The 72,089-nt window shown below is 34.6% G+C and overlaps 1 non-coding gene and 1 pseudogene across 1 annotated transcript; both read right to left on the reverse strand.

The window, feature by feature from the left end:
• Positions 1-5,903: 5,903 nt before the first annotated feature.
• Positions 5,904-6,036, reverse strand: LOC126026348 (small nucleolar RNA SNORA51). Its single transcript, XR_007501640.1, has one exon. It is a non-coding gene; the product is annotated as a small nucleolar RNA SNORA51 (small nucleolar RNA).
• A 1,982-nt stretch (positions 6,037-8,018) lies between these two features.
• LOC126025828 (cytochrome c oxidase subunit 5B, mitochondrial-like) lies at positions 8,019-49,312 on the reverse strand (annotated as a pseudogene).
• Between the last annotated feature and the right edge of the window lie 22,777 nt (positions 49,313-72,089).

Consider the following 72,089-nt stretch of genomic DNA (forward strand, 5'->3'; position numbering starts at 1 on the left):
TAAATTCTCCACCAAAGAAATGTGAATGCTTCATAAATGTTAATAGTTTTTCTATATATATTTATATTGATGTTTATTTATTCTAATTTTATTTTTATACATTTCTAGTGGTAACAGGTAAAACCTAGGGACTCATGAGATTTACTATTGATCCACGTTCTCCATCTCCAGCTCACCTGTTTTTTAAATGTCTAATTCAACCATTAATTATCTTCATAGTAGTGTGAAAATTTTCATCTTGTTAGAAGTGAGAAACTCTGTTAAAGGAGAATTTTCTTTTTGTCTATATCTATGAATATCACAACTTTAGATACACAATATAAGTAGTATAATATACATTGTACTATTTAGTTTAGTTTATTTTAATTTGTATAATGTCTTAAAATTAGTTTGCAATGTTAATATGGCTAAGTCTTATTAGATAAAAATCTATTACTTGTTTTAATTATTAAAATTCAATTATAATATTTTTCAATGTGTTGATTTTATTCTTTGATGAAAAGAAGTGTTTAAATTTGCTATGGTGTAATTTATTTTAAGACCAATGACTTTACAAACCAATGTTTCCTAGCAGTTATATTCATATTTGTACTTACAAATTAATAAAATAGAATACTTAAGATTATAAATAAATGAGTTATATTTAAGTACATGGAAATATTAAATTTGAAATGCCATGTAATTGAATTTAATGAAAAAATGATGTTTCAATGTATCAATATACTTAATATAAAAAGTTATCATATAAAGATATGAATAAAATGTTATGAAAAAAATGTATGTCCTACATTTTATGAATTGAGAACAATAGAGAATTGGAGCTTCACACTTATAAATTTCAAACTATAATAAAAATCTAGTAATAAAAATACAACAGTAATGGTACCAAAAACATAAAATTTAATTGAAAAATAAAGAAATACTTGAATTTAGTCCTGGTATATAAAGTCAATTAATATTTATCAAGAGAACTGAAATTCCCATTGCAGAAAAAATAATTTCTTCAACAAATGGTGCTGGTAAGTTTGAAAAAAAAATCATAATAAATGACAAACTTGGTAAATTAATAAATAAATCGATAAATACAAAGGCCAAAACAATTGAGCAAAAGACTGAAAATAACATATATTGTTAAATATGAACATAAAAGAGAAATATTTAACTAACTGAAATTTAATTAAAATATTTAGCATCTAGCTATAAAATAAACTAAATCAGCATTTCTTTTCCCAAATATGACATCAAAATGATCCAGATAGGGGCCAGAGCTCACATTAACTTAAAAAATTTCATTAAAAAAACATTGACAATTTTTGTGAAGTAATAAAAGGAACAGTAGTGTAACCTACTAGAAACATAGTTGCTTCAATTAATTACAGGAACTTTCTTTACACTTCTAGAATTAAGATCACCAATTTTATCAATCAAAACTTACAAAATCATTGTAGAGCTACAAGATAATAGATAATTCTTGAGATGGAAAGGGATCAGATCATTAAATCTAAAGTCTGTGGTCTTGGTTATCTGGTTACATAGCCAACCTGAGTTCTATCAATGGTATCCCATTTGGTTACAAGAGACTGCCAGAAGCAATTTCTGAGTGCAGAGCCAAGAATAATCCCTGAAAGAATAATCCCATAAAAAAAGAAAACAAAATTAAATAATGAGATAAAATTTAGTATTAAGAAAATTAGGAGTGGGATTCAAGTGTTGGGCCTACACTCAGCTGTGACAAGGATTTATTCCTGGCTTTGTGCTCAGAAATCACTCCTGTCAAAGCTCTGGAGACCAAATAGGGTATCCAGATGTATCTAGCATGACTGTATGAAAGTTAAGGGCCTTATCTGCTGAATTGGCTCTCTAGCACAAGCTGAGAAAAATATAGTTAAATAGGCAGAAGACTTCAGGGAGCTATCACACTTCACACAGAATGTTGCATTTAGGTGTGTTTTGATTATGAGGGCTAGAAATAAATTATAAAAATTATTAAGTGCAGTTCAATTTGAAATAAAATATATAGGGTCAAAGCAATAGTACAGGAATTGGGTTCATACTTAGCAGGTTCTTGATAGAGGTTCAATCCCTAGTATCCCATTTAGTTCTCCAAGCACTATTAGGAGAAATTCCTGAGTGAACACAATGTAATAATCCCTGAGCACTCTTGTGCATGGCCCAAAAACAACAACAATGAGAATAATAATAAAGAAAATAAAATATATAGTCTGTAGTGAAGTAAATTACTGAAGGACAAAACATATTAAATTTAAGGTACAATTTTTCTTTAGAACTCCAGACCATATTTATACATTCCTTTAAAAAGTTGAATATAAGGAGGTAGAGCAATAGTACAGCAGATAGGGTATTTGCCTTGCACACAGCCAACCTGGGTGCAATCTTCGGTATCATATATGGCCCCCAGAGCCTGCCAGGAGTGATTTCTGAGATCAGATCCAAGAGTAACTTCTGAGCACCACTGGATGTGCCCCCCCAAACAACAAAACAAAACAAAAATATTGAATATATAAAGACATTTGCAAATATCTTTGTTTAAACAAGGTAGAAATTGGAAGAAGTTAGAGCTCTTCAGAGATAAAGTCTAACATTATAAAATACTCAGTAACTTAAATTTTTTAACTAAATTTTAATAAATACTGAATGATTTCCAACTAGACAACTAGCTGGGGTAACTAGTTTTGAAAGTCTATAAGACTGGGCCGGAGAGATAGCACAGCGGTAGGGCTTTTGCCTAGCACTCAGCAGATTCAGGAAGATCAGTAGTTTGAATCCTGGCATCCCATATGGTCCCCCAAGCCTGCCAGGAGTGACTTCTGAGTGCAGAGCCAGGAGTAACCCCTGAATGCTGCCCTGTGCTACTCCCTAAAATCAAAAATTAAAATAAAAATAAAAGTCTATAAGAGTAGATACAGCAAATCTCTTTCACAGACTATTACTAGAAGTTTTATATACTAAAAAAAAATGAAAGAAGTCAGGTATTCTATTTACTCTAATGCATTGAAGCCAAACTAATTTACAGAAAATAATGGATCAAGGTTTGTTTTTATTTTTATTTTTTTAGGAACATTCATTTTGGAGACGACCTTCTCAGAGATTCTCAGCCAACGTAGACTGGTTTAAGATGAGGATTGACCATATAATGCTAATTGGCCCCAAGTACCAGAAATTACTTTAGCCACTCATGAGGCATTTGGGACTTTTCAATGTTAAACTTGGTGATGCTGAGGGCTCATTAGATGTGTGCATTCATAAGGGTTGAGCACATGCCAGGCATGCACCTGAACCTCTTTTGTCTCTTAGACATTCTGTAAATTCCCTTCCTCCTTCCTTTTTTTTTTTTTTTTTTTTTTTATGGTCACACCCGATGGTGCTCAGGGTTACTCCTGGCTCTGCCCTCAGAAATGGCTCCTGGAAGGCACGGAGGACCATATGGGATGGGACAATTGTGAACCACCATCCAACCTGGATATGCTGCGTGCATATCTCTGTGCTATTTCTTCAGACCAATCTTTTCTTTGTTATCATTGTTGCTGTTGTTGTGAAGACTAGTGATAACACACTTTGGTTGTTAGATTCACACACTTTTGTTGTAATTATTAAAAATATGCTGGTTGCAATATTCTCTAGGGGTTGTTATTTGATTATGGTGTCTTTTAGCTCACACACTTTTTTTGTGCCATCACGTATTGTGGAAATTAAGAATTATAGCGGATGCACTTGGGATTGTGCTGGGATTCAAATTTGTGGCTTCACATTGAAATCCTGGTACATAAGGGAAAATATATTTTTCTAACTAGTGGATTAAAAATTCCAAGTACAAAAAAACGATAAGCAAAGTTTTGTTTTTGTAAAATGTGTTTCCTTATCTTAAGAACTCTTCGAGTAAACACCAGTTAATAATATATATCAGCATGTTGTCTTTGCCCAAAAGCTATACTAAATCAATGATGTCTTCTAACTTATATCTCGGGATATAAACACAATTTTTTTAAGCCTTTATATTCCAAGGGAAAGTGATTTGGCTGCTATGACAGGGAAATATATGTGGATGAAAAAGTGCTTAGGTTACATTTCCTCACATATTTTTCAGATCATTTGCCATCTACCCAGGTTGGTAGGCTATTATCTATGTAGTAGAATATTTTATCACTCTGACTGTTTCAATTTCTTAAAATAAAGTTTACATATTTAACAAGTTGACATTCTTTGTTCCTCTAGCACATAACTTTAAAGCCTTTGGGAAAATAAACTTTAAAATTTGTGAAAATAAAACTGATTTTAAAATTAGGATATATAGTCATATATAATATTCTAATATATATATATATCCAGTGATGAACTCAGGTCTGAAGCTTTTTTATTTAAGCATCTTATCACTGTATTATCTGTCAAGGTCAAGAATAATAGTTTTAAATTACAGACATAATTGGAAACAAAGCAGAACAGATTTACACCAAAAAAAGTAGATTTAGTCTGCATTAGTGTACAGTAGGTACAGCACTTGTTTGTGCTTGACTCACCTGTATTGGGTCACCAGCATTATATATGGTCCTGCAAGTACGACCTTTTGAGACCAGAAAAAGGGATAAGCCAGAGCATCACTTGGTATGGCCCAAACACCAGACTAATATTATTAAAAAATAAAGAGATTTCAAAATTTCACACCTATTTTAATAGTTAGGATTTAGATGTCTTTTATGGTTTCAGTTTCTAAGGTTTTTACTATTTGAATTATAGCTGTCTATATGTACTTTGAGAATTAAAACTTTATTTTTCATATTTTTTATTGTTTAGTTTATGAGCCACACTAAGATGTGCTCAGAACTTACTCTGAGCTATACACTCTGGAACCATTTCTAGCTTGTTCTGGGAGCATATTGTATACTGAGGATAGTACATGTATTGGCAACATGAAAGGCAAAAACCATACTCACTGGTACATACTTATTCTAGCCACCCTAAATAAAACTTTGCCAGATATTAAATTTGGAAAATGTTGTCATATTTTGTACGTTGCCTGTTTACCCAGTAGATTCTTTTCATTACTGAGCAGAAACTTTGCTTTTCAATTTTGCTTGCTAAATTTTATGTCTGTATTTATGGTGTCATATCCATGAAATCTTTATATTATTATTTTATTTTTTTTTGGGTTTTTGGGCCACACTCGGCGGTGCTCAGGGGTTACTCCTGGCTGTCTGCTCAGAAATAGCTCCTGGCAGGCACTGGGGACCATATGGGACACCGGGATTTGAACCAACCACCTTTGGTCTTGGATCGGCTGCTTGCAAGGCAAACACCATTGTGCTATCTCTCCAGGCCCAAATCTTTATATTATTAATCACCAGAGATATGCAAAAAAGAAGTAATAATGAAATATCAACTCACTTCACCTAAGATAGCATTTTAAGAAAAATAAGGCTAGAGTTGACAAGGACACAGAGAGACTGAATACTTGCGCATGGTTGAAAGGATACAAAATTGTTCATCTGCTATAAAAGACAAAAAGAGTTACCTCAAAAGTTAAAAAGAAATATAAATATATGATCCAAAAATATATAGAAATATATGATCCAAATTCAAAAGAATTTGTCAGGATCTCCACAAGAAATCTACACTCCCAGTGACTGAAAAACAGAAAAAAAAAATAGTGCGCACATATGTGTATAAGTAAATATATATTTCAATATATTTTTTGAAATATTTATTGTTCTTTCAGAACTTAACTACAAATAAAATGATATTTTAACTAAAAATCTTTGTCACTTCATATTATATAAAAATGAGTTATATGTTTTTATAGTCATCAAATTATCTTAATAATTATTTTCTTATTAGATATTAAATATTTTCATATTAGATATATGGACACTGAGTTTTTTTTTGTTTTTTTTTGTCCCCCAATTCACAATACATACCCGGCAAGGGGCCTGTGTTGAGGTGTATATGGGGTGCCTTTACTGTACCTCCTCTTTCTATACAGCCAGTGTAAAGAACACAGCCTGTGGTAAGATTTGGGAGGCCTTATCTTATCTGTTATTTATTTTATTTTTTTTTTCTTCAGAGCAAACTAAAGTTGTTTTTTTTTTGTTTTTTTAAAGTAAGAATTCATTTAAAGGACAAAATTGATTAACATAATGAGGTAAACTAATATAACATAATATAGTGACATAACATAACATATAATATAATTGATATAATAATAATACATGTAAGTCAAAGAAAATTTCTGATTAAAAACACAATTTTTTTTTCATAATGGCTTACATATCTTTCACTGTAGTATTTTGGGTACATATTCACATTGAATCAGGGGAATACCCATCACCTAATATGTCCTCTTCTCAATCAATAATCAAATATGCTGAAAATAGGCAAAATCCTGTCTAGAGGCTTCCAACCTCAGTTTGAGAGAGGATGTGAAAAAAGTAATTAAAATACCACAGCAATACAAAAAAAAAGATAAAAATAAAAAAAATATCGAATTAAATAACCGATAAGCACCACAGCAATAAAGACAGGCACCACACAATAATCTCGGTTCTGAAATCAAATCATACTCAAGTGCAAAAAAGAAAGAGAAAGACAAAACAAAATAAAATAAAATAATATTGGAGACATCAACCGTAATCTCCACACCAAAATAAAGACGTCAAAAAAAAATAGATCATTTATTCTCCTCTTGCTGCTTTCGTGGTATGTGGAAGACTTCTACTTTATCTTGGATGGTAAAATCAGACCTGTTTCTAAAGATCTTGGTGGCTGTGCAGATCAGGGAATGGAGTTTATGAAGTCTTTCTTTGTGGTTCTAGCAGTTATGCTTCTTCAATGTCATTTTTTTGTTTTTTATGTGTTCTAGGTGTTTCAGAATAGTGCTACCATTCTGTGTTTTTCTTTTGTCTTCTGACTTACTTCGTTTAACATAACATGATCTAGGTCCATCCACGTTGCTGCAAAGTCTGTGATTGTATCATTTCTAACTGCCATGTAATATTCCATTGTATATATGTACCACATCTTAATGATCCATTCATCTGTTGTTGGACATCGAGGTTGGTTCCAAGATTTGGCTATTATACTGAGTGCTGCAATAAATAGTGGGGTGCATATGTATTTTGGAATGAATGTCCTTCCATCTTGGGGATATATGCCTAGGAGAGCAATTGCTGGGTCAAATGGACACTGAGTTTTGAAACTACTGGATTTGTGTCAGTTTCAGTATCATTATCTCCTTTCTGTATATTTCTCCTGGAATTTCTCCTATTTCTGGTAAATTTGCTATCATTCCTGTGTTGAAGAGAATCAACTTGGTAATGTGATTTTTCCCCCAGTTTAATCATTGAGGCAATCCAGTTTGAAACACAATGTGAATGAACTTAATGTCATAGAAAAATGCAAGTGTTTGTATACAAATATTTTCTTCTTTAGTTAGAAAACAGCCCCTTTTGTACAGTTGAATTTTTTCCTGCATTGTATTCGACTGTTTATTTTTTTGGGGTGGGGGTCTACACATATATTTTAAACCCTTGCTTCTGGCTCTCTGTTCAGCTTCTGGATCTTAGGGATTGAACTGTTCAAGGCAAATGTCCTATCCACTGTAGTAACACTGGTCCCCAAGAAAAGTTCTGTCTTGAAGTGGACTTTTAGTATCCCTCTACTTTATTTATTCATATTGATATTTACAGAACTGTGTTTAGGTTCATAATTTCCCACTTCTAATAATGTAGTTCACCACATCATTTTTCACTAAAGTATCAATATGTAGACCACACTGTATTGGATACTTTTCCCACATTAAGTTTCCTGCCAAATAAATTCCATAAATAATAGTAAAATAATAAATAATACAGTAGTAAAAAATAAATGTTAAACATAATAAATAGTAAAATACTTAAGTAAATTTGAATAAAGGCATTGCCAGGGCGTTATACGTATCTATTTTTTGCAATGGCTAGTATTTATTGGAGAAAAACTTCACAACCCATTTCAAAAGAGTTAGCAGAGATTCAGTGAGACAACTGGTGAGACACCAGGTTGTAATGGGTTCCACAGCTGGGGCATCACTGGGCACTGCCTTTGTACAGCCAAAACCAGATAACAGTGCTACTGTCCTCTTCACAGATACAGCCTACTATTCACTTTTCAGAGATGGAAGGAACTAAATTAGGGTTTTTCTTGATGCCAGAAGCAGCCTTTGGAGCAAGTACATTGTATGGGTTCAGTCCCTTCTGCGAGGCCATCATGATCTCCAGCTCCAGCATAGTGGCCTGTTCATCGTCAGTAGGAATGCCACCTGCCTAGGCCATGGAGCACACTGTTGCAATTCCATTGGAACCGTGATTCCTCAGGGCCTGCTCGAAGAGGTCTCCAGCTCCATGAAGCTATCATGGCAGCATTTCTGGGAACAGGCTTATATTATACATATATTAAAAATAGTTTAATGAATAAAAAATTACACTGTAGCATTAAGCAAAGAATATATAACTTGAATGATTCAAATGATCACATGACTATTAAACAGGTTTTATTATTTTAATTTTTAATTCAATACAAGGATATTTATTTATGGTTTATAAGTTATTAGAATATTATATACACAAAATTATTTTAACCAAATCCCAAATGTCAAAATTATATACATTTATAACAGTATGTACTCTTGGGACCAGAGCAAAGGCACAGCTGTCTAACTTGCACCTGGCTGATCCAGGAAGGACCTCGGTTTGATCCCCCAGCATTCCATATGGTCTCCCTAACCAGGAGCGATTTCTGAGTGCATAGCCAGGAGTAACCCCTGAGTGTCATGGTGTGGCCCAAAAATTAAAACAAAACAAAACAAAACAAACCATTATGTACTCTTCTAATTATTGTAAGAATTTTTTGTGTAAATTATATTTTTCTATTTTTCTACAACATTTAAATAACCCATTTATGTTTTTATTAGTCTGTTTAAAATTTAGTTTTATATCTTTAAATTTAAATATCTCTTAAAATATATAAAATTCCAGTGATTATTTAATGATTATTTTTAATGATTCTGAAATATAATTTTGACATAAAGTATTTTGACAATATCTGTCTTACAATACCATTTGATGACAAAATATTTACCCAAATTGTATAATCAGTTGGGGGAAAATAAAATGTATCTCATAGTGCCATGTGATATATTTTGTAATTTAGCAAAAGAGTTTAAAATGCAGATGACATTATAGGTTACCTCAACTAAAAATATTTTTTTAGTATAACTAATGTCTTATATATTCCTTTTATAGACACAGAAGTTGTGTTAAGAAAAATAAAGTCATGTATTTTCTTATATATGGGTTATATAGAGAATATTGTGCTGAGTGAAATGAGTTAAAGGAGAGAAAGAGACATAGAAGAATCTCACTCATTTGTGGAATTTAATAAAAATAAATAATAGTATGGTAATAATATTCAGAGACAATAGAGATGAATGCAAGAAGCACCAATCCATAATAGGAAACTTGGCACAAAGAACGGGAATACACTTAGGATAGAGAAGATTCCACTATGACAATAATAGTAGGAATGATTACTCTGATAAAGAATTGGGTAACATGCATGGTACCTCTTCATTAACAAAGTGCAAACCACAGTGTCTAAAAAGAAAAGAGAATGAGAGAGAGAAGTGAATATCTGCCCCAGAGCCAATTAAGGAAATGAGCACTGGTTAAGAATAGTGTATATTGTAAGACTGAAACCCAATCATGAACAACTTCTAACAACGGTGTTTAAATAAAAATGATAAATGCATAATTAAAAAACATAGAAGTTGTGTATTACAGAATATGGTGTTATAGAACGTTTAAAAGTAATTTGTTTTGAAGGAGCATAGAAACATAGTACAGCTGGCAAAATGCTCGCCAGACTACATTAGTTTGTAACACACAAGATATTATTCCCCAAGACCTATGAGGAGTCATCCCTAAACCTTCGGGTTTGTCCTTCACTGAAGTATTTATTATAAAGGAGTGAAAAATTAATACTTTTGATCAAATATAAAATATTTGCTTCTTATGTTGTTTAAGAAAGCCCTTATTCTTTTCATAAGTTGAACTTGCAAAGAGAAAAATTGGGTAAGAAGCAAGATATGTTTTACATTTTAGTAGAGAACAAACTAAATGGCAAGTAGAGTTGTCAAAATTACCTTTGTGCTATCCTGTTAAGCTATTGGAATTCAAACAAAAAGATTTGTCCTAAAATAAGAGAGTTTCTTCTGAGTCAATCATTAAACATAAAGGCTAATACACAAAGACTGACATAACAACGTATTAATGTCAGTAGTTATTTTCATTATAACTGGGGAAATTTTGGGGGGTTTTTGAGCCACTCTTGGGGCTACTCCTGACTATGTGTGCAAGGCAAATGCTTTACCGCGGCGCTATTGCTTCGGGCCCTAACTGGGGAAATTTTAAACCTGTGGTTTAATAAAACTAATATTCTATTACTCTATCTTAAAATTATTTAAGAAAGCATCTCTGTGGGGCTGGAGCAGTGGCGCAAGTGGTAGGAAGTTTGCCTTGCATGTGGCTAATGTAGGACGGACCACAGTTTGATCCCCTGGCATCCCATACAATCCCCCAAGCAGGGAGCGATTTCTGAGCCCTGAGAAAGGAGTAACCCCTGAGCTGACATCACTGGGTGTGGCCCAAAAACCAAAAACAAGAAAAAAGAAAAAGTAAAGCACTTCTGTGCTTTGACCTACCTACTACATTCACTTTGAATCTTCTTTATTTTCAGTAATAGCTAAAATGGGTAGTATATTCAGTTTGGGAAATAACTCACACTTTAACTTTCTCAAGATTAAACTTGTGGGAATATACAGTTCTCAATTTTCTGCTCAAATGTTTGTGGGAGAAAGGCTGTGTATGTTAGGGGTCTAGTTTGTAAAGCACAAGCTTAATTTTCAGAAACTGTCAGGAAATCAATTGACTATACTTTTCTGTATACAGAATTTTAATGAGCTCCCACTGAGTCTCATTTTGTTGTTTTTGCTTAGAATTCCTATAGGGTTAGACCAATTATAAGCTAGTTTTACTCATGAAATAAATGATAGTCCCATTTTTTTCTTGTAGCAAGTTACTTTTCAATAATTAAAAAAAATTTTGAGTGATACTAAAAGATCTCAAAAATTTTACACTAGGAATGCTGTGGTGTTGTGAATGGAAATCTATTGATATATATACAAAATTATACTTAAAAATAAAACAAAAATGGCACCTTTGTTTAGTCTGTTCTTTGGTAGTAAGGAAAAGAGAGATATTTTCTTTATATAATCATATATAATCTATATATTATAAATATATTTTAGATATATAATATATAAATATATAAGATATATATATATTAGATATATATATTTTGATAAAAACCAGTGAAAGTTAAAATAGTGACACTTAAATGGCATTCAAAATAAATGTGGGCATACTTTTAGTGATTGGTCTTTAGAATTAGATTCCAGATCTAGGTTAAAAAAATGTCAATTCTACTCTATAGTAGCTGGGCTATATTATATAAAGTAAAAAAATTTAAAGTAATAAAAGTAAGAATCAAATTATATAAGTGTATGTACTGTATTATTTAACAATATTTATCAAACATTAAAATCAAAATTGCAGTATATGGAGGGTATCATGCAAATTGAAATATAACATTAATTATAACATTAATTGGAATGGGTCAAATACAGAATGATCACTCACATATGTTACATAAAAAACAGTAAGAAAATAATAAATGCTCAAAGCAACTGATACTGAAAACTGGCCTTTAGATGGGGGCAGGTGTAATGGGAAGGGGTTAATAGACACTGAGACAATTGTAGAGGAAGCTGAAATTCTTTTATTTATTTATTTATTTTTGTATGTAGGCCACACCCAGTGACACTCAGGGGTTACTCCTGGCTATGCACATAGAAATTGCTCCTGGCTTGGGGGCTCATATGGGACCACAGGGGATCAAACTGAGGACCATCATGGGTCAGCAGTGTGCAAGGCAAATGCCCTACCACTGTGCTATTACTCTGGCCCCAAAGCTGAAATTCTTGAGAGGGGTATGTTTTTCAAATATTTTATATCAGAAAGGCAAGTCCCCTGTTTGTGACTTCAAGTGGGGAATATCTACGCCCACCCAGTGGTTCCCGACTGTGAGAAACTATAAGTGTTGCCTGTGCATGTTTTTCCACTGTCCTGTCTCCTAAAACTCTTCGCAGTGGGCCACAAAGGGCCCAAAAAAATACCTCTTCCAGAGGCTCCAGAAGAGCATGGCCGCTCCATTTCGCTTAGCGGATGTGCACTCTTTCTAACCAATGAACCGCACCACAACAGGCAGAAAAAATCACACTACAAGCATGACAATGGGGAAAACTCGCAGGCAAACACCATGCACAGAGAATGAAGATGATAGCATGAATAACCTAAAAAATTCCAACCATCTGATTAACCTCTCAGAAAAGGAGTTTAGAATAGAAATATGGAAGATGTTTGTAGAACTCAAAGAAAGCATAGATCAATCTGTACAGAACACTAAGACAGAAATCAGAAAACTCTAAACTGAAATAGCAGATCTGAAAAACACTGTAGCTCAACTGAAAACCTCAGTGGATGGCCTCGACAGCAGGGTAACAGCAGCTGAGGACAGAATCATCGTGCTGGAAGTGAGATGAAGAAAAACTCAACAAAGAAGCAGAAATTGGAAAAGAACCATAAGACAAACGATCAGGCAATGGAAAAAGTACTCAAGAAATGTGAAAAGATAAAAATAGAAGTCTTTGATAAACTCAACAGAAACAATATAAGAATCATTGCAGTCCCAGAAACCCAGGTAGGAGATATCCAGGAAAAATCAACTGTCAAAGACATCATCAAAGAGATACTCCCAGAGTTAAAAACTAAATGCAATCAAATCCTGCATGCCTGAAGAGTACCAGATAAAAGAGACTCAAATAAAAACACCCCAAGACACATCCTCGTTACGATGACAAATCTCACAGATAGAGATAGAATACTGAAAGCAGCAAGATCAAAAAGGAAAATTACATTCAAAGGAGCATCCCTAAGACTTACATCAGACATGTCACAAGAAACTCTCAAGGCCAGAAGACAGTGGTGGGATATTGTGACAAGACTGAATGAAATGGATGCCTCACCAAGAATATTGCACCCAGTCCAACTCACGTGCAGGTTTGAAGGAAGGATACATAGCTTCATGGATAAAAAACAGCTCAGAAACTTCACAGATAAAAAAGCAGCCTTAAAGGAAAAACTGAAAAGTCTACTTTAAGACAAGAGAGACCAACAAACACAGCAAACTTATCTACAAAGATGACACTAAATTCTAGGACAATCATCTCCCTCAATGCCAATGGACTAAGTTCACCAACTAAAAGACACAGAGTTGCAAAATGGGTCAAAAAGATGAATTCAACCTTCTTCTGCCTACAAGAAACAAACTTGAATAGTCAGAAAAAACATAGACTCAAAATCAAAGGCTGGAGGAAAGTCATCCAATCAAACAACACCATTAAAAAAGCTGGGGTGGCCATATTAATATCTGATGACACCAACTTTATACTAAGAAAAGTTGTAGGGGACAAAGATGCACACTATGTACTAATCAAGGGATATGTGCAACAGGAAGAAATCAGAATATTAAACATAAATGCACCCAATGAGAGATCAGCAAATTATCTAATATAATTACTGACAAATCTGAAAAAGAAATCAATAATAACACAATAATTGTGGGAGACCTCAACACGGTGGCCCTGTCAACACTTGATAGGTCAACCAGACTGAAACCCAACAAAAACATACTAGCCCTGAAAAGTGTAATAGAAGAAAGAGGACATATATATATATATATATAGACCCCCAGTTAACATCATGTATGAAGGTAAAATCCAAATGGATTAAAGACTTTGAGATCAGAGTTGATACCATAAGGTATATAGAACAGCACATAGGTAAAACACTTTATGACATTAAGACTAAATGCATCTTCAAGGAGGAAACTGCATTTTCCAAACAAGTGGAAGAAGAGATAAACAGATGGGAATACATTAAGCTGAGAAGCTTCTGCACCTCAAAAGAGACAGTGCCCAAAATACAAGAGCCAACCACTGGTGTGAGAAATTATTCACCCAATATCCATCAGATAAAGGGCTAATACCCAAAACATACAAGGCACTGACAGAACTTTGCAAGAAAAAATATCTAATCCCATCAAAAAATGGGGAGAAGAAATGAACAAACAATAAAAACAATACAAATGGCCAAAAGCACATGAAAATATGCTCCTCTTCACTAATTATCAGGGAGATGCAAATCAAAACAATGATGAGATACCATCTCACACCACAGAGATTGGCACACATCACAGAGAATGAGAACAATCCGTTCTGGTGGGGATGTGGAGAGAAAGGCACTCTTATCCACTGCTGGTGGGAATGCCATCTAATACAACCTCTATGGAAAGCGATATGGAGATTTCTCCAAAAACTGGAAATTACGCTCCCTTTTGACCCAGCCATTCCACTCCTATAGATATACCTTAGGAACACAAGAATACAACACAAAAAAAACCCTTCCTCACACCTATATTTTTGCAGCACTATTCACAATAGCCAGGTTCTGGAAACAACCAAGATGCCCTTCAACAGAAGAATGGCTAAAGAAACTGTGGTACATATACACAATGGAATATTATGCAGCTGTCGGGAGAGATAAAGTCATGAAATTTTCCTATACATGGATGTACATGGAGTCTATCATGCTGAGTGAAATAAGTCAGAGAGAGAGAGAGATATGCAGAATAGTCTCACTCATCTATGGGTTTTAAGAAAAATAAAAGTCATTTTTTTGCAACAATCCTTAGAGACAATGAGAGGAGGACTGGAACCTCCAGCTCACTTCATGCAGCTCACCACAAAGAGTGGTGAGTGCAGTTATAGAAATAACTACACTGAGAACTACCATAATCATGTGAATGAATGAGGGAACTTTAAAGTCTATCTAGAGTACAGATGGGGGTGGGTGGGATGGAGGGAGATTTGGGATATTGGTGGTGGGAATGTTGCACTGGTGAAGGGGGTGTTCTTTACATGAATGAAACCTAATCACAATCATATTTGTAATCAAGATGTTGAAATAAAGAAAAAAAGATAAAAAATATTTTATATCCTACCTTTGTCAATAATGTAAATCATAGTGCCTAAAATGATTTTTAAAAATTGCAAGTTTAAATAAGAATACTCATTGTTTAGTCATTAAGTCTCAGAATTTTTTTAACAGCACTAATATTATTCTAGAAGAAAATTAAAAAAATATATTGCTGAAAAGAAAAAGAGGAGAAAATGAAGGGAGACAAAAAGATAGTTGGAAATTGACTTTAAAGAGAAAAACATAAAAATCCTTTATTTTTTTAATTGGTTGGTCAATTAGTAAATGGCAACTATATAAAAAGATGATAAAAATGAACTTGGAATTAAAATATTTTAAGTAAATAAAATTTGGATAATGCAATATTAAATGCAAGAAAATGGAATACTATATAATTAAATTTAAACTATCAAAGATTTGATTATCATTTTAATTATATAATGTTTATTTTAACAAGACAGTGGGAACATTGGCATATTGGTATCATTATTTTAATCATAATTATTTAATAGTAACAGTATATTACAATGTTGAGACATTTAAAATCCATCATTTCACCTGTGAAATTCAATATTCTAGATTTGTTAAATTTAAATAATCTTAAATATGTTATATACTATGTTTTTTTTAAATGTACAAATGAACAAAATTCATCCTGAACAAATCCATGAGATATAGCAAATAGTCTGGAAAGAGCCAGCCAGTGATGTTGGGGGAAATGAATGATGAGAAGCACTACTCATTCACTGATGGTGGATATTTAATATGGTTCAAACTATGGGAAACAACTGGAAGGACCCTCAAAAAGTAAAATAGAAAGAAAACTGTCATCAGAGATACCACATCATGACACTTCTCCCCCAAACAGAAAAAACATTAATTTGAAAAGCAATACACACCAATGTTTAACACAATATGTGGTAGAATAGTCAAGAAATGAAAACAACCCAAATGCTCAACTACAGATGAATAGGTGAAAAAGTTATGTTATATATAGACATATGAAACTCTAGACATCTCTAAGATAGGACAAAACCATGCAATTTGCCACTACACAAATGTAACTAGAAGTTATTATGTTGAATGAAATGGGTCAGCAGGAAGGAAATAGATAGAGGATGACTTGTCTCATACTTGGGATGTAAAGAAAACACAGCAGGATAACTAAAATTGGCTTAAGACAGAAAAACTAAGTTTATCCACATATTAGTCTGTAGGGAGTGGAGGGGTTGAACAGGAGAACATGGTGGAGGGAGATGGGCATGATGTTGTAATTTTTTCTTCTAGGTATTTTTAACCAAATAGTATTTATTAAAGCTGTTATCATATCTCTGTGTACATCAGTATCTATTAAAAGTTTTGTTAATACAAAATCCTTTCTGTCTTTTTTGAATTCAGACATCTTTGCCATTTACACTTGATTCAATTTAAAGACAGTGTTAAGCAAAATAAAGTGGCCTTTATTCTGTGGTGACATTGTTCAACTTTGTTGTAATGTGGTTGCAAAGATGTCATATTTCACAGTGTCTCAGTTCTGGAGATCCCTAGAATACAAATGTCAATAATCTCAACATTTTCATAATATCCTCAGTATCTACGAGAACTTGTGTATTTAAGTTATTGATCATGTATTGTTATTAAATTGTATACTATTTTATTTATTATTATTTTTAGTTTTGGTTACACATCCAGCTGTGATCAGGTATTATTTCTGGCATTTTGTTTTCTAGAATCACTCCTGATGTTGCTTGAGAAAGGACAGGGGTTGAAATACAGGTAGGTTGCATGTAAGTCAAATGTCTTACCCATTAAACTATCTACAGACCCTTATTTTAATTACACAAACTTAAGATGTATCTATTTATTTAGCACTTGACATAGCACTAAAATAGAAGCAAACAAAGTATTATGCTATTTTTTAATTTATTATAAAATAGCAAAATAAACTTGGGGAAGGAATGATAGCACAGTGATAGAATATTTACTTTGCACATGACTGACCTGAAAACAACTGAGGCTTGAACCTATCATTCTATATCATCCCCCAACCCTCCAGAAGTGATTCTGAGCATTTAAGCAGAAAAATGCAAGAGAGGCATCAGTGTGGCCCAAAAATTTCAACAAATAAAATAATAAACAAAAATTAATATAACTTTTTTCCTCTAACTTATTTTTATTTTTTTATTGTAAGAATTTATTCAAGAGACAAAATTGATTAACATAATGAGGTAAACTAACATAACATAATATAATGACATAACATAACATAATATAATTGATATAATAATAATACATGTAAGTCAAAGAAAGTTTCTGATTAAAAACACATTTTTTCCATAATGGTTTACATATCTTTAACAGTAGTATTTTAGGTACATATTAACATTGAGTCAGGGGAATACCCATCACCAACTATGTCCTCCCCCATTCCAGTTCCCTTTCTCCAAACCATATACCCCACCATCACCCCCCAGGCTGCTAGAGTAGGTGGTCCCCTCTTTGTCTGGCTTACTATTAGTGATCACATATATTTTTGGTCCTGGAACCCTCCTTTGTTTCCCCCTCTATTTAGGAGGCAGAGCTAGATAAATCGAGGTATGTAGTTTTGTTTGAAGGAAAGAAAAGCAGTAGATTGGGGTACAAAATAAGAGATGTCCCTGTGTTGTATACAAGTATGAGTTCTTATCCCTAGTAGATAAGATCTTGTTTTTATACATACAACTTCCCCTTTGTTTAATATGTCTTTGCAGGAGGAAGTGGTGCAACATTATATTGCTGGTGGATTTGGGGAGTGGAGAGAAAAGAAACCAGACTCCCTACAAAAACTAAGAATATATATGCTCACACATATCTAAAGGAAAAAAAGTTTCTTTAAAAAAACAAGAAGATTAAATAAAAGTTGTAATTAAAGGGATAAAGTGGGGCCAGGAGAGATAGCATGGAGATCAGGCATCTGTCCTTTCTGTTGAAGGGCAGTGGCTCCGAACCTGGCATCCCAAATGGTCCCCCGTGCCCTCCAGGTACGTTCTCCAAGCATAGAGCCAGGAGCACCCTCCGAGCACTGCCAGGAGTGACCCAAAAGAAGCAAAAACAAATAAAATCCAATAAAAAAACTAAAACAAGGCAAAACAAACAAAAGAAACTAACAAGAATAAAAAAGAAAAGAAAAAAAAAACAAAGAAAAGGGGGAGAAATTGATACAGGAGATCACTTTACATTTGGGGAGAAACAGGATAAGAGGTAGTGTTAAATTGGTCTATACTTATGATGAAAGAATAGGGTTCCCCCTTGTCTTTTGAGATTTCCTTGTGAGGTGTGGGGTCCAGGCAGGGAAGTCTTGGGTAGAGTTCTTGCAGTGGGGGTCCTTTGGAGCTAGTTCCGGTATCAAGCCACAGTCCACATTAGGGAGAGGTGATTAGGAGGGCCAACCTGCATGAGTCTGTCAGGGTGTTGGTTTTATTTTCTTGCTGGGAACGAGGTGAGTGCTTAAGTGGGTGTCTCTTCACTTGGATATTGGGTACTGGCTCCTTGTGGTAGGAGGTCTTTCTTGGTGCCTAGTGGATTAAGAGCTGAGGATGAAGAGTTAGAGTGTGGTGGGGATATCAGCAGTGGTATTGAGGGGTGAAGGGATAATTGGATTTCTGGAGGATGGAGAGGGGATAGTATATGGGAGGAATTACATAGGATGTAGGTATGAGTTGTTTGTGGTTTAGGCTTGTCCCTTAAGGAGAATTCCTGTCTCTGTGTGCTCCTGCACACATATAAACATATAGAAGTTAAATTAGGTGTATATTAATGTAGAGAGGTGTGGAATGCAAGAGGTGTGCTGAGTACTGAGTATAGTACTTGTAAGGAAATGAAACATTTAATAGATCAAATTTTGGGTATATATAGGTTTCGTGTCTGGAGTACTGACCATTATGTTAGTGAGGTCTATCTATATAGGTATTTAACCTTTTCAGTTTTGTCCATAGCACTCTATATGTCCGCATTCCTTTCCTATAGAGGAGGTAACCATGTGGTTTTTATTTGACATAGATTGAGTTGATGATAGTGAGGAGGAGAAGGTGGAAGAAGAGGGAGACAAGAAGAGAGAATAGGAAAAAAAAGACAAAACAAAACAAACCAACAATCAAACACCAAAAGCAACAAAAATACGAAGTAATGAGAAGAGAGGCTATAAGAGCAAGGGCGTGTTTGTTTGAAAGGGTTCGATGCTTGGCCCTGTGGTAAAAATCCATAGGTCTCGGTTGTTGCTTCGATGATCTGGCTGGTCCTGTACTTCAGGTCCTAAAAGAAGGCATAATATAAAGAAAAAGGGTATGTTAAAGAGTTTTATCTGGCCATTTTCATGCTTCAAGCAGAGTATGGTGCTTCGTGTGACTGAGTACCAAGGTACCACCATAGGACGTTCACACTTTGTAACCAGGAACCCCTATGGACAGAAAAACTGAGAGGTTATTTTAATAGTGGTAAGGATAAGGCATTCAAATATAATGTTTTGAAGTGTTTCCATTGGACTCAGTAAGTTCCTGTCGTAATCTTTACCTGTAATCCTGTATATGATACCTAGTAAATTATTATGGGCCTTTGTAGCAAAACGATAATTACCTACCTGTTCTCTCTATGCTGCTGTTTCTGTTGTTGCTCATTTCGTATGATATAATGTGTAGTTGGGCTTTGTGTTCTTTCTCTCCCTTTGTTTTGGGCTATACTCCCCAGTATATGGTGATTATTACTGTGTTTGAGGTTCCTATCCTGTTACACCCTGTTATTTAATCGTGGGGTATTGGATGTATATCTGGTGTATATTCTAGGTACTTCAGAATAGTGCTATCATTCTGTGTTTACTTTCATCTTCTGGCTTGCTTCATTTAACATAATATGTTCTAGGTCCTTCCACATTGCTGCAAAGTCTGTGATTGTATCATTTCTGACTGCCATGTAGTATTCCATTGTGTATAGATACCACATCTTATTAATCCACTCATCTGTTGTTGGACATCGAGGTTGGTTCCAAGACTTGGCTATTATACTGAGTGCTGCGATAAATAGTGGGGTGCACACATACTTTGGGATGAATGTCCCTCTTACTTGGGGGTAGATACCTAGGAGAGCAATTGCTGGGTCAAATGGGAGCTCAATTCTGAGCTCCTTGAGCACTCTCCAGAGTGCTCTCCATAGGTGTTGGACTAGGGGGCATTCCCACCAGCAGTGGATGAGAGTGTCTTTCATACCGCATCTTCACCAACACAGATTGTTCCCATTAAAAAATTAATATAACTTTAATAAAAGATAAGGTAATTAATGGCCATCATTCAATTAGCTCTGATATTTTATTTTTTTTATTTGACTTTAACTTTTTTATTTAGAGATTTTTTTTTTTTTGGTTTTTGGGCCACACCCGGTGACGCTCAGGGGTTACTCCTGGCTATGCGCTCAGAAGTCACTCCTGGCTTGGGGGACCATATGGGACGCCGGGGGATCAAAACGCGGTCCGTCCTAGGCTAGCGCAGGCAAGGCAGGTACCTTACCTTTAGCGCCACCACCCGGCCCCTATTTAGAGTTTTTTAATGTGACCCAAGTACATTATAAATCTTTCACCGCATCATTTATGGTACATAGTGACAATGAATGAGGGGCATTCCCACCACCAGTGCTGTCCTCCCTCCACTCCTGTTCCCAGTATGCATCCCATATCTCCCTCCTCTAACCCCAGTATGCTAATGCAACTGGTCTCCACTTTACAGCTTGTTGTAGATTGAGCATCTATTCCACAGTCATTGGAGATAAAAAAAATATATATATATAAGAAAAAAGGGAGAAAAAATTTGGTGACAACTACCAAAAAAAGAAAGAAGAGAGAGGAAAAAAAAGAAAAGAAAAATGGAAGAAAAAAGAAAAAATGGACCTGGCAAATAAAAATAAAAATAAATCTCTAAATAATAACCACAAGGGTGCAAAAAAATGAGAAAAGTGGAAGAAAAAAGAGAAGGAAAATAAAGTCAAAAACTAACAAATCAAAACAAAACAAGAAAAAGTATGGGTGCTGGAGTGGTAGGGTTTGGTGTTCCCCCCACTTTTCTTTTTCTTTTTTTTTTTGCATAGGCACAGTAAGCATTGGGGAAGAAAGAGAATTCCTGTGGCCTAAGAGATTCAGGGTTTCTCCATCCTTGAAGCATATCATCATGGGATCAACCTCTGGCTCCATATATACTCAGTACCCCATCCCAAAGGCTTTTCTCTGAAGCCAGGAAAGTTTCCTCTCGGTGTGTGTGAGAAAATCAAGCCACTGTAGCTAGTGATCTTGGTATTTGCGCAGGTTATAGGTCAGGGTCTAGAATAGAGTCTCTAGGTTCTAGAGCAGGGGTCTTCAAACTATGGCCCGTAGGCCACATGTGGCCCGCAGAGGAGTCTGATCCAGCCCGCCAGCAGTGAGCGCTGTTTGGTTGCCAAGATACCTGCCAGCATATACACTCAGTGTATATCCAAATATCAGGAACCAGGCATTCAAAATGGTAACCATCTTTGGTAGCACTTATGCCTGTGAACAGACTTTTTCAAGAATGAAACATCTGAAATCTCCAACCAGATCAAGATTAACGATGCCCACTTGCATCACTTGTTACGGCTGGCAGTAACAAATATGGAACCAGACATTGACCATCTCATTAGCCAAAAGCTGGCCCACAGTTCCCATTGAAATACTGGTGCATGATCTGTTTATTTATAAATGGTTTTTATTTTATTTATATAAGATATGTGCAGTGTGAGTAGGAATTAGTAGCTCATATAGTCCGGCCCTCCAGCTCTCTAAGGGACCGTAATCCGGCCCCCACTTTAAAAAGTTTGAAGACCCCTGTTCTAGAGGTTCCTATTCATCGTTGTTGTGGTGTTTAGTCTTCTGTAACACTTGCTCCCTGGTTTTGTTCAGTTGTTAAGCCGAAGCCTAGGATATTATGGATCCAAAGGTTCTGCTCAGTCTCTGTTGTCCAAGTTGGACCTCTGCAATAAGACATCTTATTGTTGTTGTTGTTGTCATTGTTGTTTATGTGTTCTGGACTACAGCCTAGGGTAGCATTTTCCTTATTATCCCAACGTAGGCTCTGTTCAGTCACGGTTGTCAAAGCCAGTTTTCTGTTGTTGGTGCTCTTATTTTTCACAGTTCAAAGGACAATATCTCTTCTGATTTCCATTTAGTGTTAGGTAATGTGATAGGACAGCCTGGTCTTAGGTCAAGTTTTCCTCTTTGTCATATCAAAACTGGCACAAGTTGGTGCCAGAGTAGTGTTATAAGTCTCCCAATGGAGCTTAGTTCCTGGTGGTGTTGCCTGGAGCTATATCATTTCTACGTCGGGGATTTGAGGTTTTGGATTAGACTAACACTGTCAAATCTTCTGGGAACTGATTGTATCCACAAGACACATGTTCAGGATTGGAGGCACGCTTCTGCTATAAAAAGTGAGTTCTTATCCCTAGAATATAAGATCTTGTTTCTGTGTCTATGGTTTCCCCCTTTTTTTTTTTACTGTGCCCATATAAAAACATATGGTGTAATACTGTGTTCCTGGTGCTATTCTGGGTAAGGATGACAGGCTGCAAACACAGTCTCTGTTTTTTCTGTTTTGTTCTTAGCTTTTGTCCCAGTCAAGGCTTTTTGTACCAAGCAGCACCAAAAATGGTAAGGATAGAGAAAAATGTATATATTAAAATAGAACAGATAAATAAAACTGAGTTAAAAAGAAAAGGTATGAGAAATGGCTGGATGTGGTGGTTTCCAGGCAGAGTGCTGATTGCTCTACCTGCAGAGTCTCCACCCGGCTGTTCTTCTTCTGAGGAAACTGAGGACCTGAAGGGAGCCCTGTCCTAGTCTTCTCTGTCTTTTCTGAACTCTGAAAGCTCTCCTCAGAGCCCTGGGAAGCGAACCCCAAAGTAACTACTTTCGGAAGCTACCCAGCGAGCCAGTGAGTGAGTAAGAAACGGCTGCATGTGGGGGTTTACAGGCAGAGTGCTGATTGCTCTAGCTGTAGAGTCTCCACCGGCTGTGCTTCTTCTAAGGAAACAGAGGACCTGAAGGGAGCCCTGTCCTGTCTTTTCTGAATTCTTGAAGCTCTCCTCAGAGTCCTGGGAAGCGAACCCCAAAAATACAGCATTCTGAAGCTGCCCAGCGAGCAAGTGTAAACTACGCCTCTCCAGTGGGGCCGAACTGTGAAAAATTGTGAGTGCTGGCTGTGTGTGTCTCTCTACTATCCTGTTGCGTGAACCTCTTGAGAGTGGGCTGAAAAGAGGCTCCAGAAGGCACTTAGCTCCATTTCGCTACGCAGCCGTGTGCACTTTCTAAAAAAAGAACACCATCACAAGAAGAAAAAAAAAAAACCACACTAAGAACTGTGTTGGATCACAGAAGCAAGAATTTCTCTCCAGACTGTCTTCTCTGCTGCGTACTTGGGCCTAAGATTTGATCCTGTGTGAGGCTTCATCCACGGAGGACTCCCCTATCTTGGAGGCAAGTCGGCCCATCCAGAAAGGGCAGAGCCAGAGAAGTGTGCTGCCTGCATCATATAACCAATGAATACCACCACAACATGTAGAAAAAACCACAATACAAGTGTGAATATGGGGAAAAAATGCAGGCCAGCATCAGACATAGAGAATGAAGATGACAATTCTGATGACCAGATAATGACCAAACAACTAATCAACCTCTCAGATAAGGACTTTAGACTAGCAATATGGAAGATGCTCAAAGAACTCAAAGAAATCATGGATAGAGTGAAACAGAACACTAATAAGAATCAAGAAAATATGAAGACAGAAATCACAAAACTCCAAACTGAAATAACATGTCAACTAACAGGCCTGAAAAAATCAGTTAAACGAAGTGAATGACAAAATGGATAAGCTCTGGGACAGGTTTATCAGAAGCTGAGAATAGACTTGGTGCTGTGGAAGATGAGATACATAACAATTCCATACAGCAGGAGAGATTGGAAAAAAAAAACTTAAAGCAAATGAACAGACAAAGGAAAAATTAGTCAAAGAATGGGAACAGATGAAAATAAAGTCTATGATAAGATCAACAGAAACAACTTAAGAATCATTGGAGTCACAGAGACCCAGGAAGAAAATTTCCAGGAAGAATCAATGGTCAAGAACATCATTAAAGATAAACTTTCAGAGCTAAAGAATATATGTGATCAAATCCTGCATGCTCATAGAGTACCAACCAAAAGAGACCCAAGAAAAACCACCCCAAGACACATCCTAGTCACAATGACAAATCCCACAGATGGAGACAGAATTCTAAAAACAGCAAGATCAAAAGGGGAAATTATATTCAAGCAAGCATCCTTGAGATTTACAGTAGACCTGTCACCAGAAACACTCAAGGCCAGATAGCAGTGGTGGGATATTGTGACAAGACTGAATGAAATGAATGTTTCACGTAGAATACTGTACCCAGCAAAACTCACTTTCCGGTTTGACGGAAGAATACATGGTTTCACAGACAAAAAACAGCTCATCAACTTTATAGACTCAAAACCAGTCTTAAGAAAAAAACAGAAAGACCTAATTTAAAACAAGACTAACCAAAAGACACACCAAATTTCAACATAAAGATGGCATTAAATCCCAGGACAATTCTTTATCTCAACGTCAGTGGACTAAATGCACCAGTTAAGAGACACAGAGTGGCTAAATGGATCAAAAAACTCAATCCAACCTTCTGCTGCCTACAAGAAACGCACCTGAATGGTCAGAACAAACATAGACTCAAAATAAAAGGCTGGAGAAAAATTATCCAAGCAAACAACACCCATAAAAAAGCTGGAGTGGCCATACTAATATCAGATAATGCAAACATTATACTCAGGAAGGTTGTAAGGGACAAAGATGGACATTTTATATTAATCAAGGTGTATGTAGAGCAGGAAGAAATAACTCTCCTAAACATATATGCACCAAATGAGGGGCCAGCAAAATATTTAAAACAACTGTTGATATATCTGAAAAACAATATCAATAACAACACAATAATTGTGGGGGATCTCAACACTGCTTTGTCAACACTGGATAGATCAGCCAGACTGAAACCCAACAAGAATATACTAGACCTGAGGAGAGAAATGGAAGAAAGAAGTCTAGTGGATATATATAGGACACTCCAACCACAGAAACCTGGATACACATTCTTCTCCAATGTACATGGGACATTCTCCAGGATAGACTACATGCTGGCACATAAAACATACCTCCATAATATCAAGAGGATAGAAATTTTGCAGACTACCTTCGCTGACCACAAGGCTCTGAAATTATTTCTGAATTCCAAAGGGACTCAGAAGAAAAACTTTAACACCTGGAAGTTAAACAGCCTCATACTCAATAACCAGTGGGTCTGAGATGAAATCAAGGAGGAAATCAAACGGTTCCTGGAAACAAATGACAATAAAGACACAAACTGTCAGAACTTATGGGACACAGCAAAAGCAGTACTGAGAGGAAAATTTATAGCTTTGCAAGCACACATCAGGAAGGAAGAAGGAGCTTACCTGAGTAGCTTAATGACACAGCTAATAGAACTAGAAAGTACTCAACAAAAAAACCCAAAAATAGGAAGACAGAAGGAAATAACAAAGCTGAGAGCAGAAATCAACGAATTGGAAACCCAAAAAACAATCCGAAAGATCAACGAAAGCAGAAGTTGGTTCTTTGAAAAAATAAACAAGATTGATAGACCACTGGCAAACCTAACAAAGAAAGAGAGAGAGAGAAACTTGATAACTCATATTAGGAATGAAAAAGGAGAGATCACTACTGATATAGCAGAGATTCAAAGGGTAATCAGAAACTACTTTGAGAAACTCAACGCCACTAAAAATGAGAACCTAGAAGAAATGGATAAATTTTTGGACTCTTATAATCTTCCACGGTTGAAGGAAGTGGATGTAGCATATCTAAACACCCCCATCACCATTGATGAAATAAAAATGGCAATCAAATATCTGCCCAAAAACAAAAGCCCAGGTCCAGATGGATTCACTAATGAATTCTTTCAAACTTTACAAGAGGAACTACTACCAATCCTGGCAAGACTCTTTCATGAAATTGAACAAATGGAAACACTCCCATGTTGTGTATGTAAATATTTTGGGGGATTGGCAAAAGCTGGCTCCCTGTGTGTGACACCAGGCGGGGAAAATCCGCGAAAGTACACCGGCCCAGTGGGGCTCAGCTGTGAAAGACTGTGAGTGTGACCTGTCTATGTCTGTCTACTGTCCTCTTGCGTGAAACTCTTGCGAGTGGGGCAAAAAGAGGCTCAGAGGAGCACGGCCGCTCCGCTTCGCTACGCGGCCGTGCACTCTTTCTAAGGAAAGAACTCCATTGCAACAAGAAGGAAAAATCACACTAAGAACGGCGCTATATCACAGAAGCAAACATTTCTCTCTGGACTGTCTTCTCTGTTGCATGCTCGGGCCTAAGATTTGACCCAGTGTGAGGCTTCATCCACGGAGGACTCCCCTCCCTTAGAGGCAAGTCAGCCCATCCAGAAAGGGAGGAGCCAGAGGAGTGTGCTGCCTACATCATATAGACAATGAATACCACTACAACACGTAGAAAAACCCACAATACAAATGTGACAATGGGGAAACAGCGCAGGCCAGCATCAGACATAGAGAATGAAGATGACAATTCTGAGGACCAGATAATGACTGAACAACTAATCAACCTCTCAGATAAGGACTTTAGACTAGCAATATGGAAGGTGCTCAACAGACTCCAAGAAACCATGGATCGAGTTGAACAGAACACTAATAAGAACCAAGAAAATATGAAGGCAGAAATGACAAAACTCCAAACTGAAATAACATGTCAACTAACAGGCCTGAAAAACTCAGTAAACGAAGTGAATGACAAAATGGATAAGCTCTGGGACAGGGTATCAGAAGCTGAGAATAGACTTGGTGCTGTGGAAGATGAGATACATAACAATTCCATACAGCAGGAGAGATTGGACAAAAAACTTAAAGCAAATGAGCAGACAATGGAAAAATTAGTCAAAGAATGGGAACAGACGAAAATAGAAGTTTATGATAAGATCAACAGAAACAACTTAAGAATCATTGGAGTCCCAGAGACCCAGGAAGAAAATTTCCAGGAAGAATCAATGGTCAAGAACATCATTAAAGAGAAACTTCCAGAGCTAAAGAATATATGTGATCAAATCCTGCATGCCCGAAGAGTACCAACCAAAAGAGACCCCAGAAAAACCACCCCAAGACACATCCTAGTCACAATGACAAATCCCACAGATAGAGACAGAATTCTGAAAACAGCAAGATCAAAAGGGGAAATCATGTTCAAGCAAGCTTCCCTGAGATTTACAGCAGACCTGTCACCAGAAACGCTCAATGCCAGAAAGCAGTGGTGGGATATTGTGACAAGACTGAATGAAATGAATGCTTCACCCAGAATACTATACCCAGCAAAACTCACTTTCCGGTTTGATGGAAGAATACATGGTTTCACAGACAAAAAACAGCTCAGAAACTTCATAGACACAAAACCAGTCTTAAGAGAAAAACTGAAAGACCTAATCTAAGACAAGACTACCCAAAAGACACACCAAATTTTGAAATAAAGATGGCGTTAAATCCCAGGACAATTCTTTCTCTCAACGTCAATGGACTAAATGCACCAGTTAAGAGACACAGAGTGGCTAAATGGATCAAAAAACTCAATCCAACCTTCTGCTGCCTACAAGAAACGCACCTGAATAGTCAGAACAAACATAGACTCAAAATAAAAGGCTGGAGAAAAGTTATCCAAGCAAACAACACCCATAAAAAAGCTGGAGTGGCCATACTAATATCAGATAATGCAAACTTTATACTCAGGAAGGTTGTAAGGGACAAAGACGGACATTTTATATTAATCAAGGGGTACGTAGAGCAGGAAGAATTCACTCTCCTAAACATATATGCACCGAATGAGGGGCCAGCAAAATATTTAATACAACTGTTGACAAATCTGAAAAATAATATCAACAACAACACAATAATTGTGGGGGACCTTAACATGGCTTTGTCAACACTGGACAGGTCAACCAGACTGAAACCCAACAAGAATATACTAGACCTGAGGAGAGAAATGGAAGAAAAAGGCCTAGTGGATATATATAGGACACTCCATCCCCAGAAACCTGGATACACATTCTTCTCCAATGTACATGGGACATTCTCCAGGATAGACTACATGCTGGCACATAAAACATACCTCCATAAGATCAAGAGGATAGAAATTTTGCAGACTACCTTCGCTGACCACAAGGCTCTGAAATTATTTGTGAACTCCAAAGGGACTCAGAAGAAACACTTTAACACCTGGAAGTTAAACAGCCTCATGCTCAATAACCAGTGGGTCCGAGATGAAATCAAGGAGGAAATAAAAAGGTTCCTGGAAACAAATGACAATAAAGACACAAACTCTCAGAACTTATGGGACACAGCAAAAGCAGTACTGAGAGGAAAATTTATAGCTTTGCAAGCACACATCAGGAAGGAAGAAGGAGCTTACCTGAGTAGCTTAATGACACAGCTAATAGAACTAGAAAATGCTCAACAAAAGGACCCAAGAACAGGAAGACAGAAGGAAATAACAAAGCTGAGAGCAGAAATCAACGAAGTGGAAACTCAAAAAACAATCCGAAAGATCAACGAAAGCAGAAGTTGGTTCTTTGAAAAAATAAACAAGATTGATAGACCACTGGCAAACCTAACAAAGAAAGAGAGAGAGAGAAACTTGATAACTCGTATCAGGAATGAAAAAGGAGAGATCACTACTGATATGACAGAGATTCAAAGGGTAATCAGAAACTACTTTGAAAAACTCTACGCCACTAAAAATGAGAACCTGGAAGAAATGGATAAATTCTTGGACTCTTATAATCTTCCACGGTTGAAGGAAGAGGATGTAGCATATCTAAACACCCCCATCACCATTGATGAAATTAAAACAGTAATCAAATGTCTGCCGAAAAACAAAAGCCCAGGTCCAGATGGATTCACTAATGAATTCTATCAAACTTTCCAAGAGGAACTACTGCCAATCTTGGCAAGACTCTTTCATGAAATTGAACAAACAGAAACACTCCCAAATAGCTTTTATGAAGCCAACATCACCTTGATACCTAAACCAGACAGAGACGCTACCAAAAAAGAAAATTACAGACCAATATCACTGATGAATGCAGATGCAAAGATCCTCAACAAAATCCTGGCAAATAGGATTCAATGCCTCATTAAGAAGATCATCCACTACGATCAAGTAGGTTTCATCCCAGGAATGCAAGGCTGGTTTAACATCCGTAAATCTATCAACATAATACACAACATCAATAACAAGAAAAATAAAAACCACATGATCATATCAATAGATGCAGAGAAAGCATTTGATAAGGTCCAACACCCATTCTTGATCAAAACTCTCAGCAAGATGGGAATGGAGGGAACCTTTCTCAATATAGTGAAGGCCATCTACCACAAGCCAGTGGCAAATATTATCCTCAATGGAGAAAAACTGAAAGCCTTCCCTCTAAATTCTGGCACAAGACAAGGCTGTCCTCTCTCACCACTCCTATTCAACATAGCACTGGAAGTACTTGCTATAGCGATTAGGCAAGAAAAGGATATCAAGGGAATCCAGATAGGAAAGGAAGAAGTCAAGCTCTCACTGTTTGCAGATGACATGATACTCTACTTAGAAAACCCTAAAGACTCTATCAAAAAGCTTCTAGAAACAATAGACTCATATAGCAAGGTGGCAGGCTACAAAATTAACACACAAAAATCAATGGCCTTTCTATACACCAACAGTAATAAAGAAGAAATGGACATTAAGAAAACAACCCCATTCACAATAGTACCACACAAACTCAAATATCTTGGAATCAACTTGACTAAATATGTGAAGGACCTATACAAAGAAAACTATAAAACTCTGCTCCAAGAAATAAGAGAGGACACACGGAAATGGAAACACATACCCTGCTCATGGATTGGCAGGATTAACATCATCAAAATGTCAATACTCCCCAAGGCATTATACAGATTTAATGCCATCCCTCTAAAGATACCCATGACATTCTTCAAAGAAGTGGATCAGACACTTTTGAAATTCATTTGGAACAATAAACACCCTCGAATAGCTAAAGCAATCATTGGGAAAAAGAATATGGGAGGAATTACTTTTCCCAACTTTAAACTGTACTACAAAGCAACAGTTATCAAAACAGCATGGTATTGGAATAAGGATAGGTCCTCAGATCAGTGGAATAGGCTTGAATACTCAGAAAATGTTCCCCAGAGATACAACCATCTAATTTTTGATAAAGGAGCAGGAAATCCTAAATGGAGCAGGGAAAGCCTCTTCAACAAGTGGTGTTGGCACAATTGGATAGCCACTTGCAAAAAATTAAACTTAGACCCCCAGCTAACATCATGTACAAAGGTAAAATCCAAATGGATTAAAGACCTCGATATCAGCCCCAAAACCATATGATATATAGAACAGCACATAGGCAAAACACTCCAGGACATTACAGGCATCTTCAAGGAGGAAACTGTACTCTCCAAGCAAGTGAAAGCAGAGATTAACAGATGGGAATATATTAAGCTGAGAAGCTTCTGCACCTCAAAGGAAATAGTGCCCAGGATACAAGAGCCCCCCACTGAGTGGGAGAAACTATTCACCCAATACCCATCAGATAAGGGGCTAATCTCCAAAATATACAAGGCACTGACAGAACTTTACAAGAAAAAATCATCTAACCCCATCAAAAAATGGGGAGAAGAAATGAACAGACACTTTGACAAAGAAGAAATACGCATGGCCAAAAGACACATGAAAAAATGTTCCACATCACTAATCATCAGGGAGATGCAAATCAAAACAACGATGAGATACCACCTCACACCCCAGAGAATGGCACACATCACAAAGAATGAGAATAAACAGTGTTGGCGGGGATGTGGAGAGAAAGGAACTCTTATCCACTGCTGGTGGGAATGCTGTCTAGTTCAACCTTTATGGAAAGCGATATGGAGATTCCTCCAAAAACTGGAAATCGAGCTCCCATACGATCCAGCTATACCACTCCTAGGAATATACCCTAGGAACACAAAAATACAATACAAAAACCCCTTCCTTACACCTATATTCATTGCAGCTCTATTTACCATAGCAAGACTCTGGAAACAACCAAGATGCCCTTCAACAGATGAATGGCTAAAGAAACTGTGGTACATATACACAATGGAATATTATGCAGCTGTCAGGAGAGATGAAGTCATGAAATTTTCCTATACATGGATGTACATGGAATCTATTATGCTGAGTGAAATAAGTCAGAGAGAGAGAGAAAAACGCAGAATGGTCTCACTCATCTATGGGTTTTAAGAAAAATGAAAGACACCCTTGTAATAATAATTTTCAGACACAAAAGAGAAAAGAGCTGGAAGTTCCAGCTCACCTCAGGAAGCTCACCACAAAGCGTGATGAGTTTAGTTAGAGAAATAACTACATTTTGAACTGTCCTAATATTGAGAATGTATGAGGGAAATGTAGAGCCTGTTTAGGGTACAGGCGGGGGTTGGGTGGGGAGGAGGGTGATTTGGGACTTGGGTGATGGGAATGTTGCACTGGTGATGGGTGGTGTTCCTTTTATGACTGAAACCCAAACACAATCATGTATGTAATCAAGGTGTTTAAATAAAAAAAAAATTAAAAAAAAAATATTTTGGGGGATTACTATGTTGCTCACCCTAATCTGATTAGGTGATTGTGCCCTACCCTAGGGTGTGACCTGGCATTCTGCCCCCCACCCTAGGGTAGGACCTGATTCTGCTTCCACCATTGGTTGGTATCTGATCCCACCATTGGGTGGGACCTGACTCTGAACTATAAGAGCAAGGGTCTGTGGAAGGCGAGGGCTTACACAACACTCCCAAATAGCTTTTATGAAGCCAACATCACCCTGACACCTAAACCAGACAGAGATGCTACGAAAAAAGAAAATTACAGACCAATATCGCTGATGAATGCAGATGCAAAGATCCTTAACAAAATCCTGGCAAATAGGATTCAATACCTCATTAAGAAGATCATCCACTACTATCAAGTAGGTTTCATCCCAGGAATGCAAGGATGGTTTAACATCCATAAGTCTATCAACATAATACACAACATCAACAACAAGAAAAATAAAAACCACATGATCATATCAATAGATGCAGAGAAAGCATTTGATAAGGTCCAACACCCATTCTTGATCAAAACTCTCAGCAAGATGGGAATGGAAGGAACCTTTCTCAATATATTTAAGGCCATCTACCACAAGCCAGTGGCAAATATTATCCTCAATGGAGAAAAACTAAAAGCCTTCCCTCTAAATTCTGGCACAAGATAAGGCTGTCCTCTCTCACCACTCCTATTCAACATAGCACTGGAAGTACTTGCTATAGCGATTAGGCAATAAAAAGATATCAAGGAAATCCAGATAGGAAAGGAAGAAATCAAGCTCTCACTGTTTGCAGATGACATGATGCTCTACTTAGAAAACCCTAAAGACTCTTCAAAAAGCTTCTAGAAACAATAGACTCATATAGCAAGGTGGCAGGCTACAAAATTAACACACAAAATTCAATGGCCTTTCTGTACACCAATAGTAATAAGGAAGAAATGGACATTAAGAAAACAACCCCATTCACAATAGTGCCACACAAACTCAAATATCTTGGAATCAACTTGACTAAAAATGTGAAGGACCAAAAAAAGAAAACTATAAAACTCTGCTCCAAGAAATAAGAGAGGACACGCAAAAATGGAAACACATACCCTGCTCATGGATTGGCAGGATTAACATCATCAAAATGGTAATACTCACCAAGGCATTATACAGATTCAACACTATTCCTCTAAAGATACCCATGACATTCTTCAAAGAAGTGGATCAGGCACTTTTGAAATTTGTTTGGAACAATAAACACCCTAGAATAGTTATAGCAATCATTGGGAAAAAGAATATGGGAGGAATTACTTTCCCCAACTTTAAACTTTACTACAAAGCAATAGTTATCAAAACAGCATGGTATTGGAATAAGGACAGGTCCTCAGATCAGTGGAATAGGCTTGAATACTCAGAAAATGTTCCCCAGACATACAATCACCTAATTTTTGATAAAGGACCAGGAAATCCTAAATGGAGCAGGGAAAGCCTCTTCAACAAGTGGTGTTGGCACAACTGTCTAGCCACTTGCAAAAAATTAAACTTAGACCCCCAGCTAACATCATGTACGAACGTAAAATCCAAATGGATTAAAGACCTCGATATCAGACCCCAAACCATAAGATATATAGAACAACACATAGGCAAAACTCTCCAGGACATTGAGACAACAGGCATCTTCAAGGAGAAAACTGCACTCTCCAAGCAAGTGAAAGCAGAATTTAACAGATGGAAATATATTAAGTTGAGAAGCTTCTGCACCTCAAAGGAAATAGTGCCCAGGATACAAGAGCCCACCACTGAGTGGGAGAAACTATTCACCCAATACCCATCAGATAAGGGGCTAATCTCCAAAATATACAAGGCACTGACAGAACTTTACAAGAAAAAAACATCTAACCCCATCAAAAAATGGGGAGAAGAAATGAACAGACACTTTGACAAAGAAGAAATACAGATGGCCAAAAGACACATGAAAAAGTGCTCCACATCACTAATCATCAGGGAGATGCAAATCAAAACAACAATGAGATACCACCTCACACCACAGAGAATGGCACACATCACAAAGAATGAGAAAAAACAGTGCTGGCAGGGATGTGGAGAGAAAGGAAGCCTTATCCACTGCTGGTGGGAATGCCGTCTAGTTCAACCTTTATGGAATGCAATATGGAGATTCCTCCAAAAACTGGAAATCAAGCTCCCATACGATCCAGCTTTACCACTCCTAGGAATATACCCTAAGAACACAAAAATACAATACAAAAATCCCTTCCTTACACCTATATTCATTGCAGCACTATTTACCATAGCAAGACTCTGGAAACAACCAAGATGCCCTTCAACAGACGAATGGCTAAAGAAACTGTGGTACATATACACAATGGAATATTATGCAGCTGTCAGGAGAGATGAAGTCATGAAATTTTCCTATACATGGATGTACACAGAATCTATTATGCTGAGTGAAATAAGTCAGAGAGAGAGAAAAACGCAGAATGGTCTCACTCATCTATGGGTTTTAAGAAAAATGAAAGACATTCTTGCAATAATAACTTTCAGACACAAAAGAGAAAAGAGCTGGAAGTTCCAGCTCACCTCAGGAAGCTCACCACAAAGAGTGATGAGTTTAGTTATAGAAATAACTACATTTTGATCTGTCCTAATATTGAGAATGTATGAGGGAAATGCAGAGCCTGTTTAGAGTACAGGCAGGGGTCGGGTGTGGAGGAGGTAGATTTGGGACATGGGTGATGGGAATGTTGCACTGGTGGTGGGTGGTGTTCCTTTTATGACTGAAACCCAAACACAATCATGTATGTAATCAAGGTGTTTAAATAAAAAAATAAAAATAATTTATAGAACTTCAAAAAAAAAAAAGAAAAGGTATTCAAATAAAACAACTGGTGGAGGAGGCTACTTATATATTTAGGAATACACATCTTAAGATGTATTTTTATACAGGTATTGAGCTTCCAGAGGCAATATAAGACTCCCAATTAAGTCTTTCGATATATTCTTGTGGGGAGTAAAAGCCAAGGTACTTTTAGATTCACAGGCCTTGGAATTGAGTTTAAGAGATGCAGCCATATAGTGTCTTTGAGCTGGGAGTTTTGCTGAGGCCGATTCCTGTATTGTGCAACAGTCCATAATTTGGTGGGGGTGAGTCATGAGTCAGTAGGCATGCTTGGAGTCAGTACAGAAAGTCATGTCCATAAAGACTGGCTTTAAAGATGTATTTGAGTATTATCATCCAAATCTTTGGTATTCTATTTCCTTTCCTAGGAACCATCTAGAATGAAGAACATTTTAGATAATGCTTAAAAAGTATATTTGTTACAAAAATGAGTATTAGTAAGAAAAGACACCACTACAGGGCACCCAGTATTAATATGGGAGGAGTTTCCTTCCTCTCCCCTTCCCCCAGAGCCCAGTTGCCAAACCTGGCCCTGAAGACCAGTTTGGCATGGGGGGATCTCGGTCTCCTGGACTAAGTAGTCAGCCCAGAAGGCCATGGGCCAGCTGTCTCCCCAGATTCTCAGCCATACCCGTAGAAGAGGAGCAGGAATCCTGGCATGTGGGATCATCTGGGTCCAGCTGCAGCCTCTTTCTCCAGTATGAAAAAACATGGGGGAGGAGTTTGCCTCTTCCCCATTCCCCCAGAGCTCAGATGCCAGACCTGGCATTGACCTGACCACTTACTCCGGGAGACTGAGATCCCCCCATGCCAAACTGGTCTTCAGGGCCAGGTTTGGCAACTGGGCTCTGGGGGGGAAAGGGGAAGAGGGAAACTCCAATCCCATGCTTTTTCAAACTGGAGAGGAAGGTTGCAGCTGGACCCAGAAGATCCCACATGCCAGGATTACTGCTCCTCTTCTACTGACATGGCTGGGAATCTGGACAGACAGCTGGCCAAAAGCCTCCAGGGCTGACCAGTTAGTCCTGGAGACCGAGAGCCCCCACGCCAAGCTGGCTTTCAAGGCCAGGTCTGGCATCTGAGCTCTGGGGGGGGGGGTGGGGAGGAGGCAAACTCCTCCCCCATGCTTTTTCATACTGGAGAGGGAGGCTGCAGCTGGACCCAGACGATCCCATATGCCAGGATTCCTGCTCCTCTCCTACAGGTATGGTTGGGAATCTGGGCAGACAGCTAATGGCCTTCTGAGCTCTGATATTTTAAAACTTTCATTATTTTAAAGGCACATATATCGCTATTATATTTAGTTTTATGTCAATATGTACATTCCATGTATACAAAATTATTTATGTCAACATAACATTTATTTCTGTGTATTTGTCAGCTCCTAAAATATAAAATAAATTAATAACATAAAGATAAGATATGTTATAAATGAAAGGGAAAAGGGCAATGATAAAAAAGAAAAATATGCATGTCACTTTGATCTTTATTATAGAATTACATAGTACCATCATCTGATTAAAAGGTAAATCACTTCGTAAAATAAAACTGAATAAATAGAATATAAAAAAATAAATATAAATAAACAAAAAATAGTTAAGGATTTTTGTTTGTAGATTTAAACTAACTAGCTTTATGATAAAAATCAACCTGCACACCTGTGTGTTTCAACTAGAAGGTAGAAAAGTTATTGCTTATGCAATATCAATCATTGCATTTTAACTAAAAAATTTTTGGGGGGGCACACTCGTTTGATGCTCAGGGGTTACTCCTGGCTAAGCACTAAGAAATTGTCCCTGGCTTGGGGGGACAATATGGGATGCTGGGGGATCGAACTGCGGTCCTTCCTTGGCTAGGGCTTGCAAAGCAGACACCTTACCTCTAGCGCCACCTCGCTGGCACCGCATTTTAAATAAAAATTCTAATTGATAAATTATTATATTCTGTCAAGTGGTGTAGAATTGCTTGCTTATTATTTCAGTATACCAAGACATTCATCTGAGCAAAATTAACTCATAAAACTGTTGTACTTTGAAGACAAATAATGCAATATTGTGAAAGAACTAAAATATTAATATAAATTTCTCTCTCAACCCTTCCATTTTCATTGAGCTCCTACTTGCATTTACATATTCAGCTTGTAAACTATTTACCTTTAACAATGACAACCATTCAGAAAACCTTCTGTGATCTCTACAGCATTGACTTCATTGTACCCAAGATAGTTGGCTTATTAATCAAGGGATGCTCTTTTGTTACATTCTGTATTTCTTTTCTTAGCTGACAAGGGAGTTGTGAACAATGATTACTTTGTTTTTATCTATTTAAAACTCAATTAAAACACTCAGAATGCATCTCCAAACAGAAAAAAATCTGTAAAGTTTTCAGAGTTTTTATCTTAAAATAAAATAAATCAAAAGATAGTATGAAATATCTTAACATTATATAAGGCATTTGAAACCTAAGTAAATATTAAATAGTCAAAACTCTTTAACATATTCTATTTATCCAAAGAGAGACATATTTTAGTCTTCAATGTCAAGGATCTTTAGTAAGACTTCTAATTAGACAGAGAGTAAATTACATTTTAAAAATTGCAGACACTTCCTGAGAGTCATTTCATTTAAGTGGATTCTTGTAAGTAAGAGATATTTTTAAGCTAATTTATCTTCCAAGATTATAAGAAAATTCTACAGTTGAGGCAAAGGATATTTTATTTTTGTTTTTCATATTTTACCTGTGAGGGAAACAGGATTAGGCCATATTCTGAAATGCCTAGGTGTTATTCCTGGTTCTGAGCTCATTTCTGACAATGCTTGGGAGACAATATGTGTTGGTAGAGATCAAATCCTGTTAGGTCACATGCAAGGCAAGCATTACAAGTGCATGTACTCATTGTATTATCTCACAGCATCTAAACATATGTACTTTGAAATAAATTTGATATGCCAGACAGAACCTTTAAACACAAATTAAAAGAAAACAACACAATTATATGACAAAAGGAAAACGTTCAAGATTTCTTTTGGCACTGAAAATGTTGCTGAAAGGTCTGTGAGTGAAACCTGTAGGCTTTTGTCTTCTACATCTTCAGTTTTAAAATATTCATGAGTTGGAGGCCCTAATAGCACAGAGGGGAGGGAGCTTGCATTGCAGGTGGCAGACCCCGGTTCTATTACCGAAACCACCTATAGACCCTGAGCCTGCCAGGAGTGATTCCTGAGCACAGAGTCAGAAAGTAATCTCTGAGCACTGCAGATTGTGGCCCAAAAGATAAAAATTAAATAAAATAAAATTCATAACTTCATCTCAGAAGTTGGATTGTACATGGCAGTAAAGTTCACTGCATTGCCAAAGTACATGTTCTTCCTAAATAAAGTAATATTCTTTACATGTATCTTTCATGTGGTTTTTGTATTTCTTGATTTATAAATACCAATCATAGTTATTGGTTAATCAAGTAATCTCTTTGTGTGTTTACTGGAGTGAGTCTGCAGGTAATCCATGATTCTAAACAAACTTTTACAATTTTAATTCAAACTAATTTTGGAAACCAAGGTAAAATGAATGGTTAAATAGCTACATATGCCTTGAATTAAATTTGGTAGTTTAGTATAGTGAATATATTCAAGAATATACTCTGAATTTCATTGGTGAGGATGCCTAAGAGGTGATATCCAAATCACAAAACCGAAAACACCTATAAACATGGCTGATCAAATGGCATGTAAGTAGTACAATATTTTTCAAATATAAAAAGTATATCACCTAGCATACCCAATGTACTACTATATCATTTAAGACAAGAATAATGATCCTAATCCAGAAATATAATAGCTAAACTTTCATTTTATAAAATGACTAAAAAATTATTTTCAAATCTATGATTAGCTGCAGCTTAAAAAGTTTCATTTTTATTGCTCACTTGTCCTCAGGCTAAAGGAATAATTTTTAGCATCATAGAAGTTTAATTTTTGAAAATTGATCAAGCAATGCAACATGTCATTAGTGATTGTCTTTGAAAATAATATGACATTGATTGCCAATGAATTGGAAAGTCAAAAGTTCTAAATTATAATTCGAGGAAAAGTCTTCTTACACATATAAATGATCAGATTTGTTTTTAAGTGATGGGATATTGTTCATAAAGATGAAATTCGTTGTTCTTACTACAGCCATACTCTAACTTTGAAAAACAACTTAAAATCTAATGAAGATTGAATAGTGCCATGGGAACAAAGAAGTGTCAAGGGTCTTAACTTTTCCAGCAACTTCCCAGAATATTGCACCCCATTGTCCAGGCCAGTTAACACAAAATGATTATATGTCAGAGGAGATGCAACAGAACTTAATGAGTAAGCTAGTCAGGCTCTGGAAAAATAAAACATAGAGAAGAAAATTGAAAACCACATTCAAGCGAGTTGGACATCACAAACGTTTCCAGCTGGCACATCAAAGGGAGAAACATTGGTAATTATGTAACACACAAAACCAAACATTTTATCTACACTCTGAGCCAGGTGGCCATTCTCCTTTTTGAATATGGTTAGAACCATGGACCATACCACACTCAGTAAGCCAAGCAAAGTTTAGAACTTCAACATAGACATCAAATAACCAGAGCCGATATATTCAGCCTTGCCTAATGGAACACTTCAGTCTTTGAATCATTATTGTATTTTTTTTAACAGGGCGTATTCTCTCTACTCATGTGTTGTGGTTATAAAACAATTAGCAAATCTGCTTACATTTGTGTTTATTTTCTATTCCACAACTTTTTATTTTATATTTTGAACATATCTCATAGTTTTCCTCCTTAAAGTCCATTGCTTTAAAACAAAATAAAACTGCTGGAGAAGTTTGTTAGGGCCTACTCAAAAATTAAAAATAAAATTTAATGATGATTAGTAAATTTAAATGTGAAAACTATCTGGATATTTTTATTTCTTTTTAATGAAGTAATTTTTCATTATAACATCACATATATCAAATGAGCATCATTAGCAATCCTGGGTATATAACTGAGCATATATTATATTAAAATCACCACTGAGCAGATTCTATCATCCCCCTACACATTTATGCCATTTTCCCATGATTTACTCAGTTCTTTAACATATGACAACCACTGTACTTGTCTTGTTTTAAAAAAATAAGTTCTGTTTTTCTAAGTTGTTGTTTTATTTTCTCTACATTATTATATTAGAATTACAGGATATTGTCTTTTTTGTTACACTTTTTTACTAAATATCTTTTAGCCCATTCAATTTTTGTATGTACATATATCTCATATATGTATGTTATTTATGTTATGAGGAGGCTATGACACATAATGTTCAGAGGTATTCTATTTCCATTGTCAGGAATTAAACCAAGATAAAATAACATAAAGATAACATAGATAAAAGGAATATATTTTACCACTTGTGTTTTTCCTCTGGCATAAATTTATCTCACTTTTTTAATATGTCAGCAGTTAGTGAGCTTTTAGGTTGTTCTAAATCTTTTATATTATTACCAGTGTGTGATAAAATGGAAATACATATACATCTTTCATTAGCATTTTCTATCTATCATGCAGGTAAAAAAGAAAGACAAAAAAGAATAAAACATATGGAAACCTAATTTTAGTTTTCATCAGAGCAATTTCCAAAGTTTTTTTATAATGATAACATTAGAATAGTACACCAAGACTATATAAGTGTTACCATAATATCGACATTTTTAATTATTGCCTTTTTGATAATAATTATTTTTTGTTTTGTTACAGTTTGCTTTGGGGATACACTCAACATTTCTCAGGTTTGCACAGTGCCTCATTTTTAAAAACTGTTCATGGAGATGATCAAGTTGCCATATATGATTTCAGAGATTAAACATGTGTCAGCTGCATGCAAGGCAACCACTCTACCTGTTTCATGCTCTTGGATCATAAATAGTCTAACAGATGCGAAGTAATAATTATTATTTTGATTTACACTTTTATAATAATAAGATATAACTGATTATTTCTCATATATCTATTGACTGAAAATATGTATGTTTTGTGAGAAATATATACTTAGGAACACTTTGAATTTTAAAATGATTTTATTGGATACTTTTATAAAACTTTGATAAATTTCTTGCAAATTTTTAATATTAAATACATTTTAATGTGGATTGAAGGAATTTACCTTAATATGATCAAAACCATTTACCAAAATCCCACAGAAAATATAATAAATGGTAAAAATTCAAATGCTTTCCCCCCTAAAATCAGGCACAAGAAACTGAATGGAAGAGAAGAAACACAAATATGAAAGATAAGGGCCAGTTGCCAAGTGCTCTCAGGTGCATTGGTACTGTTAAAACAGGACAGAATAAAATATCCAAGTCAAAGGCAACAACAATGGAATCAAAAGTTAACATTCTAAATTTAAAATGAGCCAGTTATGCTGGCTGGCTGGGGATTAGGGAGGATGCTATGGGATGCACTTGGATGGAGGTTGATACTGGAGGTAGAATTGGCCTTGATTCATTGTATGCCTGAAACCCAACTATGAAGGACTTTGTAAATCAGAGTGGTTTCAATAATATTAAAATTAAAGAAATACTTCTTCAAGAAATAAAAGAGGAGACAGGAAATAGAAACATATTTATTGCTCATAGATACGAAGGAAAAACATCATTAAAATGGCAATATTTTCCAAAGTATTGTAAAGATTCAAAGTCGTGTCTATAAGAATACTCATGGGGCCCGTGTGGTGACTCTAGAGGTAAGGTGTCTGTCTTGCCAGCACTACCCTAGGACAGACCGAGGTTCGATCCCCCGGCGTCCTATATGGTCTCCCAAGCCAGGAGAGATTTCTAGAGTGCAGGAGTAACCCCTGAGCATCACCAGGTGTGTCCCCCCCAAAAAAGAATGCTCATGACATTTATCAAAGATATAGATTAAACATTCCTGAAAAAAATCATGGAATTATAAGACATCCCCATCTGAATATCTAAACCAATCCTTCAGAAGAAGAAAATGGGAGTTATTATTTTTCCCCAACTTGAAACTCTAATACTATGAAAATATAAATAAAAGAGCACAATACTGAAACAAAAATAGACTCTAATATAAATAGAAAGAAATTTAAATATCCCAAGATATTGGCTAGGTTTATGATCAATTCATCTTTGATAAAGGAACAAGAAATATAAATTATTGCAAAGAGATCCTCTTGAATAAGTTGTGTTGCATAGCAACATCCAAAGAAATAAACTCAGATATTTTAATGCCAAAAAATCAAATTATAATATATTTAAGGCCTTGATATAAAATCTGAATCCCTAACATACATTGAGGAAAATACAGAACAAACTCCTCTCCATGACATTGAAGCTAAAGGCATCTTCAAAGATTAAATACCACTGACGAACAAAATAAAAACAAAGATAAACAAGTAGAATTACATTAATCTAAGAATCATCTGCACCTCAGAGAAAAATATTACCAATATACAAGCACTGCCCATTTATCAGAAGAAATTATTAACCCTAACTTACCTGATAAGGAATTAACATAAAATATTAGACACTATTGAACTTTATAAAAAATAAGAAAATCCAACCTAACTATCAATTAGAAGCAAATTAAAACAATGAGATATCATCTCATACCATAGAGACTGACACACATCACAAGAACATCCAGAGCTGCTGTAGATGCATGGAAAAAGGAACCATCATTCATTACTGGTGAGAATGTAGACTAATAAAGTATGTTTGAAAAACAATATAAATATTCCTCAAAAATTCAGACTTGTACTCCTATATGACCAATAATAGCAACACTGAGCCTGGGTATATACCCTATTGACACAAAATCAAAACATGAAACACCTCCGTGCTCCTACTATATTTATAAAACCCTAAGGATTCTACCAAAAAGCTTCTAGAAGCAATATATTTATATTGCAAAGTGGTAGGCAACAAAATTAGCATACAAAAATCAATGACTTTCTTATATACAAACAATGATAGAGAAACACAATCTCTTCAACTAAAAACAATCCCATTTACATTAGCGTCACACAAAGTCAAATACCTTGGACTCAACATAAGTTAAGAATGAAGGACCTATACAAAGAAAACTACAAAACATTTCTTTAAGAAATAAAAAAGGACACAAGAAAATTGATATGCATAACCTGTTCATGAACTGGGAGGAATTATATCATTAAAATGGCAATACTCCCAAAGCTTTGTACAGATTTACGTAATGCCTCTAAGAATACCCATGACATTTTTCAAAGAAGTGGATCAAACACTCCTGAAATTCACTTGGAACAATAAATTCAAATATCTAGAGCAACCCTTAGAAAAAATTAATATGGGAAGCATCACTTTCCCCAACTCTAAATTGTACTACAAAGAGATATTCTTTAAAACAGCATAGTATTGGAATAAAGACAGACCCTCAGAACAATGGGATAGACTTTCATATTCAGAGAATGTTCCCCAGACATACAATCAATTAATATTTGATAAAGGGGCAATAAATGCAAAATGGAGCAAGGAAAGCCTCTTCAACAAGTGTTGGGACAATTGGTCAGCCACAAGCATAAAAGCAAACTCAGACCTCCATCTAATACCCTGTACAAAAGTCAAATACAAATGGATTAAAGACCTGATATCAGACCCAAAACTATAAGGTATATTGAAGAACATGTAAGTAAAACACTCCATGACATTAAGATTAAAAGCATCTTTATCGAGGAAACATCACTGTCCAAACAAGTGGAAAGATTATAAATAAATGAGACTATATTAAGCTGAGAAGCTTCTGTACCTCAAAAGAAATAGTGACTAGGTTACTAAGGCCACACACAGAATAAGAGAAAATATTCACCCAATACCCATCAGATTAGAGGCTAATTAAGATACACAAGGTACTGACAGAACTTAACAAGAAAAAAATTCTAACCCCATCAACAAATGCGAAGAAATAATCACTTTCTCAAAGAAGAAATACAAATGGCCAAGGTACATAAAAATGTTCTACATCACTAATCATCAGGGAGATGCAAATCAAAACAACAAAGAGGTACCATCTCACGCCACAGAAATGGACACACATCACAACAAACAAGAAATATCAGTGCTAGCAGGGACTTGGAGAGAAAGGAAATTTTAATCACTGCTGGTGGAAATATCATCTAGTACAGCCTTTATGAAAAACAATATGGAAATTCCTCAAAAAATGGCAATTGGGGGCCGGGCGGTGGCGCTGGAGGTAAGGTGCCTGCCTTACCTGCGCTAGCCTAGGAGACGGACCGCGGTTCGATCCCCCGGCGTCCCATATGGTCCCCCAAGCCAGGAGCGACTTCTGAGCGCATAGCCAGGAGTAACCCCTGAGCGTCACCGGGTGTGGCCCAAAAACCAAAAAAAAAAAAAAAAAAAATGGCAATTGAGCTCCCATATTATCTAGCTATCCCATTCCTAGGAATATTTCCTAGGAACACAAAAGCACAGTATAAGAATGCCTTATTGCACATGTATATTTCATTGCAGTATTATTTACAATAGCCAAAATCTAGAAAGTACCCAGATGCCCTTCAACAAATTAATGGCTAAAGGAACTGTGGTACATATACACAATGGAATACTATGCAGTCATCAGAGTAAATGAAGTCATGAAATTTTCCTATACATGGATGGACATGGAAACTATTATGCTGAGTGAAATAAGTCACAAGGAGAAAGATAGAAACAGAATAGTTTCACTCATCTGTGAATTTAAAAATAATAAAAGACATTGTTGTAATAATACCCAGAGACAATAACAATGAGGATTGGAAGGACCAGCCATGATATGAAGCTTACCACAAAGAATAGTGAATGAAATTAGAGAAATAATTACACTATCAACTATCATGAAAATAGTAGTGAGTGAGAGAAGTAGATTACCTGTCACGAATACAGCAGTGTAGTGGGAGGAGGAAAATGATGCCACTGGTGGTGGTAAGATTGCACTGGTGAAGGCGGGTGTTCTTTTCCTATAACTGTAATTCAACTACAAAAGTGTTTGTAATCATGGTGCTTAAATAAATATATTATGTTTTAAAGTTGCAGTAAAGTTCTCAAGTCCATAATTATAACAGAGATGTAAATAATCATGATATTGTTTGAGTGGGAACAATGTTTAACAATATTTAACTTTGAATAACCAAGTCAGCATTTTGAGGATCTGTGGCAAATCATACAGGCAATGAAAAGATCTTAGGAAAAAATATAGAATAAAGGAAGCTCTGAGTGTGTTTTAGAAATAAATGAAATGGAATGTTTTAAATTTCTTGGTATCAAAGAGAATATATATATTTATTTATATATATACACATACATACAATATATGTTAGAAAAAGAAAGAGTCCAGCTTAAATGAAATATCTAGATCATATTACTGTAACTAAAGTTGGAATAAATTTTATAGGACTTTTGAAGAAATATGATTTTATTTTGGAAGTCTAAGCAAAACCACAATGGAGTTGAATTAATATTTTACTGTGATAATGTTAAACTTGAGGATGATCTCAAATTTGTGATAAACACAATGTTATTAATATGTGAATGTGAATATCCATTATTTATATTTTCTTTAATATCACTCCAAGTGTATTAATAGCTAAAAGTAAAAAAAAGTATATAGGTTAAAGAAAAATTGTAATATTCAGATGCAACATGAGCACAGAAAGGTCAACATAAGAATATTAAATACATATTTCAAAGGAAAATTTCAAAAGTACGGTAACACAGAAAGTAAAGAGATGGTAGAAAGAAAAAATAATCCTTATAATTTATTGTTTGTGGCATTGTTACATTTTTCTCCTCTTATTCATCGTTATTGCAACATTATTGAAGAGGTATAAAAACAAGAAAAATAACTGAGACTGGAGTACTACAATAGGGATCATGGCAGTATCCTGGGACAAAGCTGATCTGGGTTTGATCCCCAACGACCCATAAGGTTCTCCTAACTCCCTCCAAGAGTACCCCTATATGGGACCACTATTTCCCGAGAGGAGTATTATTGAATGCAAATAAATGGTCTCTATTTTTGTTCTGTAGTAAAGATATCAATAGTATCGGGTGGCCATGGCATTGAGTTAGCAATTTTCTCTTGAAATTGTGAACAATGTATTTTGATCTAACTAATTATATAGTGGATTAATCTTTTTTGTTAGTTTTTGTTTTTTCTTTTGGGCCTAACCTTGCAGAGCTCAGAGGTCACTCCTGGCTCTGCACTCAAAAATCACTCCTGCAGTGGCCAGAGTGAAGGAGCAAGCCTAAGGTACCTGCCTTGCCAGCACTAGACTAGGACACACCACGGTTCGATCCCCCGGCATCCCATATGGTCCCCCAAGCCAGGAGCAGTTTCTAAGAGCATAGTCAGGAGTAATCCTTGAGCGTCTCTAGGTGTGGCCAAAAAACTGAAAAAAAAAAATTCACTCCTGCAGGATTGGGGAACCACAGGGGATGCCGTGGATAGAACCCGGGTCCGTATCAGTAGTGTGCAAGTCAAACACACTCCAGCTTCCATACAGAGGGTTAATTTTGAATACTAAAAATGTGACTAATCACATAATATTTATAAAGTACTAATTTATTCTATGTGTAATAATACTGATAGAATAAAGAATACTTGGGTAAATTTTGACTTCAACTAAATTGGCATCAAGAATAATATGATTTAAATAGAAGGTATTATTTCCCCTCACTACTCATATAAGTTTCCTTGCTTTACTATTCAAGCATCTATACATTGCTTTTATGAATAATCTACCTTTTATTACCCCTCTCTTTTCTACTTTATATCTGTTATGATTTCAATATTATGCCAGAACATCATGTGAAAATTACCACCAGTAAGTAGATTTAGGCTGTAGCATTTTTCTGTTATTTATTTTTGAAAACATAGGTTTTGGTAACTATTTCATTTTCATAATTTGACATGATATGTCTATTTTACCGTAATATTCACATTAGCTTTAACAGCTAAGTAATGGCAAAGAACATAAGCTTTAAAATAACACGGAATCGCAGGATCATATTTAATATTTTCTAGGTGAGTATCTACAGTTTCTACAATTATAGACGAAATGCCCTACAGAAAATGCTGTGAAACTTTCAGCATTTTGTATTTAGATTCCATGGCCCTTATTTTCAAATATCTTGCACAATTATTCCTCTTTTGTCATGATTTAAAATGTATTTTAAAATAATTTTAAATATGTTGAATCACAGCTTGTCTCATCACAATGCCAAATTAACTGAAAGAAGCAAGTCATTGCATGAAACTACGAATAGACATTTCTTAAAAGAGAATAATGTAGCTTGCTCTCCAAAGCATCTAATCAAAATACTTGTTTCTAACCAGTATGTTTTATATAGTAAAATGATATTTCCCTCTTGTAGTCAACTTTTTTTCTCTCACTTACCCATTACATGTACTGATTCTGTTGGAAAGCGGCATTTTTATACCTGCACTGTAAAATGAAGAAAAATTCAATCAGCACATGTAGGACTGAATTTATTCTATTTATACAAAAAAACTCCAAAAATTAAATACATTGTTTTAAATCTATAATTACATTCTACAAATTTTCTTTTCTGTTTAATACATTTTCATACATTTTCCATTTTTCCCCAAATTTGTGACATCACTGTGAGGTAGAAAAATAGTACAAGAATAAATTTGACATTAAACTGTGTGATTGGATTTCTCTCACTCAAAATTCCAAGCTTCAAACTGTATTTTGTGATAAATTAAATATGTAAAATAAAAAATGTTAACTAAGTAATTAATCTCTTTCTACCTCTTCAAAGTTTCTCATGATGTTTGTATTTTAACTTTCTTAGTGAGGCAAATGGGAGGTTTTAATTTAAGAAATTTGGAGAAAGATGCTAAGAAATGAAGGAACAATGGTTTCTTGAGAGTAGAATCAAGTAATTAATTTAAAATAATATATATATAATATAATAATAGTTAAATTTTATATGCACATAATGAAAGAAGGCATGTGTATTTATGATGTATACATCATAACAATATATATTCACATAAGTTTGTGTATAAAAATTACTATAAGTGCCCAATTGGTTCTAAATAGCATTATGATAATGTTTTACTGTTTAAGAGCCAATGACTTCTTATAATTCTTTTTATATCTTCAATTTTGTTTTATAGAAGGACTACAGGGTACTGGCAGTCTTAAAAAATCTAAAATAACTTGTGATCTAAAGTTACTTGAAGCAACTAAACTTGTTCTAGGTTTGTTTATTATTAATTTGCTATCTAAGAATTTTTACTACCTGAATTATATATAGTTATAGTCCTTGGTGTTTTTTTGTTTGTTTGTTTTATTTTTTTGTTTTTGGGCCAGACCCAGTGATGCTCAGGAGTTATTCCTGCCTATGCACTAAGAAATCGCCCCTGGGTAGGGGGACCATATGAAACACCGGGGGATCAAACAGTGGTCTGTCCTAGGCTAGTACAGGGAAGGCATCACTTGCGCCACTGCTCTGGCCCCAGTCCTTGATTTTTAAATTTATCATTAATCTTATTTATATTTTGACTAAATATCTATATTTTCTTAACTAGATTCAGTATAATTATTTGGTAGCATTTAGGAATATTGTTCTAATATTGTTCTGATTGCATTTTATCACACTGTTCAACTTTGTTTTTGTTTGGAATTTTTGAGGGTTTCTTTGTATGTTTGTTTATCTGAGATCACAACTGGTGGTATTCAAGGCTAACTTCTTGTTCTGTGATCATAAATTACTCATGGTGCCAGGGGTCTATAAACAACTATAAACAACTTATGCATTGTATTTTATTATCCACAACCTACTTTTCAAGTCTTTTTTTTTTTTTTTTTTTTGGTTTTGGTTTTTGGGTCACACCCGGCAGTGCTCAGGGGTTACTCCTGGCTCTATGCTCAGAAATCGCTCCTGGCAAGTTCAGGGGACCAAATGGGATGCCGGGATTTGAATCACCGACCTCCTGCATGAAAGGCAAGTGCCTTACCCCCTATTATCAAGTCTTTTAATTTTTTTTATCAAAGCAACATCATTTACAGTTATTTTTAATTAAATTTTAGCTATATATTGCAGCTTCAATCGCAAAACCAGTGCTTCTTCCTTCCCAACTGTGTCCTCAAGTGTCTCCAAGTTACTTCCCAACTGCCTTAAAATCTCTGTCTGCCTCCTTGACAGGCATATAATTTTTCATTTTGGTTGAAGTTTTATTTCTTGTTTTCATTGTTGGTGCTCATTCAGAAATATAGCTTTGCCACTCCTTACACTCTTGTACCCAGATCCTCTTACCTCCTGCTCTCCATTCTTCTCATATCTCTCTTTTTTTCTTCTCTGCTCTTCACCCATTACTCAGGGGTCAAAGGTGACCTAGACCTATATTTCCCTCTTCCTACCTGAGGGATTCAGATCTGATATCAGAATTATTTTTATTTGACTTTTGTGTCTGGGTTTGAAAGCTGTCTGAGATCTCTTTTTATTTGTTTATTATTCATGTGGCTTATAAGTTTTCTCTAGACCACTTGAGGAGGCTGTGCTTGTTCCACTTTTTGCTCTTTTGTCGAAGATTAACTGACCATATATTTTAGGTTCTGTCTTTGCATATTCAAATCGGTTACATTAATTTTGAGGGTCTGTCCTTTTTCCAGTACAATGATCTTTGAAATATTGCTGTTTTATAGTACTCTTTGTTTAATTCCCTGTGCCTTATATGATTCCCTAAGCGTGGCAACAGAGTGATCCCTAAACACAACTGGATGAGGCACCAATAGTTAAAAAAAAAAAAAAAAAACCTTCATCATTTTGCAAAAATCTACAAAAGATGTCTTCAGCTGTCAAGGCAAATTGATTTAGCTGAGATTTTGATCCTCTTAATGTCATTCAAGCCTGTTCTTTAAAGATACAATGCATTAAATCATTGGCTTACAAACAATTTTTCCTGCTTGTCCACTCACAGTGTAATATTCAGTATATGGGATAATGCTTATGTATGTGACTATTATCAGACTATCTCTTCACTTATTTAATGTGTGTAAACATATTCACTGAATATATTTACAATGAAGTATGTTTCTAGGAATATGAAAATCATGAGTAAAAATAAATGTTTTTACATTAATTACATAAACATTAATATATATAACCAAAATAGGATTTTATTATAACTTTAAAATTCTATAGCGTTTTTGAGAAGGTATGATGGAAATTCTAATTTCAAATATTGAACATTTATTTTCCAATTTTATAATTCTACATTTTAATGCTAATTATTTTTTTATAATATTTTTTGTTTTTTGTTTTTTGGGCCACACCCGTTTGATGCTCAGGGATTACTCCTGGCTAACCACTCAGAAATCGCCACTGGCTTGGGGGGACCATATTGGATGCCAGGGGATCGAACCGTGGTCCTTCCTTGGCTAGCGCTTGCAAGGCAGACACCTTACCTCTAGCACCACCTCTCCGGCCCCAATGCTAATTATTTTAATGTAATCTAAGATATTTTAAAGAATAAAAAAAATTTTAAAAAATGTTAAATGCCTTTTAAATTTCTTTATTCAATGGCTGCACTAAATATACTATATAATTTAAAAATCTTGCACAGGACCAAGGAGATATTACAATATACTGATCATATGCTTTTCATTTATGAGACCATAGTTCAATCTCCAGCACTGTATTGTTTCCTAAGCACCACTCTGTGCACTATCTGATGTGCCTCCCCACCAACAAAAATAAAAATAGAAAAAACTACAACAGTCTCAAGATATAATAAAATATTATGATTTATATGTGTAAACATCCAGTAATCCTATTAATATTTGTATCATACATTAGTTTACTGGTCCTACCCTAATCAACATTTATGCTCCACTCTAGGGTGTGATCTGGTTATGGAATATTGGTTTATTTCCTGCTTGGTATTGGGGTAATTTTACAATTCATATGTGTGAAAAATTCAAGATTTCATTTGAAATAGTTATATATTCAAAATCACTAAGTAGTGCAAGAACATGGTACAAATTTGCTCTGTTGGGCTGCTATAGAAAAACAGTCTCGAAATAGTTGCTGTGTCAAATGGGCTTTTCACATGCACATTACAGGACAAATTGTGCCCAACACTCATTATAAGTGTATCTAAAGACTCATTCATTGTTCCAAAAATGCTGCTTACTATTGCATTGGCAAATCGTGGTCTTTTTGTGACCTGCACAACCTTTATCCATTTACTCCCATTTTGGTTTCTTACACATTTCTATGCAGATCTTTTATTACAAGACATTGATACATGTATACTCTATAATTGACCTTAATATTCACTACTTAGAGTAATCACCACTATTAAAGACAAATTTTTACTGATTCATAAGCTTTGTTCAAATTGTTCTAGGCTAACTTCCCAGTTATACATCTTGTTTTTAATCAATATATAATGATAAGAGTATGTAAATTTAAAATGACCATTATGTTGATAAGTTGCATTAGTATCTTTCAATATAATTATCATCATGACACTTGTTAACATTTCTATGCCAAAATAATTATGTAAGTACTGTGTATGTCTCATAATGTGTAAAGGAAGAAAAGATTTAGAATTTCAGAAACTTTGAAGTACGTAGTACAATATTGTTGAGCACAATTACTATGCTCTAATGTGGCTAGATCTCCAGAATTTGTTCTAGTTGCAAGTCTGTACCAAATCACATGTATTTTTTGAAGAAAAAAAAAACAACAGGCCATTAAATAGTATTGTTTGCTTTTATATGTTCTGATTCTTTCTTTATACATTCACATGAGTTATGAATGAAGAAAATTCAGTGGAGTGCAACTATATGCTGTCATTCTAACAAACATGTTGTTATCTCTGGCCTGCATTATGTGATTCTAGTAGGGCAGGAGAATAACACATCCCTTTTTCATGGTACATGTAGTTATGGAGTTACCCCTCTCTGGCCTGAAAAATATACACTTAGCACAATAACTGCTCAGCTAGATGAAACAATCTATACCAATTATCAGTTTCCGTTGTGAAATAATGTTTATTTCTTAAAATAGTCATTATGGTAATTCAAAATAACGAGAGTAACAGTGAAATAAAATAATCTTAATGAAGTAAAAGTAAAATAAGCCGAATAATTTTATAGCTTATGTTTCCTGTGATAATACTTTCATGTGTCATCGTGGGCAATATTTTTATTCAATAGAAAAAGAGAATATTCAATCTATCAAAAGAAAAATAGAAAATACAAGCAGAGGCCATGTATTAGATAGTGAAATTATTGTTTTGAAACTTAGAGTGGATCCCATTTTCATAAGGATTCATTCTGAAATTATTCAATTTTTATTCTTCAGAAAAATATCAGATAAATATAAAACACATTTTCTACTATTAAAAGGTTAGTGAGTTTTTAATTGGCTTGAATTTCTATTCAGAATGTCATTTCAAAACATCATTTCAGCACATTGCATGTTATTACAGAAAATGTCAGCAATATAATGCCTGTTTTAAAGGAAACTTAGATTCTCTGATGAATTATATATTTATGTGTTATTTTTCACAGAATGTTAATATAAGTAAGCCTTAAACATTATATATAAAGACAATTTATTTTATGTATGTTTAATGATGTAATTTTGTTTTATTTTTGATATGCATTTATTAAATCAATATTTTTTCTTCTCTAATGTTTGTAAATATTCAGCTTTCAAATTTCAAACAAAACTTAAAATAGAATTAAGATAAAGATAAAATAAGATTATCAAATAAGTTGGGGTCAGAGCAGTGGCACAGAGTTAAGGTGTTTGCCTTTCACGTGGCTGACCCAGGACAGACTGTGGTTCGATCCCCCAGTGTCCCATATGGTCCCCCAAGCCAGAAGTGATTTCTGAATGTATAGCCAGGAGTAATCCCTGAGCATCACCAGGTGTGGCACAAAAATTTAAAAAAATTATTAAATAAGATATAAATTATCAAATAAGATAAAATAACAATAAACATTTTATAAACATAGTACCATACATATTCACATTAATTTTATCACAGATGTTAGGTATAAAAGTTTATTCAAAGTATATTCTATGTAAAATTCAGTTATAGTGATATTCCCAGTATGAATTTTATGTAACTGTGGTATCTGGGAGTGGCAATGAATAATGTTCTTTGTCCTCTAACAATATGTGAAATAATATTTTCCTGATACATTACCATATATTAGAAACAAACTAAAAATTCTATCAAAGTACTTAATTTCTCCCTCCCTGAGAAAGATGAAAGATAAAGAAACATTAAAAGGCAATGTCTCACATTACAGTCAAAACTCCTTCCAATTCACTACTCTGAAGTCTTATTCTTTCCAGTTTCAGTGTTTCATTGTACTAAGAATCAGTCATATAAAATCTAACCCCACATTTACCAGAAAATGAAAGAGAATATTCATCCATACATATTTACTATATTATCCTAGAACATTTCATTAGTTTTCTATTTTGTTCTAATACTAGCTTTTTAAAATTTTACTATTTAACATCCTTGCTCATTTTACATTAATTTATCTTAACATCAAAGAACTATATATAAAGCATATAAAACATGGTTATTGTTAAAAAACTACTGATCATTAATCTCTTGATGCTCTGTTGTTATGCTCTTGCTTCTATAATTTATAGGCATAGAATGTACCTGTAATATATTGTATCAACTGCCAATGGACTTCTAAAATTTTTCAACAAAATAAGTTTAAAGATCTTTTTAACTTCAACTAGCAGCAGAGACAGTAAGGTGTTCTGATGAACGGTATGAAAGTAACATTTTGTTTAGCAAAAGAGTTGGAACAAGAAAGCCATACTCAGCATTTTTGTACTTTTTAAAAGCAAAGCTATTATAATGAACAAAAAGCAAGTAACCTGTACTAAGAGGAAATGCACTTAGGGGATAGCAATCAATAATACAGAAGATAGGGTACTTGCTTGAAAGGAGCTGACCCTTTGCAATCCCTGGCAATGCATATGGTAGCTCCAGCAGGGTCCTCTAAACAAGAAGCCAAAAAAAGCCCTGACAACACACTGACTGTGGTCCCAAATACACACACACACACACACATACACACACACACACACACACACACAGGAATACACTTACTGGTTGTCCTAGTGGTTTATGGAGGAACTCAACTAAAGACTATTATTTGTTTCCTCTTGCTAATTAGAACTAGAATAATATAATTTTATTTGAGGACTAACTTGGTTAATTATATAGAACTGGAATTCAGATTTTGTAGTAAATTTGATAAATTAATATGGTGAATTATAATTCTTATGTTTAAATACTTATTAATATTTAAAATAATGTATGCCTCAAACATATTAAAATTTTAAATCTTTGATCAATTTTAGTCACAATGCCAAATTTTACTATTGCTCCTCAGTATGGACATGTGTTGTTAATAAATTACACTATTTCTAAAAGTTGTTTCCTACCTCTAAGGAAAGTGTAAAAATCAAATTTATTATTCAAAAAGTACAGCACATATTTCAATTCAATTGAGAATATTAAATTATAAAGTTCTTAAGACTTTAGAAATGATAAAATTATATATTTAATTTAATATATTTAAGCATATGTATTCAGCAAAAAATATATCGTTGTTTGTGGGGAGTGCCACACCCGGCAGATCTCAGGGTTTATTCATGGCTCTGCTTTCAGAAATTGCTCCTGGCATGGCTCAGAGGACCACATTGGATGCCAGGGTTTGGAACTTGTTCGTCCCAGGTAAACACCCTACTGCTGTGCTAACACTATGGCGATATATATAAATGTAACATATATATGCATATATAACATATATATTTAACATAAATGTTAAATGTTCAATTAATCAAGTATTTATTGTTAATTGATTTTAGATAGAAATTTTACTTGAAGAACTTGTTTTATCTGTTTATTAACTTTTGTTAAATAACCTCATTTTCAGATAGTAGTATCTTTCTTTTTTAAAAGATAGTAGTACTTTTTATACATTTCTCTGCTTTCTTCTAAAGAACTTTATTTAATTTATTTTACATTTTAAAGAAGGTAAAAAATTCTAATGTTTATGAAAATACTAAAATTCTATTAAAATTTTGCTTTTGTCTAAAATGGTGGTGATTAAGAATATATATTCAGAATTGTCATCTTCATTCTCTATGTCTGATGCTGGTCTGCGTTGTTTCCCCATTGTCACACTTGAACTTTACAAGAAAAAAACATCTAGCCCCATCAAAAAATGGGGAGAAGAAATGAACAGACACTTTGACAAAGAAGAAATACACATGGCCAAAAGACACATGAAAAAATGTTCCACATCACTAATCATCAGGGAGATGCAAATCAAAACAACGATGAGATACCACCTCACACCCCAGAGAATGGCACACATCACAAAGAATGAGAATAAACAGTGTTGGCGGGGATGTGGAGAGAAAGGAAGTCTTATCCACTGCTGGTGGGAATGCCATCTAGTTCAACCTTTATGGAAAGCGATATGGAGATTCCTCCAAAAACTGGAAATCGAGCTCCCATACGATCCAGCTATACCACTCCTAGGAATATACCCTAGGAACACAAAAATACAATACAAAAACCCCTTCCTTACACCTATATTCATTGCAGCACTATTTACCATAGCAAGACTCTGGAAACAACCAAGATGCCCTTCAACAGACGAATGGCTAAAGAAACTGTGGTACATATACACCATGGAATATTATGCAGCTGTCAGGAGAGATGAAGTCATGAAATTTTCCTATACATGGATGTACACGGAATCTATTATGCTGAGTGAAATAAGTCAGAGAGAGAGAGAGAAAAACGCAGAATGGTCTCACTCATCTATGGGTTTTAAGAAAAATGAAAGACACCCTTGTAATAATAATTTTCAGACACAAAAGAGAAAAGAGCTGGAAGTTCCAGCTCACCTCAGGAAGCTCACCACAAAGAGTGATGAGTTTAGTTAGGGAAATAACTACATTTTGAACTGTCCTAATAATGAGAATGTATGAGGAAAATGGAGAGCCTGTCTAGAGTACAGGCGGGGGTCGGGTGGGGCGAAGGGAGACTTGGGACATTGTTGATGGGAATGTTGCACTGGTGATGGGTGGTGTTCTTTACATGACTGAAACCCAAACACAATCATGTATGTAATTAAGGTGTTTAAATAAATTTAAAAAAAAGTGTGGATAAAAACAAAGAAGTGAAGCACAGTGGTAAGGCATTTGCCTTGCACACGGCTTATTTTTACTCTTATAACTTTAATAATATAAAGTATCATATTTGATACTTTATAGTATCTTGTTTGACTTTGTATATCTCACCAGTTCATTAAGTAATTTTCCCATCTTTTCACCTTCTGATTTCTCCTTTGAAAACAAGACACCAACTGTCCTTCATTTCTTTAATAAATTAAGTGTAAACAAAAAAAACCAAACCAAACAAAAAAAGAATATATATTAAAAAAAAAAGAATATATACTCATCAATTAAATAAAAATGCATCTAAACATGCTGAGGGACAGAAACATCTAGATTTAAAAGTTCAAACTTCAAAACAATTGAATTTAATTTCCTTTTTTTGTCACCAAAATTTGAGTACTGTGAAGCAAGTTTTACACGTGCAAAGCACTGCCCTACAAATAAGCTTGATCCCTGGTAGCAATCATAACTCTTCCTCCTCTTTCTTTTTTTTTGCCTCCTATAACTTTCATTCTTTTTCTTTTCCTTCCTTCCTTCCTTCCTTCCTTCCTTCCTTCCTTCCTTCCTTCCTTCCTTCCTTCCTTCCTTCCTTCCTTCCTTCCGTCTTTCCTTCCTTCTTTCCACCTTTCTTTCCTTCCTCCTTTCCCTCCTGCTTTTCTTCTTTCCTCCCTTCCTTTTATCCCCTTCTTTCTTCTTTCCTTTTCCCTCTCTTACTTCCTTCCCACCCTCCTCCCTTCCCTTTCCTTCCCTCCTTTCTTTCTCTCTCTTTCTTTGTCTTTCTTATTTTGTCTTTTTTCTTTCTTTGTCTTCATCATTGTCTTCTTATTCTCTCTTCCTCTTTTGTTCTGCTTCTTTTTCTTTTTTACCTCTCTTATTTTACTCTACTGTCTTCTTCCCATTCCTTTCTTCTATTCTATTTTTTTATTTTAACAGTTTCTCACAGCAATAATTCACATTACTTGTCCATGGATATGAGACTATATATTAAAAGAAAAAGAAGCAAGTACAGTGAGTAGAAAAAAATAATAAATGCAATAAGTTTCTTTACACTAACACATTCTGTAGGCTAATTATATATTAGTCTATTTCAAATGTTTAGAAATATATATAAAAAATAAATATATCATATCAATGTTTTTATTTAGACAACTCATATTATATATATTATACATATGTTATATATATTTTATATATGATGTGAAATATATTTACTATAGATAATAAATTTGATATAATTAATTCTGTAATAATTTTAGACTATGTTCGCAACTTTAAATTATTGATTTATTACTTATTCATAATTATTATATCTCAATGCATGTCAGCTATTTTTATGTATATAACCATACATATTCTGTAAATAAAAGTCTTAGAGAACTGTAATACCAAGTATGTGTGTAGGCATATGTACACAATATATCTATTTACACACATTGTATGAATTAAAACTGAAAGATAAGCAAAGCATCTAATATATCCAATCTGTTAATTTTTATATAGCATTAAATTGTTTACTTTTATAAAACATTGTTACTATAATAAAATAAAAATGCTATATAAGTTTAAAACTTAAACTTTAAATTAACTTTAATTGTATTTAAATTAAATTAAAATTAATTTAACTCTAAAAATGTTAAATTTAAAAGTTAATGTAAATATTTTTGAATGAACTTTTTTGAATGAAAATAATAGATGCATAGTCATATAAGTTTGTTTTGCTTCTGACTATATTATTATTTATAGAATTAAAAGCAGAATATATTCTAATTTTATGAGTGTTGCAGGAATTTATTTTAAATAATTTCTTTACTTAAGCTCCATGGTTATAGAAATGTTCATAGTTAGCTTTCATTCATAGAATGAACACTTCCCTTCACCAGTGTGTGGCCCCTGTGTCCTATTCAATGTTTCCTTTGAAGTGGAGACTCCACAGTTTAATATAATTCCATTTGTTTATCTCTGCTTAAACTTGTTTTGGCAGTTGGTGGTTTTTTCTCAAAAGACAGCTTTTGTCTCAGTGTCATGGAATGTTTTGACTGTGTTTTCTTGTATATATCTTATACTTTCAAGTCTAATATTAATTTTCTTTTACCCATTTTGAATTGACTTTCTGCACAGTGTTAAAGAGAGGTTTGAGTTCACATTTTTGCATGTGGCTGACCAGTTGTCCCAATACCATTTGTTGAAGAGGCTTTTCTTGCTCCACTTTGTATTTCTTGCCCTTTTATTAAAATTTAATTAATTTTATGTATGGGGATCATTTTTTGAATACTTAAGTCTTTCCTATTGATAGGAGGTTCCCTCTATATTCCAATACCCGGAATGACTCTTGCTTTGTAGTACAAATTAAAATTTGAGAAAATGATGCTTCTCATCTTCGTTTTCTAAGGATTGTTCTAGGTATTCATGGATATTTATTATTCCAAATGAATTTCAGGATTTTTGAAGATACTGTAAAGAGATTGCCTTACTAAAATAGTCTTATATTTATAGAATAATATTAAATTTGAAAACATCTACTGCATACTGCCTGATCCTTGCAGTTTTAAATTTTTTTCTCAACAGTTTATAAAACAAAACAAAAAATTAAGAATCTTGTATTTACCTAGCATTTGGCAAAAACTAAAGAAGTCAAGAAAGTGGCTATAATATTGACAGAAACAAATAAAATACAATTTTATATAAGATGGATTTAAATGTACTTGAATGTTCTGTTTATTTTGTTATTATTGTCTCATCTTTCCTAAAGTCCATTTATAATGGGGTATCTAGTTGTTAGTAATGTTCTTAAACCAATTATTATATCCCATCATGTATTTTACATTAATAAAAATTTAGTATGCTCCTTATTTTGTTATAGCATTTAAGTTCTTTATTTTAATACTTCAATATTAAAGTATTAATGTGTTCTTGACTGTCTTCCACATACTACTCAGTTAAACATAATAAATATATCTATTGAAAATTCAATGCTTTTTTTTTGAAAATTGAATACTTATCTAAAATTAATAATGGTATTTTGTATAGGGTCTAAAAAAGGAGAAACTTGGTTTGTTACATTGTCATAAGAACTAAACTTACAACATTTTTTCTGAATACTGTTGAGTGTCAGAATTATTACTGAAATGATGGGGCTGGAGCAATGTCACAGGGATAGGACGTTTGCCTTGCATGTGGTTGACCCATGATGGACCTGGGTTAGATATCTGGAATCCCCTATGGTACCCCAAGCCAGGAGTGATTTCTGAGCACATAGTCAGGAGTAACCCCTGAGTGTAACCAGGTGTGACCCAAAAACTACCAAAAAAGAAAGAATTATTACTGAAATGATATATTGTATTCCTGATTGTTATATTAAAATTATATTGTGTTGCTACATTAAAATTTTATACTTATGATTGTTACATTAAACAATATATGGTATTACTTATAACTTTATATTAGTCCCCCTGACAGTAAAATGGGAAGTATATTTAAATATATAAATTTGAATATATATGTTAAAAATATAAATATTTTATATATTATATAATATATTATATATAAATATTCTACACACACAGACTTTTCTCCTACCCATCTATCATCTACAATTTTTTACCTAAAAAAATTATTCTTTCCTAAGGAAGTGAATCTTTAAAACTCAAAGTAAAAAAATTTATAAGGGAACTTTATTCTCTAAGAACTTTGAAAAAGTGCTATGTTAAAAAAGAAAACAAAAACTGTACCTTTGTAACTCTCTAATTTCTAAGATGAGCTTACGAAGGGTTAGGTCAATTGTTTAGCAGTTGAAAATAACTTTGAAGATGAGTCGATTCATGAATTATTCCACTTATTTGACATTATGACCTGCTGCATTTGTTTGGATCTCTTGATAAAAACACTCTGAAATGTCTGTCAGTAAACATGAATGCATTTTACATTGGCTATTTTCAAGTACTGATTCAGAATCTTAGTGCTAAAAGGGCTCAGGGAACCTCTCTACAAGTCTTGTCCAATCTGCAGTTCAGTGCAATGGGCAAGCCTATATATGAGGTGCGATTTAGTTAAGGTAAAAAAAATTTTTTTCTGCTTTTGGGCCACACCTTGTGACGCTCAGGGGTTTCTCCAGGCTATGCGCCCAGAATTTGCACTTGTTGTGGGAGGACAATATGGGATGCCGGGGGATCAAACTGTGGTCTGTCCTAGGCTAGCCCAGGAAAGGTAAGCGCCTTATCTCTTGTGCCACTGCAAGGCCCCAAGGCTAAGGAAATTTAAGTGCATGATCTACAGGCAGGAGTCCTGTGTTTCATTTCTAAAACTACAGGGGCTTCACAAGTACCACAAGAAGTAATTCTTGTACTCAGCCAGGTGTAGTTCAACTACTGAACCCCTGTAAAAAAGATGGTAATCCCATCATATTTTATTAAAGGCACAGTTTTGATTCTTGACTAAATATAAACAAGCTTCTTTAATTGCTCAAAAAGAACTTGTTATTCTGGAAACTGTAAATGCTTTCCCTTAATTAAACATTTCCAATACAATTAAAAGCAAATTGGGCCCAAGACATAGTGTAAGATTTATGGCACCTGCTTTGCTTGCAACATCTTGGTTTGGTTCATTATTGCATGTGGTCCCCTGAACACAGAGCCAGAAATAAGCCCTGACAAACATGGATACAAAGCCTACATATATTTTATTTTCTAAAAAAATACAATTTACTATAAATGTATGTATTCTAGAAAAAACTTGGATCAATAAAATAGGATTTCCTAATCATTTGAGAACTGAAGCATTTTTCCACAATGTATAAATTTACTATTTTTTTTTAATTTTTATTGTGGCCAAAGTGAGTTACAAATCTTTTACAGCAATATTTATAGTACATAGTGATAATGAATAAGGGGAATTTCCACCACCAGTGTTGTCCACCCTCCACCCTTTTCCCAGCATGCATCCCACTTCTCCCTCCTTTACCCCCCAGGATGCTAGAGTACCCGGTCCACACTTGTATAGTTTGTTGTAGATTGGGTACCAATTATGTTTCGTTGAAACACCTAGACAATTCCTTCTAGGTTTGGGTTTTTTTTTACTCTTTTCATTTCTTATACTTCCAACAAAATCACATTACTGAAATCATCTCACTCAGCCTCATAATTTGAGGGGGGAAATGGATGGTACCAGGACTAGACAGTCATATGGACATTTAATGGAAATAAATTTTTTTGATTTACTGAATAATATTTGCATGAATCAATTATCTTCTTATATTTATTTGGCTTGACTTCCTTTTAATAGCTATTTCTAAGTGCAGAGCCAGAAATAACCCCTATAAGCAGAAGGGTATGGCCAAACACCCAAAAATAATTAAATTAATAAATATTAAAAAATAATGCAGTACATAATTGAATAACCATTTATTATGTATTGAAACAAAATATGTAAAAAGTGTTCTTTAATTATATTGATATGTATTATATGAATCCTGGGCTTCAACATATTTAAGATAGCTTATTTTATAATTCATTCTTCTATTTTTTGTCTCAGCATATTACTGATTTATTAATGTTTAATATAACAGTCAGGGAAATTAAAATTTATATTTATTAATTAATTATTAGATGTGCATAAGTTACATATAGCAATAAAGTTGATAGATTTAAATGAAAGTAGTTTAATAGCAAAATAAGTTATAAATTAAGAGTCCAAACTTTTAAAGAATCGAAAATTCTAAACAATTTTCTTGCTTCTCTGACTACTGCAAGATCTAGATTCTTTTAGTCTTTAAAAGTAAAACCCTAAGTAAAATAATTCATTTTTTATCTGAAAATCTTAAGAAATTAATTTATCATGTAATATAGCACAGAGAAGATGTTGGAAGAAAAAAATAAACCTTGACCAAAATTCCCCACTGTAAAATATTTTCCAATCTACAACTTCCTCATAGGCAGAGGGTATTGGACCAAAAATAAAACCAGAAAATGGGGCCTGGAGAGATAGCACAGTGGCGTTCGTCTTGCAAACAGCCGATCCAGGACTTAAGGTGATTGGTTTGAATCCCGGTGTCCCATATGGTCCCCCCTGCCTGCCAGGAGCTATTTCTGAGCAGATAGCCAGGAGTAACTAACCCCTGAGCACCGCCGGGTGTGATCCCCCCCCCCAAAAAAAAACATTAAAAAGTAAAAAATAATAAAACCAGAAAATGTTTCTACCTTGTAAAAGACAGGACACTCCCTGTTCAGCTGAAATAGAGAAGCTAGATTGGTTCAAATGTTCTACCAACTAAGTACCCCTGGACACAAAGTTGAGTTAGCAATAAGTTGAGACATCAACCCTAAGTGTGATTTCTGATGTGATTTCTGTTCAGTTGGATGAAATGATTGCATTGTTCTATTAGCCAATGAAATGCTTGAGATGTTGAAGCCTGTAAAGCTCTACATAAAATGCTTGAAAATTTAACTTGGGGCCCAGTTTATCTCCACTAGTTGGATGATACTAGGACCTTGGATAGCCTAATAAACTCTGTTCTGCATCTTGCACTATTGGAAGTGGTCTTTGACTCTCAGCACCGACTTGGTTGTCAACTTGAACACTAACACTGTTCTTCAATCTTTTGTCAGCATGCCTCTTATCATGACCTTGGAAAACATCTGTTTTCACACATGCCTTTTCTTCAACTGATGTGATCACCTTATGTAAATGAAAATTTGAGAGACATGTTAAAACATTATTATTTTAGTTATAAATATTTTCTCAGAATCTGAAGATTTCTGTGCGTCTATTGCTTTTTAGTTTTTAAAAATTATATAAAATACTTCCTTCCCACAGGGTTTTTGTGGTGATTAAATGGCGTACTCTGTACAAAGCTTCCTACTATTGGCTCATATATATATGTATATATACATATATTTATATAAATAAAATAAAGAAAAATAAATGAAGTCTTGTTTTCTCTTGCTTCTGATTTATACAAATGTTTTCTCTTCCTTTTAAAAGTAGTCATGAGTTTAGTAGCATATTTGTTTTATTTGCACTATTTCTTAAGTCATAAAGTGGTACATTTCCCTCAACAAATACTATTTACTGGTTAGAGTAACATGTTATTTTTGTTTTTTGCTATAACTTCTTTTGATATCCAAATTATCATAAATTCTTTATGTTGGCTATCCAATGAAACCTTGTGAGGCAAATTTTTTTATTTTCATTTCACTGGTCACAAAACAGTGGCATAATCTAAGTGTGAGAGTATTATTTCAGTTTAGAAAAACATTCTCAAATATACTATTAATTTATTTGAAATGAACTGAACACTATTGTAAAATAATATACCACAAATATAATGTAAGATTTTATTTAGAATGCATAATTTTGGCTGGTGCATTATTATAAAGTAAATTGTAAAGGGAAAAAGCCAAAGAAAAGTGTATTCTAGAACATCAAATGTGGTCTTATATTAACAGATGATAAATAAATATCTTGCCAGTTTAATGCTAGATAGTAAAATATCAATTGATAAGCTAGCTCAGTAAACAGTTTTTGAAAGTTCTACTGTACCACTTTCCCAACAGAAATATATCCCTCTTTTTGTAAACTCCAAGAAGCTATTTTTATTTGTCTTTTGATAGGGGACACTGTAACATTAAATGTATCATTAAAAATGAAAAACTAATTTTTCTGTGACCAAGTGATAGCACAGCAGGTATGGTGTCTGCCTTGCAAATGGACAACCAAGGTTCAAGCCCTGGCATCAATATAGTGCTCCAAGCCTGTCAGGAATTGATTATTTTGTTTGTTTGTTTTGTTTTTGTTTGGGGCCACACCTGGCTGCACTCAGGGGTTACTCCTGGTTCTGCATTCATTCAGAAACTGCCTCTAACAGGCACAGGGGTCCAAAATGAATGCTGGGGATGGATCCTGGGTCATCCACATATAACGCAAATGCCCTATACACTATGCTATTGCTCCTGCCCATACCAGGACTTATTTCTGAGCTCAGAGCTAAGAGTAACCTCTGAATGTTACTTGGTATGTCCCCAAGACCAGCCAAACAAACAAAAAATAAACTAAAATTAACAGCTGGGGGGGGCAGAGATAACATGGAGGGAGGCATTTGCCTTGCATGCAAAAGGACAGTGGTTAGAATCCCGGCATCCCATGTGGTCCCCCGAGCCTGCCAGGAGCAATGACTGAGCATAGAGCCAGGATTAACCCCTGATGGCTGCCGGTGTGACCCCCCAAAATAAAAATAAAAATAATAAATAATAAAATAAAATCAACAACTGGGAAACAATTTAAATGCAAAGCAAGATTGATAAATTAGTAAGATGTAGAAAGCACAGACTAATTTTTAAATAAAATAGCGAAAGAAAGGAATCAATAACTAATATTTATGTGATTTTTTTTTAAAGTGGATCAGGTTCTAGAAGACAAAAGAAAAAGAGAATGAGATTCAGAAACAGAGAAAGAGATACGGGTGATGAGACAGGTAGAGAAATGATAGGTATATGAGATCAACAGTCACAAAAACAAAGACAGATAAATACACACATACAGACACAGACAGGGGCATAGGCAGAATACAGATACAGACACAGGCACAAATACAGATATAGATAAAGATACAGACAGATTCAGATACAGACAGAGTACAGATACAAATAAAGATAAGATGTAAACACACAAATATACAGATACAGACACAGGTATGATAAAGACACAGACAAATACAGATATAGGCACAAGTACATATATAGATACAGATACAGACACAGTACAGATACAAAAAAAGTTGAAGACATACATACAGATACAGACACAGATACAGACATAGATACAGAAACAACACAAAGACAAGCACAGATACAGACACAAATAGACAGAGACACAAATATAGATACTGATACAGATACAGAGGTAGAATTAGGTTAGATAATAGTGGGATAAAGGGAAAAAATAAAGCCAAAAAAAGTGTACTGCTATCAGAAAAAAGTTGGTCTGTAAGTAATATTAGGAAACTATTCTGAACACACTTATATATGAGATTATTTATTTAAATATTCTGAGAAGTTTTATGACTATATATAAAATCAAATATAATGGACTGAAGTAATAAGCTACCAAATACAGGCCAGAAAAACGAATTTAAATTGAGTCTACTAAACCAAGTTCTAACTTAGAGATATCGTTTCTTCTGTGCAAGGACATGTCTCTTGGTGACATCCATGGAATTTTCATCACTGATGAAAAACTTTGGAAGACATGTATTTTAAGACTAAAGATTCACTTGATTGCAAAAAAGATATGTCAACAAGAAAGTGATGACAGGATTTTAAATTCTATTGAGCATTGCAATAACAAAGATTAATAGGGAAAGAAAGAAGCAAATCTTTTTTCCAAAGCAGGTGACCCTGAGCACAAAGGATCTTTCGGGCACTTAATATTCTCTTGTTTTAAAAAATCCTATTTAATGAAATGAAGTTCCAAAACTCATTTTCTATAATTTGTTTTTTATGCCTTTGCTTATTTCTAGATATTCTATTCATTTCTATTGCTCTGTCTACTTTATGTTTGTATAATATTTATTTATTCATTGGCATTTAAAATACACCTTCTTTTATCTAGTAGGCTATGTCCTTTGCATTCTTTATTAAATGTCATTGATTTTTAATGTCTCATTAATATTTTATAAATCTTAGAATTTATTGACCAATGATCACAATATATTGTGCGGATACTTTAATATATTGGATTACATTTATAATCATGTTAAACTAGTCTAAAATTCATATGAATTATTTTCTTTATTTTTCTAACAATTATTTGTATTTTTCTCTCTTGCTATCATGCCAATTTTATGTTATTTTTAAATTTTGATGCACACATAAATTTTAATATTTAAAGTTTTATTAATTGAATATTATTGCAGGTATTAGCATTTTGGGGGAGGATTTGGGGCCACACCCTGTGATACTCAGGAGTTACTCCTGACTATGTGCTTAGAAATCACTTCTGTCTAGGACACTAGGGATCGAAACAGATCCATCCTGGATCGGCTGTGTGTGAGGCAAACACCCTACCACTGTGCTATCACTCCGGCACTAGTATTAGCATCTTTAATTTTCATAATCAAGAACTTTTTACATATAGCAATTATATATTTATATCTCATAAATTCAAAATTTCTTTGGTGATACAAAATTCTTTGAATGTTCTATATTCAAAGAGGATTTGTAAAGAAGTGGCAGTCTTGATAAAATACTGGTTCTTGGGCCAGAGTGTTAGTACATTAGTAGGGTGTTGCCTTGCCCAATGCTGACCCAGGACAAATGCAGGTTCCATCACCAGCATCCCGTATGGTTCCCTGAGCCAGGAGTGATTTCTGAGCACAGAACCAGGAGTAACCCCTGAGAACAACCAGGTGTGGCCCAAACAAACACAGCCACAAATACTGGTTCTTGTAAAATATGGGCAAAAGCATTGTTTTTCTGTGCTAAAAAATACTATTAAAATTCTGAACTTTAAAGTAGTAGAGAAGTTTTCTTAAAATGCTTCTTTTTATTTTTAGATTAACATATTTACTTAAGCACCATGATTACAAACATGTTTGTAGTTGAGATGCAGTCTTTAAAAAGAAGTATTTTGTTTTGGGGCCACACTCAATGACACTCAGGTTCTCTAGTTTGTTGTAATTAACCTCACAAACATCCTTCCATTAGGTAGAAACTCTTACTATTAAATAATAATGGTTAATTTAGAAATTCTAAATTCCCTGCACAAGAAGAATACATACATGTTTATTAAAGCTGTCCTTAAATATTTGGGTAGGATAGGAGATAATTATTATTCTGAGCAGAGTTCATTAGACACCCTGAGGTTTTGGACTATACCTTACAAGTAAAATATGTCATATGCGTTTGGGTGTTCACTCAGCACCTGGTTTCAGTATCTGTCAGTTGAAATTTTCTTAAAGATTTTAAGAGCTTTTCTGCTCAAGATAGTAACTTGCTTGAGGTTTGATCTACTTATAGTGGCTAAAGAGTCTGTGGACTCGTGGAAAGAAACTGTCACAGTCAAATTACACTTTCTGCTGGATGCCTTCATAGTTTTCTACAATTAAATATTTCCTCTGCCAGTCTCTCTCCATCCCATTCCCAAGTTTGGTACTAATAGACATTTTAAGCCACTCCTTCCAAAGTGTCCATCTTAAGAAATAAACTGTAAAAATATTTTAAAAAAAGAAAACAAACTTCTACCTAAACAACTTCTGTTGCAACAAAGAATATTATCTTTAGACTTTTTTTTTAAGTTCTCAGGCAAAGATGATTCTAAGCGAGCATCAAACATTTTGAGTTTCTAAAGGTAAGCCCACAATTTACACATTTTGGAAATAAATAGAATTCATGTAAAATTTTTCTTGTTTAGCACAACACATTATTCATTTCTAGCACACCTCAGAAAAAATAGTGTTTAGGAAGAAAATTTTAACATGCTTACCATAGTCAATAGTTTAAATCTGTATGTGATATACTTAACACCAAATACCAACACTAACACTTAACTAAAAAAAGAGTAAATACATTATTTTTTAAAAATAATTCCCCCATTATGATATACTCATAAAGCAATATAAAATTAAAATAGTATACATATGAATAAAAATTAGTTCTGTAATTAATAAATTTTACTTTTGAGGTGATTTTAGGACAATTAAATTATATAGTTATATAAGAAGGCATATTATTTCATGAAAACTATTTGACAACATTTGTTTTTTCAGCTTTCACACCAGTTTTATCTGTGAAGCAAAATTTTATCTTTGGCATATATTAAAGTCCCTTCTGTTTACATACATTAGTTTACATATATTTTCTTTTAACTGAACATGCAATGAAGGTAGCATTAATGTGTCTGTGGATCTGACACTTAAATATATCTGTCAGTGAAACTTAAAGATGTGAATGGCTAGCAATGAACATTTTTTATCATTGTATTTACTTTTATTACCTCGTTATATTGTACATTTGTTATAATTTCAATGATTTGTACTTACTTGGTGTATTTTAAATTTGCAATATATTAAATATATAATCTATGTATCTTACCCAGAATTTAATGCTAATATTTGAATTCCATTTTTCCTGGATTTTGCCATTTTCATATATATTGGTGCATTTGCTAAACAAGTATTTTATAGATATATAGATAAGTGACATAAATTTATACACAGGCACAATATATTTAACTCTTAAATATAAATTTTACATTATTTTTACATTAAAATGTAATATAAAATTTTGACATTAATTTTACAATATTATGTCCATTTCTTTTTTTTTTTTTGACCTTTACCTGACAGAATTCAAGGCTTACTCTGGCTTCTATATTTAGTCATATCTCTTGCAAGGGTTTGGTCAATAGTATTTAGTGCCAGAGGTTGACCTAGTGTTAATAGAGTGTTAAGTGTAAGCACACTTTACCAGCTGTTTTCTTACTATAATGAAATTTTTTCATAGATGTAAAAGGTAATAGCATATTCAAAACAGTAGTTTTGGCAATTATTATTAAAATCATATTACACATTTCTAGCAATGTTTTATTCACTGTGGTTATCCAAATATTTTTCTGTCATTTTACATCACATATGCACTGATGTGTGTGTTTTAATGTATTCCAAAGAACAAAAATAAAATTGCTGTGAGCCAAATTTTGTTTGCAGTCTACAGCACCTGCAAACAAATCCTTCGTGGAGTTCGGAAAAAAATCCACGGGAGAAGGTGGGCACGCGGACGGCGAACGACGGAAAATATGTTGTAGAAATGAATGAAACCACGCAGATTGCATGGGGACTCTCGTTTGCAGAAACGAAAGACAAATTTATTTTTTAAGCTGGCATTTTTTAAAGGGTGGAGGCAGGAAGGCAGATGCAAATTCTAGGCATCAAAGAGGCTGGGAGAAGAATGAAGGGACTTTGGCTTAAATTAGCATTTTAAAGAGCTGATGCTGAAGGTGAAAAGGGAGCTAGTAATTAGCAGGGAAGTTGGAAGAGTAAGGGATGTTTCAGAGTTTCGGGGGGGGGGGGAGTGAAAATTACTTTGTTTTGAGCTAAGTTATGGAAAAATCTGTTTCTTGGCACCAAGGTAGCAAAAATTACAGGGAGCTGTTAAATGGGAGACTTTTGGCTGGATTGATTGCTGTTCTTTGTTGTAGGAAAAAATTACTAAGGCTTGATTTCTAATATTGGTTTAAAATAAAGAGAGAGATAGTTACAGCCACATATTTAGAATTGTTGCCAAACCCTCCACGCAAAGGGTCAAGTGATTTTGACTGCTCTAAGCGGGCCTTTTTGGCAAATAATTCCTTTTCAGGAGAGCACTACACTTTGGTGTGTGCTTCTCCTGAGTGGGGATGTGGCGTAAAATTACTTAAATTGGATTAAAATGGAAGACCTTGGAAAAAGATATATATGATAGGGGTTAAAAGTTTGCTTTGTATGCAGCTTGCCCCATTCAATAATTGGCACCAGTAGCCCTTTGCGCATCACTTTATACAACACTTAATGTGTCCCGGAGACACCAGCAAGATGATTTTGAGTAGCCCCAAACTTTTGGGCCCTTGCTTTCCACCCCAAAATAGCTGATTTGGAATTTTTTTTTTGTATTTGGGTCCACACTCGGTGACACTCAGGGGTCATTCCTGGCTATGCACGGAGAAATGGTTCCTGATTGGGGAACCATATGGTAAGCCAGGAAATAGAAACACAGTCTGTCCTAGGTAAATTTCTGCAAGGCAAATGTTCTACTGCTTGTGCCTCCGCTCTGGCCCCTGATTTAGAATTTTTAAAGAGGATCCTGGACCTCCTGTACATTACTTGGAAAGTATAAAAAAATGTTAATTTACTTCAATAAGATATGCTAACAACATCTAAATGGTAGGCACTTTATTGGTCAGAGATAAATAAAGTTAGTAAGTTATCTATTTAAAATAAAATTTGATTGAAAGCTGGAAAGTTGTATAGGGGCGAAAGCACTTGCATGCAACCAAATCTGGTGACATCCTAGTATTTCATATTGTTTCCTGAGAAACACTATGATTATTCATGAGTGTTGAGCCTTGTGTAAACCCTGAGCATTGTTGTTTACAGATCACATTTTCTAAGACAATAAAATATGTGAAATAAGAAAGTATTAGTTAATATTTTTGAATCAAATAAAATATAAGTTAATATTTTAAAATGTTGATAAATTGTAAATACCAGTGTAGCATATTAGAAATATGCTGTTGGGTCTAGAGAAATAATGTAACAAATATTTGCTTAATAAAACACACCAAGACAATCTATGGCAGAACAAGGTGCTTGTTTATTTGCCATTGGACTGATTCCAGACAGCAAAGAAGTGTAGAAGTCTAGTAGAGAGTAATGGGTTCATAAGCCATTTTCTTGAGAATTTATGAAAGTCATCCTTCTCATTCAAGTCCAGTATTATCCATTAGCATTGAGGGAAAGCACATATACCCTAGCATCAAGTAATTGGGTATTAGGACTACATAATACAGTGAGGACATTATAAGATAAGGAGTTCACAATGACTACTTCGAAGGAAGTTGAGTACAAGAATATTAGGGTTACATAATAACATATACATCATGTCATCTTATCAGTATGGCTACAGAGAGTTTAGTAAAACCTATAATTTCTTAGCTTTAATGAAACAGAAAACTCATGCAGGAAGGCTGTGCAATTTTTAAATTTTGCAAGTCACAAGAAAAACCATTGCTTTAGTGTCTATCCTATAATTCAATTATACTATACACATTACATTACATAGGGGCCGGGAAGGTGGCGCTAGAGGTAAGGTGTCTGCCTTACAAGCGCTAGCCAAGAAACGGACCGCGGTTTGATCCCCCGGCGTCCCATATGGTCCCCCCCAAGCCAGGGGCGATTTCTGAGCACATAGCCAGGAATAACCCCTGAGCGTCAAACGGGTGTGGCCCCCCCAAAAAATAATAATAGTACATAGGGAAAGGGTCTGCACACAGTGCTGATCTAGCTCCATTCCAGCATCCTTTATTGTATCTTAGTCATGCCAAGTGGCCCCTGAGCATAGAGCCATGAGTAAAGTCTGAGCAAGAGATGGTCCTAAACAAAACAGAAACAAAGTTAAAGAATATGCAATTACATAATCAGAGCAATGAACATTTGAAATAACTTTTAGCATTAAATTTGTCAATTATTCACACATCCCATTATATCTGATATTAATAAATACTTAGGGAATCATCTGATATTAGACTCTTTTTAGTTGAAAGAATAAATTACATAGTGTAATACACAGAACCAAAGGATCATATTCAATTACTTATTCGTTGCCCATTCCTTTGGTATGTCTGCTCTGAAGATTACTTTCATCTTTTCCTCAATTGAGATTTCTGTGAAAACATCTGAATCAATCAGGTTGATCATATTAATTTGGAAACTAGCAGAGAATATTATTTCTCGAAATCAAAGTATGAATTGTTCCTGCTTTCCAATTTCTTGGGACCCAAGTGTAACTTTTAGTCTAAGTTATTGGGATAATTATCTCAATTCCTAATTTCCCTTGGTTATGAAATTTCAACCTGGGTGTTTTATATGAAGAGGAATATGCAATTGAGCTGTTAAATGAATAGAAGCTCAAGCCATTTAAATTTTTAATGGGATTATTTGGTGTGTGCACTTAATATCATTAGACACTTACATCCATTTATATAAATGCAACTACTAATCACTTACACTAGAATGATTTGATATGTCAATAGCATAATTTTTATCCTCTTGGGCTTTTATCTTCTGTATTAGGTACTTAATTTCATGCTCTAATAAAATTTCTGATTTATATTCTCTACCAACTAATCCTTCTAACTTTGCTCAATAATAATTAAACTATAT

The sequence above is a fragment of the Suncus etruscus genome, chromosome 13 (assembly GCF_024139225.1).
Source record: "Suncus etruscus isolate mSunEtr1 chromosome 13, mSunEtr1.pri.cur, whole genome shotgun sequence".
NCBI lineage: Eukaryota > Metazoa > Chordata > Mammalia > Eulipotyphla > Soricidae > Suncus > Suncus etruscus.